Source organism: Aythya fuligula, chromosome Z, assembly GCF_009819795.1.
Source record: "Aythya fuligula isolate bAytFul2 chromosome Z, bAytFul2.pri, whole genome shotgun sequence".
Lineage (NCBI taxonomy): Eukaryota > Metazoa > Chordata > Aves > Anseriformes > Anatidae > Aythya > Aythya fuligula.
The window spans coordinates 70,454,404-70,526,492 of NC_045593.1; positions in this window are offsets into that span (position 1 = coordinate 70,454,404).

The following is a 72,089-nucleotide window of genomic DNA, read 5'->3' on the forward strand; positions in this document are numbered from 1 at the left end:
TTTTCTTGTGTATTTGAGGAATGACTTTACTGACAGTTGGTAACAGGATGGCATTATCTAGCACCTGGTCAAAGGGGAGCATTTTGTTTAATAACATTGTAATGCTCTGAAGATGTATTACATATACTGTCAGATCACTGGTGTTTTCTCTATTTTCACTAATCCAAGATCAGTCTGTGACTATGCTGACAAGAAAATTGTAGTAAATCTTATACTACAAATTTAATTAATTAATTAATTAATTAATCCTAAAGGATTTACACGTGTGGCTGAAATGTACATTATCTTAGTCAAGCTTGAGGGACTCCAGAGTCATCCCATGCCCTATGTCTCATTATCCCACACCTGGGATAATCTTCTGTACTTCATCTGTACTGATCCTTCTGTCCCTGCTCCTAGGGGTTCAACTCCATGTGGTGTGATTATGCCAGAGTTCTATATATCTCTTTTTATGGAGATTAACAACTTGGTATTACACAACTGTGTAAAAACTATCATTGCATCATACAAAGAAAAACAGAAGTAAGTTACATTAACTATAGCCAGATGGTCAGAAGAAAAATTTCAGTACCAGTAAAACAAAGTAAGAACAAATCTCCAAGCAGACCAAGACATATTCAGAAACATCCAGCCTGAAAAGCCTCAATGCTGCGGCCTTGAATACTCAATGCAAGGTCTGTGGCCTACTACCCACAATACGTATCATATTATTGGATTACAAGTTGCACTTTTGTTTTTTCCTACAGTGAAAAACTGAACTCTACTTGAAGGGACTAAGTTGCTTCCTCTAGTAGCACTAGTCTTTCATTGAAACCCCTGAAGGGTGCTTAGTGCGTTTTCACAAGAAAAAAGGCCAGAAAAGGCCAGAGAAAAAGATGGGATGTGGCTTCTGGATCTTCAGTGTTCTCAGAAAAACAGCGAAACCTCTCCTCTCTGCTGTCCCTAGAAGACTATTTTGGATCCTCTGCACAGTCGATGGCAATAGAGGAATAAAACTGCACAACCAGTAGCTGTGCCAGGGAGTGATTGAAGGGTCACAGGAAGCTTGAGACAGGAATTTTACTGGAGTAACGGGGAACTTAAAAAGTTGGAAGGGGTCCAGGGTCCTGTCCAAGAGTGGAGAAAGCAAGATCACCAGGGAAAACAATTAAAAAGTTTGCTGCAGAGGTTAAGTAAGGTAAAGATTTCTTCCTTTTCAGCTAAAGTGCTCCATACTGATTTCACAGAGAAGGCCAGAAGAACAACTCAAAAACCTAAGATCAATATATGCCTCTTTTTGTCATTTTCTAAATAGTTTAGTTCCTTGATATTATTTTTTTCCCTCAACATTCCCTTATTCCCAGTGATTTCTACATTACAAATTACTTTATCCTAAATTTTGAGAGACCCCAGGGTCCCACTACATCCCAAAGCATGACATCTGAAATGCAATAGTAATGCATTCATTTATAATATTCATTACTTTAGTGTTTATCAAACATGCCAACAATGATGATAGAATATGAAACAACCGGATGAACAGCTCATAAGAAACTGTTAGATAAAATACTTCCCACCAATGACTTAGTAAACTACAAAACAGGGGAAGTAAGAATCATACATTACAGAAAATGATACTGGAGCTCGAAGTCCACTTGGAAAAAGTTCATTTATTTGGTTTCTGCATAGCTTTTGTTTACCCAGCCCGGGAAGAGTATTTGCAAGCATAGCAGAAAAAACAACAACAACAACAAAAACCACAACTTATTTTTAGTATAAAAATTTAAAGCTGTATGTAAGAGGTTGAACATGAGAATTACAAGCTCACAAAAGACTCGGATTAATGTATTTTATACCAACCAATTTTTATGTACATTTAAGTCTTTAAAGACCCCTAGACATAAAAGTTATTAGCCATGAAATAGTAACGCAGCTTGCTTGATGACTTTATTTGATGACTCACCCCATCAAAATAAATAAATAAAAGGATTATTTACTTTGAAGTTAATTTATGTTTTTTTTTTTTATGTATAGTGAATACAATTCTTGAATCGTACAGTTTTAAAATAAGAAAAAAAAAAACATATAAGGAAAGGTATTTCTAATAATTCACAATACTGTAAATCAAGGTAGAATATGCAGGGATTGGGGATTTAAAATTGTATGGAAGTACATGACGGCTGGGCTACCTTCCACAAAGAAATGTATCAGCATTAACCTTTTGCATCTGGGGCTGAACTGAAAGTGCATAACAAGTCAGAAACAGTGGGCTCCTACTTCCTCAATAGCTTGCATTTTTACTATTAAGCAATCAAAAAAAAAAAAAAAAAATGGCATAATTACTTGACACAATTGACAGGAAGCAGAGGGTTAGCAACAGCACAGAATAGGAGGACTGTGGCAGGCCAAAAGTAATACTGGCAGGTCCACATGGAGAGATGTACCGTGCAGCTGTCTGTGGTGTGTTGAGCTCTAATTAGTGCCATTAGTTTTCTCATTTAGAGGAGTCAGACAACCCACACACAGATGTGCACTACAAAATCCACGTCATGCCAATAGCAGAACTCCTGTGTGGGGATGGCAGAGGGACTGTGATGGCTCCTGCTGTGGGTGGCTGCTGGCTGGTGGAAAGGGTGGATGGTGAGCCTAGCTGCCAGGCTGCAATGGCAGCTGCTGCTGTTTGGGGCTGCTGTGACTGCTCATGCTAAACAACACTGCTGTGCACCCTCTTGAAGTTAGAAATACCTGCACCCCTTCTGGAGATGTCTCCTTCATGAAAGTGGCCCTGGGTGTCTTCACATTACTTCTATATCCTGTGAATCATTTGGTGGCACCATGAATTTTCTTTGCCATGCAAACAAAATATGTTAAGCTTTTTAGGGCTACGAAGATGATTAGGGGACTGGAGCATCTCTCAGACAAGGAGCAGCTGAGAGAACTGGGCCTGTTTAGCTTGGAGAAGACTGAGAGGGGATATTATCAATGCATACAAATATCTGAAGGGAGGATGTCACGAGCATGGGGCTGGACACTTTTAATTGGTGTCCAGTGACAGGAAAAAGAGGCAACAAGCACAGACGGAAACAACGAAGTTCTAGCTGAATATGAGAAAACACTTTTTTACTGTGAGTGTGACAGAGAACTGAACAGGTTGACCAGAGAGACTGTGGAGTCTTTGGAGATATTCAAAACCCACCTGGATGCAGTCCTGTGAAACCTGCTCTAGGTGACCCTGTTTGGCAGATGGACCAGAGGTCCCTTCCAGCCTCAGCCATTGTAAAATTCTGTGATTCTGTGATTCTTTTGCATTGGATTCCTGAGACCTTGCATTATACAACATAATTGTAGTTTTTTTTAAAGATCCTATTGTAATCTGTCTCATCATAAATTCTTCCTGCAGCAGCTTTCCACTGGAAACCATTTGGGTTTTCATAATCTAATGTTAGAGGTGACATTGACAGTGAGGAAAAGCTTTTGTTGCCTTTTCACCATATGAAAGACATCACCCTACTCAAGGGTGTGCTAGCATCTGCATAAACAATTTATTGCCTTCAGCCAAAAGGTGGACTTGAACTAGGAATGCACCTATTGCTATGGCAAACTGCAGGTCATGAAACAGTGGTTATGATGTAACTATAACTGGACTATAAGAAGGAATTTCTAAGCATCCATTTGTTTGTTAGAAGGCAGCATTTCTAAGAGTTAAACATCTTTAAGATACTGTACAGATTTTGATAAAATGCAGATTTTGACTAAAATATAATTTAGAGAATGTAATACACTTTGTGAAGAGACAGGTGAGCATATTCATAACTAAAGTTTCTACATATAACTTAAGGATCAAGGCAAAAGATGAGGAGTTTCATATTACAATATGAAAATATGTACAGTGTGGCATCTCAAAAGTGGTATATGGAGACCTTCTCTGTCATGGGACTTCATAGTAATAATTCATAATAATAACACATTTGTTGCCTTTGCAGAGAAGTTAATGATTGTAATTATTGTGAAGCACGTAACTCTTGGATATTCCCTCCCTTCTTAACAAATCAGAACTAAGTTTAGTTTAATAAATTGATGGTGATGGGGTGAAAAAGAAACTGAATTGCAAGGTGTAAGGGAGGACAATATTGTTAACACTATTGAACATATATTGCTAATGAAGACACAAGATTAGACTACCGTCAAAGCAGCAATTACCTTGTAGTAGTTGAATTGTATCAATAAATATGCTGCAGCTAAGTCACATAGTCTAGGTGACCTGAAGGCTGGAAATAATTCAGGTGGCCACTAGAATCATAGAAACATAGTCATAGAATCATATATTATCCTGTGTTGGAAATGACCCACAATGATCATCAAGTCCAATTCATGGATCCACACAGAACTACCTACATACATCTGAGAGCATTGATGCTGTCACCACTGCCCTGTTCCAGTGCCTGATCATGCTTTCAGTGAAGAACATTTTCCTAGTACCCCCCTAATACAGCTTCATTCCATTTCCTTGGGTCCTATTACTGGTTACCAAAGAGCAGACATCAGCACTTGCCCCTCCACTCCCCTTTTGAGAAAGCTGTAGACCACCATGAGACCTTCCCTCAGTGTCCTCTTCTCTAAGACCAAACTAAGTGACCTCAGTCATCAATACATCTTTCCTTCTAAACATTTCACCATCTGTATTGTCCTCCTTTGGACAGTCTCTAACAATTTTATGTCCTTACATTATGGCACCCAAAACTGCAAAAAAAAAACTGTGGTGGGAGGCCACACCAGCACAGAGAAGAGCAGAACAATATCTGTGCAATATGTCAAAAACATATTTTGTTGTTTTGCTTATTTGTTTTTTGATCTTCTCATGTATGGGAGACAAGATCATTCTGTGAAATGAAGCTGTCAGTTACAGGACTATCTCTTGGGCTAGCCCAGAGAAGAGAAAACACCAGGGAGACCTTATAACCACCTTCCAGTAAGTGAAGGGGGGAAACAAGTAAGCAGGAGAGGGATTCTTTATCTGGGAGTGTAGTGACAGGACAAGGAGTGATGGCTTTAAATTAAAAGAGGGTAGATTTAGATTAGCTATTTGGAAGAAGTTCTTTACTCTGAGGATGATGAGGCACTGGAACAGGTTGCCCAGAGAAGCTGTCGATGCCCTATCCCTGAAAATATTTAAGGCCAAGTTGGATGGGACTGTGAACAACCTGGTCTAGAGCAAGGTGTCACTGCCCATGGCAGGGAGGCTGAAATTAAATGATTTTTAAGGTCCCTCCCAACCCAAGCCATTCCATGAGTCTTGTATTTTTTTTTATCTATTTTTGTATTTTTTATCTATTTTTGTATCTAGAGGATATGACTTTTAAGAATGATTTGTATTTTCCTGGCAATAACAGTTTTGGACCAAAAAAGAAGTTAATTCCATGGTGGATGTTTCTTGTCCAAAACCTCTTCCCTTTATTCCAGCTGTTTTGCTCACCATCATCAGCTTGCCATGATATTTGAGATGTAAATAATATGGATGGAGAAATTAAACTGCAAAGGCTTCTTAATTAACTCACTTCAGAAATACATTTAAAAAATCATTTTCAGCTAACAGTATTCAATAACTGCAATTTTGCATGCATTTCCAAGGTGTAATGACCACAAGAAAAATCCTTCAACCAGTTATTTACACTCAGTTATATAAGAAATACCAAACAATGCTGTCATAGCAATTATGGCAGGTTAATTAGACAAATGGCAAAATGGTAGAAATTTTGATGTTCTTATTTGTAGTGAGATAGTTTAGTGTATTGTAAATACCACATTTGTGTAATATTTAGAGCTAGTTATTAAACTAAGAGGGAAATATGTATAAGATAGGAGAACCAACCAGGATAGCTTTTATGTTACTACTTCTGGTGTAAATACAGTGAATACAGTGAAAGCATTGTAATGTGTTTCACACTTAATAACTACCTAAATTCCTTGTAAGATTTGTGTAAGTGCACTAAAAACTATTCTTTCTTTTTTTTTTTTTTTAAATAAATATTTTTTATTTTATTTATGTATTTTTTTAATATTTTTTTCCCTTGGGTAAACTCTGGCTTGTTATGGTGCTGTACACCTTATTGCAAGTGATCTTGTTCCAAGAATAACATTTTTTTGAGACTTCTCACCTATCTCTTGAATAAACACTGCTAATTGTGGCAATTAACAGTATGCATTTCAGAACAAGCAGTTTACCATAAACATGATTTTGAGTCATGTCATTTTCAAAGGAAGAAAGTATGATTAATTTCAATCAGATTCTACTTAATGGCAGAGGAAACAATTTACAGAGTCACAGAATCATAGAATCATCTAGGTTGGAAGAGACCTCCAAGATCACCTAACAAGTCCTCCACTAAAACATGTCACTAAGGTCTACATCTAAACGTCTTTTAAATACCTCCACAGATGGTGACTCAACCACTTCCCTGCAGCAAAGATCAGCCTACCCTAAATAAGGGCCACAGTAAAATGATTTCTGGATCTTATAAACATCTATTTTTGTAGGCGTGAAATACACAAATATATCAGGGTGGATCTAACAGCTGCTTCCCCAGGTAATCAGTTTCATCATGAGATGTAGAAATTAAATAAGAAAATGGGTTAGTTATCTATCAGTGGCTTAACAATTCCTCTACCAAAAGCAGATAACGCCCCCTACAAGGGTATTTAGCAAGAGGCATACCTTCTTTTAAGAATAATAAAGGCTAAAGGTTCTATTTAAGGATTAAACCACAAAAGGTTTTGAGATTTGAATAGCTTTATATAAAACGGAAGAACAAAAATTGAAGATTTCACCTCCTACTACACATTGATAAACCTAAGAGGGAATCTGAGTTTAATTTGGATAGAAGATACCTGTGAATGTATTCTGGATATTTTTTTACAAAGTCAGAGGTAAAAGACCTTCAAATTGAGGAAAAAAAATCATATACTTATATACATAGTGGCATAGGGCCTATTCATAACCTAAAACTAGCCAAGCAATCTCATGAAGGTGCTGAGAAAATGAAAGAATGACAGCGAGTGATACTTTAAAGTCAGTAAGCCATGACAGAAATATGCCTTCCTCTTTCTAGAAGAAAAGAATATAAAATTTTCTTCAGTGAACAAGCAGCAGCATGCTCTAATCCCATCACTCAACTTTACAGCACATCTCTTTCCTGTTCCTCCCTGCCAGCAAGCCACTAACAACAGCAATCAGACCGAACAAACAGAAGCAAAGAAGAACATCAAGAAAAAGCAGCTTTCCACTTCAGCAGCATAGTGAGATGAATATTGCCATACTGCTTATAGGAAATGAGATTTATGTTTTCATTATCACCATTTTAATTTGATCCTGAATTGCAGTTTACAGTATAGTGAGGGTTACTCCTCTTAGTAAACTCGGACTTTGTTGTTGATAGGTAAGCTCATGATTACTTTGACAAATAAATAGAAAAAAATAGATTGGTTTGAATTCATCATTCTTAATATTCATTAAGTTTCCCAGATTATTCCCCTTGAGTAAGACTTCTCCTCGATTATTTTTTTGAGTAAGAAGGATGGATTATGTCTCTCAACTTTAAAGACTAAAATTAAACTGGTAAGTATGATCAAGTCTGAGAGAAAAATGCCTCCACAGCAGTGGTCAGTTCAATTTTTGTGCAGCTACAGGTTTTATTTACCTCAGGATTAATTAAATCCTTCTGTTTTGTTCCAAAATTCTTTTGGTTCAGTAGGATTTAGCTGAACCAAAAAAAAGGAAGTTCCCTATTTTAAACTTTTCATAAACATCTTATATTTTCCCACAGTAACTTAGCCAAGATTTTCTATCCTAAGACAAAACAGTTTACTTCAGTTTTTAACAGCCTAAACTAGCTATTGCACCTGAACATAGCAGCAGTCTCTACTAGTAATCTAGCAATCTTTACTAGTTTTTGGAATAAAGTTCTTGAGGTTTAATTTTGTCTTGTTTGTTTTGAAAAACAAGTCTGAATCCAAAGGCTGTAAGCTCTACCAAAAGCTGGAAGACATACCCCAAACCAAACCAAACCAAACCACTTATATATATATATATATATAACTTCTCCCCTCCACTCCCCTCCCCAAGTCTCCTCTCCTCTTTTTTCTCATTTATAAAGTATGGAACTGTGGTTAGTGAACACCTTTGTTTGTTATGCTGATTGTTTTCTTTTTCTTTAAATCACATTGGTAAAGCATGATAGAGATCTTGCTGTCACTTAAATAGCGTGAGACATTCTCTGGATAACTATTAGAATGACAATTATTAAAATCTGATTCACAGTTTTTGCCTTCCTTTACATTATGAACTATGTTTAGTCTTTTAAGATGAAAGTATTTGCCGGATGAACTGTCAAATTGCATATATCATGCTGATACTATGTTTACTTTGTTTTAGTAACAGAGTGGACTGATTTATGTCAACAGAAAGAACATAGTCAGCTTACTTGCTTCTACAACACCACTCTCACCTTAATAACAATGAAAACAACAATAGTGAATTACAACTGATAATGTAATTGCAGTTAATTGTCTGAACTATGACCATTAACAGGTTGCTAATATAATGCATATTTCACACTTTTGTGGTGGACGCAATGGGCTGGATTCTTCATATCGTTATACCTGTGTAAGAATAGCATGACGATAAATGATGAGGATCAACACTATTACAACCAAACTCAAGTAGAATATGAAAAAGACATTGTTGACTTCATGTACTTTGACAGGCATAGTGTTTTCTGGTACCAGTAGTATACATTTACACCACTTGTATTGACCTAAAAAAATTGTTTGGGAATTATTCTCTACTTTAAAATTTTATTTTAGGTATCAATGGAAAAATGAAAAGCAACGTCACTCATTCTCTCAGTACTGTTGTAGACTATCATCAGTTTACTAATCCCTTAACTGACATAAAATAAAATAAACACTACTAAGATAAAATGTTCTGAGCAGGCAGGTTTGTGCATATTATTGCAATCACACTCCAAAAAAAGCAGTAATCCTGTCCTTAAAGGACTCAGAGAAAAAGAAAAGCTACTATGCAACCAGTTAAATGCAGCTGATAATAATAAATTTGCTTTTAATTATCTATAAGCACCTCCGATTTCTCTGGACCCATTAATAGTTTATTTTCTGGTCAGGTGCACTATTGATTCTTCTGCACTGAAGCTATTTTTTCCTCATTAGCTTTCCAAACTTTTCCTTGCCTCAATTTTCTTCAGATACAAAAGCTGAGCAAGATTATGTGAGACTTGTTGCTTAGCAACAGTCCTATTCCTAAAATGATAATGGCAGAGCACTCTTGTCTTTAAAGAGGTCATACTCCTCCCTTTGCTCCATGCTGTTTCAGGTCCTCTGTCTTTCTGTCTTTTTTATTTAAATGGATATGTAAAATTGGAATTATCAATTTATATTATGCTCACATATGCAAATAACATGCTATATAAATTTAGGGTGTCTGTATGGGGAAAAAATAATAATAATAATAAAAAAAAAAAAAACACCACTGTTTATGTTTCAGAGGGGAAAGAAGCACTGAGAAATGTTGACTGCTAACAAAATGAATGAAGGGATGGGAGGAGAGAAGGGGAAGGGTTTGGGAGAAAGAAAGCCCCACGACTTATTGCTCTCAGAAATATTTACTTTGCAAAGATTCATGACACTTCTATCAATAATGGATCGCTGGCACATTAAGTCTTACAGAATTAAAGAATGCAGAGGCATACAGGAAAATGAACTCTCTATTTGAGAAATGTTAAAACAAAACAAAAATATCCTAATCCATTCATCTCTCACAAAGCAGTCCATTTACATTCCTGGTATACTTTTCAATGCGTGAGTCTTTTTTTTAAAAGCAAAGCAAAACAAAACATAACAAATTAACACACTAGTTAGGGAAAATGAGTATATTCTGTATAGTACAGATGATAAGTTCTGTGGGGGAGCCATTTGAACAAACACTGGGAGAATATGAATGACAAGAAAAATAAACAGGCATAGAACTGGGAAAAGACCTCAAAGATAGTGAATCGGGGTGGGCAAAAGAAAGCACATCACTTTTTGTGTTGAGTTAAAAACACACCTGAAATATGAGACAGTGTATTCAGTGTATGAGTGAGCCCAAGACTGAATGAATGCAGACATTTATTGACTCCACTGATGTTAAGGACACAACAGAATATACTTGTGTCTCATAGCACAGTTCTGTAGTACAGTTTCTCGGTATTTTACCATCTAGATATCTAGTATCTTTAGTGATTTTATTCCTGTACTATTATGTCTCTTGATCATGGCAAGGACTGACAGTCACTCATGGCATCCTTCTTAATAAATTTTCTGTGAGATAAAGAAGGTTCATGCTACACTGGGTGATGAACAGGCTCAGTGATAAAGCTCAAATATTTTGGTAAATAGAGCTATATCTGGCTGGTGGATGGTCACCAAAGGTGTTCCCCAGTGTTCAGTTCTAAGGCTAGTCTTATTTAACATTTTTATCAATAATCCAGATGTAGGACTGGAGTGCATCCTCAGCTAGTCTGCTGATGACCTTAAACCAGGAGATGCTGCTGACTTTCTGAAGGGACAAGAGGCCTTGTAGAGGGATCCAGATATATTGGAACACTGGTCTTCTAGTAACAGCATGAAGTTCAAAAGGGGAAATGGGTTCTGCATCTGGGATGGTGTAATGCTGGACACAGGTGCAGACTGGGAGACAAGTGACTGGACAGCAACTCAGCAGATAAGGGGATATGGGGATGCTGGTTGAAGGCCAGCAAAACCAGCAGTGTGCCCTGGCAACTAAGAGGGAAAACCACATTTTGGGATTCATTAAACACAGCATGACCAACTGGTGAAAAATAGGTGATTCTCTTAACATATTTGTCATTGATATGGCCTTACCTTGAATATTGTGTGCAGTTCTGGTCATCATAATATGGAAGAGATTGTTAGGACCCTAGAAAGCATCCAGAGGAGACCAACAAAGCTGGCAGAAGGGTGGAAGGCCTGCCTTATGAGGAGAGGCTGAAGACACTTGGATTGTCTAGTCTGGAGAAAAGAAGGCCACGAGGTGACCTTGCAGCTTCCTGAGGAGGGGAAGCAGAGAGGGAGGTGCTGGTCTCTGCTCCCTGGTAACTGATGACAGGATATGTGGGAAAGGCACACAGCTGCACCATGGGAAGTTCAGTCTGGACATTAGGAAAAATTTCTGTACTGTGAGAGAGGTAAAATACTGGAACAGGCTTTCCCAGGAGGCTGTCAATGCCCCAAGCCTGTCAGTGTTCTTGAGACATTTGGATAATGCTTTATCCTCTGTTTACCTCAGAGATGATCAGGTAGTTGGACTTGATTGCCTTTGAAAGTTCCTTCTAAACTGAAATATTCTCTTTTATTATAATATTTTTCTTCCACTAAAAATACTTACTGAGGGAAACCCAGAAAATAAAAACATCTTCATCAGCCCAGCTGCAAAAAGAAGAGAAAATGTGAAATGTAAATAATATGGATCTCATCTTTGGAGATTGCCAAAACAGTGATTCCAAACCCAAGAGATATTTTTATTTTTATTTCTGAAGCTGACCTACACATAATCAAGCTTTTTTTTTTTTTTTTTTTTTTTTTTTTTTTTTTCCCCTCTTTATTTGGAATAAATCTATTTGAACTATTGAATTCTTGTGCTCATTTTCCTTTCTACTATTTAACAGACTTTTGTGGCACTTCTGTTACTCCCCTGGCTTATAGATAAATTACTATAACCCTTCTCCCACCCTCCCATTGAGTCATAATATGTCAGCAGGAAGGAAAGAAAAGAAGGAGAAGGATCATCTCTGTAGCACTTTGTCTGCAGATGATTCTCCACCAGAAATTTGCAGTTTTATTGTGAACCTTCATGAGGTTCCTCTTGGCCCAATACTCCAGCCCGTCCAGGTACCTCTGAGCACAGCCCTCTGGAGTGTCAGCCACCCCTCCCAGCGTTGGGTCATCAGCAAACTTGTTGAGGGCGCACTCTGCTCCATCACCCAGGTCATTGATTAATAAGTTGAACAACACTGGACATGGTACTGACCTGTGGTGGATGTTGCTAGCTACAGGCCTCCAATTAGATTTGGCACCACTAAGCACAACCCTTTGAGCTCTGCCATACAGCCAATTGCAAATCCACTTTACCATCCACTCATCTAGGCCACATTTCCTGAGCTTCACTATGAGGATGTTGTGGGACACAGCATTAAAAACCTTGCTGAAGTCAAGGTAGGCAACATCCACCGCTCTCCCCTCATCTACCCAGCTAATCATCTCATCTTAGAAAGCTATCGATTTGGTTAAGCAGGATTTCTCCTTGGTGAATCCATGCTGACTATTCTTGATCACCTTCTTATCCTCTACATGCTTGGAGATGACTTCCAGGATAAGCTGTTCCCTCACCTTTCCAGGGATGGAAGTGAGGCTGACTGACCTGTAATTGCTTGGGTCTTCCTTCTTGCCCTTTTTGAAGACTGGCATGACATTGGCTTTCTTCCAGTCCGCAGGCATCTCTCCTGTTCTCCATGACCTTTCAAAGATGATAGAGATATGCCCAACAATAACATCAGCCAGCTCCCTCAGCACCTGTGGGTGATATTCTATCAGGGCCAATGGATTTGTGGATGTCAGGTTTGCCTAGATGATCTTGAGGTCTTGATTTATCTTGGGTCTTCACTTCCAAACAAAGAGGTTCTAGTGATATGAGGGCAATTTACTATCAACATAGCACTATGTTCAGTGATCTACTATTTCCAGCCAATGTAAACATTCATTAATTACTTCAAACGCTATTCTTGGTCCTCTTTTATACTTCCAATAAACAAGCTGTCCCTCTCTGTCCATCCACAGCATTGCCTTCATACAACAGCTTGTTTGGCTTCCTCTCTGTTAAAACAATAGGTACAATTACATGTGTGATATGATTATTAATGTCTAAAGTAGCCCAGAAATGATCAAAAGCTACCAGAGAAATAAACCTTTAAAATTATCTTCCACTACTTTCCTGGAAGACTAACTCACATACTTTTTTGATTCATTATCCTCATTTATTACAGAGCAAGCCAAAGTCAATGGCTCTTTTCTGGAAGGCACTAACTGCAGTAGCATACACAGAAACAGGACTTTAAAAAGACCAAAGTGATACTGCCTGTTTGATGTATTAAACAAAGGATGTCACAGTAATATTAAAGGCACTCTATGTAGCAGGAACTTTGTATTCTGACAGAATTTATAATGTGCAAAATAAAACAAGAAAAAGTAGTTTTCACAAGTGCTTTTTAGCTGTTCAAATGAGCAGCTGCAAAATGCATATTATTTTGTGTTTCAAAGGCAAACAGAAGCAAGACTTCCTCCTTTAATTGTTCATCTCAGCAACTTGTGGAATTCTTTTTATTTATTTATTTATTTATTTATTTCCTGATATCTATCATGGCCTTTCCTGCAGAGCTTTCACAGCTAGTTTTTATTTTGGCTATCCTGCTCTCATAACCTGTATTTACCCATGGTCTTCTGTTACTCAAATTAATGTGGTCTGATCTACACAGCTATGTATTAAAAGAGGATAACTGGCAGTATCAAGAGTGATTGAAGTTATTGTTGCCTCTGCTCTCCCACTAACTTCCATTCACTGTCATGTCTCTTTCAACATTTCCACCATAGCATTTGTCTGTACCAGTTATGACTCCAGCTGTAAAAATTGTTGTGTATTTCCATGAAAAAAAAATAAATTAAAATAAAATAGAAGAATTTGGTGGAGGAGGCAGTTATGTTTTATTTTGTTTTGGGCTGTCTTCAGAAATATAATTTTCTTGACCTACTTCTCACAACAGCTCTACAAATAGTGTGTCATGGTGCAAGTATAGAAAGGATATAAAGAATGTGAGGGAAAGAGAAATCTGGGTTTGTGCAGTGCATAGGTTGTTCCCTGAGACAGAGGTTATTTTCTATGCATGATATAAATAGGTTTAGAGTCACAGCCCATCCTTCTGTGTTACTTTTCTAGAGTCAGTAAATATTGAATTGAATATTGAATGAACTTACCACATCACTGCCAAAACTCGTGTGAGCACAAAGTGTGAGCTATTGCAGCAGTCAAATGAACCAGCAGGGAGAAGCAATGACTCTTTATGCCAGTGCTGCTATCAAAATGTTTCTTTTTTTCTTTTTTTTTTTAATTTTTTTTTGAACTTCACACAATATGAACCTTCCTAATTTTGAAGTGATTATAACACTTGTGGAAAATGAGTTATCCAGTACTCTGTGCTGTAATCCAGTACTCTGTGCTGTAATCCTTGTATATTTTAAATTATTGTAAATAGTGAGCAGACTTGTACATTACCTTAACTTGCAGCTGATTTTGAGCCAAATGCTTTCAATATCAAAGTCATATACTCTTGTTTCATAATCTAAAAACTCATCAGCCTTAACAATACTGTATTTGTCTCCATGGTATGGGTATACACGTTTTGCTTTCACTTCAAGACACTTACAGCCACATTGGATGGACAAAAGTTGTCTACTTCAGGAAATCAGTCACCAGGGCTGACTTTAAACACTTACAATACCATTAGAAACTCTACTTTTACCTATAACTACCACAAAGATTTGGTTGTTCACCTGCTCACGTGCATATGCAACCTGGGAAAACTATGTGGTGAGTTTGAGATTGTGTTTTATCTGACTAACTACCTCCATTTTGTTTCTTCTCATTATCCACTTCTACCTGGGAAAACAAAGCTGATGAAGATATTCTTGGTGTGTACAAAGTAGGTGAACATATTAATTGTAAATTCATTTTGTTTTGAGAATTGTTGTCCAATTTCAGTAATTAAATTTCTTTACCTTTTATAGCCTCAATCATTTTGTTCTTAGTGTAACTTATGGTCATTTTAGTATTAATGCATTTGGAATAAATCATAGAATCATTTAAGTTGAAAAGACCTACGAGTTCACAAAGTACGAAATGAATTGCTTCATTCATTCTTTCTTAATACATTTTATACAGCTTCCTGAATTCAGTATCATTTCTTTTTTCTTCATTTTTCCCTCAGAATATTACTTAATTTAATACATTTTTAATCTATTCAATTATGTTTTATATTCCTTTAATTTTGTTTTTATTAGAAATTTGGCTTTATCTCTGCCTTGATAATGTAGAAGTTTCATCTTGTAGAATGATAATTTTAGTTTCATGTTTTCAAGGTTATTTGATTCAGTTTCTTGTTTGTAGTATTTTTGTATGGTCATTCCACTGGGATATCTTCTATATACATTCTTTTATTTTAATCTTCCCTGTTAGTTCTTATTCTGTTAATACTTCTCCCTCTCTTACCAGTCAGAAAGCTATTACTTTCCCCTTTACAACAGTCTTACTGGTATCTCATAAAGCCAAAGTTCATACTTATTGTAGAAATGAAAATAGTTAAATCATTTATTCTCCTAATAATAAATACAAGTTTTTATAAAACAAACATTTCAAATGGTCTGGTTGCGTATTTTGTCTTCTGTAAGACACCCTTTTATAGTGTAGAGAAGTCTACTCATACCATAATGTGAAATCACTAAATCATAAAATCATGAAAAACAAAAAAAATAACCTCATGTGTGGAAATCTGATACTAAATCTGTAGTTGTTAAGTCCATTGCCCATTAGGAACCAATTTTCCTACTCTGTCTTAGTGTGATCTGCATGGGACCAGCAGGTAATGCAAGTTTTTTTATTGCTCTTCCGGTGGGAAGCTGTGGGTACAGTGTAAGAAATACTTAGTTTGAAGATACAGTAGGATTTTTACAGACACACTTTTTTCATTTTTTCTAAAAACAAGTTTTGAAGAGTACTAAAATTAGAAATGCTGACCAAGAACAAAGTGGAGAGGGAGAAAATTAGGAAAAGTTTTCTCTTTGCTCTCTAAAGTCTCCAAGGTGAACAACAGTCTGGAAATTCCAAGTTTCTTCTTGCTCCACATGAGCACAAATCTTAACTCGTACAGCAGGACATTCTGGAGGAGATCCAAGGAATCAATTGATTTTCCTATGCTTCTTTCATGTTTTTGATGATCTGGCTATCTATCTTAAATATTTTAAAGAAATAGTAATTCTAAATTAGTTTGATATGTCTGGGAGCTGCATGAATACTTTCTGATGCTGCTACTAATTAATTCATCTTGATATTTCAGTTCATTTAAAAGCAGTGAAAAAATTCCAACTTATTCTCATTTCATGGCACTTGCATTGAGGGTTGTCCTTTATTTGACATTTTGGGGTTCCCAGACATTTTTGGTGAAAGCTATGGAGAAATATCCCTTTCTGTTACTTTATCACCTTTTCCTTCCCCTAAAAAGTCCATGAAAATCCAAAGAAAAGTGTATGAGATGTAGTCTGTTGCACCTTGTTACTCAGGTCTGTTGAACTCGAAAAGTACAGGAGATATTCTGAACGTTCACCCTTGATTCAGCTGCCACAGAAAAGTGAATTCAGTTCCTAGAATGCCTCATTGACTCTTCATTCACAACTGAACTGTGACAAAGCAAGCAACTCAAGATATCTCCTAGCTTAGCTGTAGCACTCTGGCTTAAATTCCAGTTTAAGACTCACTCAGCCTTGGTATCTATGTCCATTGTAGTAGCTATAACGATGGACAGATCACAAAAATAACCTTTCTTTGCCTTGCCTTTTTGCTTGCCCCTCCCCTCCCCTCCCCTCCCCTCCCCTCCCCTCCCCTCCCCTCCCCTCCCCTCCCCTCCCCTCCCTTCTTTTCCCATCCCCCTCCGCCCATTCCCCTTCACCCATCCCCCATCCCTCTTCTCCCTCTTCCCTCTTCCCTCTTATTTTTTTTCCTCCTTCACTTTCACCTTTGCCTGTTCCTTTTCTTTTCCACCTATAGTCACCACCACTTTCCTTTCTTCATCCAGTACTCTTTGTAAGTAAATTTTTTCCTCCTCTTATAAGCTGGCACCCTTCTCTTTCCTCCTAGCTCAGCAGTTAAATTAACTTTTAATGCAAAAATCAGATGTAATTGTTTACCAATGCATTCCTTGAATTCTTGTGCAGATGCAAGGCCCAGCAGCAGTTCAAAATTATTTTATATACTAGAATAATGCTCCAAACAATGATCTGCATTACAGTGGAAAGGACAAAAGAGCACAACCACACACTTCTGTTGTCAACATTCCTGCACCAGCATCATCAAAATAAGCCCCCTACAGTTTTCCTGGATCTTTTCTCTTTCTCTAACCCCTGGTTGGGAAATTGGATTGAGTGACTTGCCAAGGCCTTATAATGAGATTGCAGCCCTGCTTGAAATTCCCTATAGCAGACTCTTGTTGATTGTCAGTCTGTTGATCATGTTGAATACTTTCTCTCTACACTACATCATGGTTTCAGGAAGGCAAACACTCCAAGAAGCAATGAGTCTGCTCTCTGTGATGAGCTTTGGAAACATGCTGCTAATTGCCATGGCTGTGATTCTTGGTTTGACTGATAGCTCTAGGAATCAAAGCACTGTCTCTGGAGTTCAGCATGATTTACAAGTGAGCCCTCTGGCTTTCTTATTGAGTCACCATGCCAACCATTAGTAACATTTCTCACTAAATGCATAGAGCAGTCTTCAAGCTTTTCATCCTTCAGCACATGTGACTGTAAATGGTCTAAAATAAATTAATTTCTGTTTACCACAGAATATATTTTTTCAGGTTAGGCATTATATATTTATGAAATAAATATACACATAGCAATAACACTGTAGTACAGTATCATGTGCATAGTGTAATTCCTTATGTTATTCACTATGATGTTTTTAATTGCTCTTACTGATGTATATTAATTTACTTAAATCATGTATTGTAACTACATAGATTTAGATAAATATCCAGGCTTTTTTTTTTGTTTTCAGAGTATCTCCCAAATAACACACAATATTTTTTTCAAAGGCTCTCAATGTTGGAAACCATTTCTATAAAACAAAATACTTACAACAGGACAAATGAGAAGTGAAATTTTAGAAAGAAAAAAGATGGATGTCCACATGATAATAAGATAAAACAAATATATTTGTGGTGTTTAGTGAGACTTTACTATCAACACTTAGGTCAGAAAATGAGTATATTTCTTAGTGTGAAATTTGAGCACAGATGCAAGCAAGTGTGGGGTGTGAAGGTATAAGTGCTTTTATATTGTGTATGTATGACATAAGTCTGCATAAAAACAGGACTTGTACTGACATTATTTGGCAGATTTTTGTGTGTCAGGAAAGCTTCATGCTATTGTCCTCCTACAAATTGACATCTAATAGAAGATGGATAAAGGAAAATACAATTAGTCTTTACTAATTTCTGTTCTTATTTTCCATTCTTTTCTTTTCCTTTTCTTTTTCAGAAAATCTAAGCCTCCGTGCTTAGAACATAAGAGCTCAGGAATGATGAGCAGTAGATGAGGACTGAATCAGGGATTACCTGTACAAACTCAAACCATATTACTCTGTGGGGCCTAAGGAGCTGCACCTAAGTATGCTGAGGCAGCTGGCTTATGTCCTTGTAAGGCCATACTCAAATATTTTTGAATGGTGGTGGAGATTCAGGGAGATTATCAAAAACTGGATAAAGGCAAACACCATACTCTTTAAAGAGGACAAGAGAAGTGGTTTTGGGAAGAGTCAAACAGTCAGCCTCACTTTTGTCCCTGCACAAATCAGACCACGTGTCCTCTTGGAGCATATTCCTGGGAATAGGAGGGAGAATAAGGTGACTGGGCCACTCAGCAAGGCAGATGAAGGGTGAATCATGTCTGAACCATTTGGTTACCTTGTATGATAGGTTTATGGACAAGTGTTGAACAGGGGAAACTATTTACATTGATCATCTAGGATCAACAAGGCCTCCAACACACTCCCGGAATGTCTTTGTGTCTGAGCCAGATGTTAGGGGCTGTGTTGGTGCCCCATCCTGTGGGTAAATTACCTGGTTGGGTGGCTGGGCTGGTGTTTACTGTGTCAGATTTGCCTGGAGTTCCCCACAGGACACCACTGGTTCTGCCTAGGGGTCTGTCTAATTTCAAATCTCTACTGGTGAAATGGGGGGGAACTCTGCCAGAATGGAAGGTGATAACAAGTACAGGGACCAGCTGATGCACATGAGGACAGAGCTGCCATCCAGGGGGACCAGGACAAAGAGAAGGAAGATGCCAACAGGGTCTGCATGCATTTGAGACATGAGAAATGGGCAAGGGGCTAGTGTCAGCTCCGGGGAGAAGGCTCTGGGGCTTGGCAGACAGCAAGCTAAGCAAGGCCAGAGTAGCTGGAGAGATGAGGATAGCCAGGCAGTGAGACAGAGCTCAGAGAGTTGATGTCATCTCTCTCCTTGGAAGGCTTCCAGTCCCCAAGAGATAAAGCACTGAGCAACCTGGACTGATCCCACTGCTGTGCTTGCTCTGGGAAGGGGGTTGGAGTAGAAAGCTTATGAACATGACAAGCCTTATTTTTTTATTTATTTTTTACAAAAACAGGAATATCATTTGATTTCATAACTCATATACCTTAGAAGTGGCAGAAATACAGGCTTTCCTGATAAAGCTTTCTCAAGGTTCTGGTAGAGAACTGCAGCTTCAAGATATAGTTTCCCCACCCAAGAATTTTTTGTGGTGCAAAAATGAGATTACAGAAGGTGAACTGTTTCCAGAGTTATTTGGAATAAACAGGCCTAAAAATATGTCATATCTGGAAGATATATTACCTTGTTTTATTATAGCTCTTTTCCAAGTTTATGCTATTAAAATAAAATAAAATAAAATAAAATAAAATAAAATAAAAGTCTAGAAAAGAGAAAGAGAACTGGGATCTCAGTTACAGGTGACATTCAGCCAGTGGTGGGAGCTGACACAAGTTTTCAAATCCATCTGGGATCAAGAACTGGAGAAAAAAGGTTTATTGAAAACAGGTTTATTTATTTATTTTCAGAAAGTATACCTTAACTTCTAGGAGCAGCTTTTATAACCTTTCTCAGTTGGCTGTGGTCCAGGCAACCTCTAAATAAATAAACATTGTAAGTCATAAGAATGAATTTCACTACAACAGAAGAAAAAGCTCTTCAGAGCAATGAAGGGTCCTTTTCCTAAATTCTCATTAGTATAAGTCTTTTTTCTCAGGGTGGGGGGTGGGGCGGGGGGAGGAGGGAGAGAAGGGAGAAGGGAGGGGAGGGAGGGGAAGGGAAGAAGGGTGGGTGGGGAGAGACAGGAACCATTCATAGCTTAGGCACACAGGACTGCCAGGTGGAATGGGTCAGACCAGGGCATCTGAAAGACTGAAAGACATAATAAAGAATATCAACTTTTAGAGTTGTGTCTTATTTTATTATTATTATTTTTTTTTAATCTATCTATTTAACTGGTCTGTGGAAGTCATGATACCATGAACAGATTTAGCATTACAAGAAACTCGTATTAAATAGCCCGTCTTCTTGAAGATTGCTTCATAGAATCATAGAATCATAGAATATCCTGAGTTGGAAGGGATCCATAAGGATCATCAAGTCCGACTCCTGGCACTGCACAGGTCTGCCCAAAAGTTTAGACCATGTGACTAAACGCACAGTACAATCGCTTTTTAAATTCAGACAGGCTTGGTGCAGTGACTACGTTCCTGTGGAGCCTGTTCCAGTGTGCAACCACCCTCTCAGTGAAGAACCTCTTCCTGATGTCCAGCCTAAACTTCCCCTGCCTCAGCTTAACACCGTTCCCACGGGTCCTATCACTGGTGTTTACACTGGTGCTTCCTCTCTATTGGTGAAATATCATAACTATTCGTAAAGCAGACAGGGTTTGGGGCTGTGCTATTTTCAAAGATGGGATATTTATTAGTGTCCAGATGAAACAGATACATAGTCCAAGCTGAAAATCATAATCTATTGTGAAAAAGTCTGTTTATTGCAGTTAAAATGTTCTTTTCAATGTGTAGTCCTCAGAATAAGATAACAATCTTAGCAATAGACCACCAAAGAAATCTAAAATACTTTGCCTGCTTTCTACCCAAACTCACTTAAGATCAGCCCAGGCACCTTGTACAGTACTTTAATATGTCTCTTGGCCTTCTCTTAGCTCCGTAAGTGCAGATCACTAATTGCTTCATTGTTGCATTCACATTTTTTCTGTCCATGACCATAAAGCTCTTATATCAATAGTTAGATTTTCTGATAAAGAAAAGGAAAAGAAAGGAAAAGAAAAAAATGGAAAAGAAGAACAGATGGAGAGGAGAGGAGAGGAGAGGAGAGGAGAGGAGAGGAGAGGAGAGGAGAGGAGAGGAGAGGAGAGGAGAGGAGAGGAGAGGAGAGGAGAGGAGAGGAGAGGAGAGGAGAGGAGAGGAGAGGAGAGGAGAGGAGAGGAGAGGAGAGGAGAGGAGAGGAGAGGAGAGGAGAGGAGAGGAGAGGAGAGGAGAGGAGAGGAGAGGAGAGGAGAGGAGAGGAGAGGAGAGGAGAAGTTCTTGGAATAATGATAGATACATGGATTTGTATGTGTGGTGTCCAAATGTCCAATAGCTGACATTTATTTTACTTAATAGAAAAATGACAAATAGGCAGTTATATACTGGGTATGAATACCTTAGTGCAAGAACCCTGGAGATTAAGGTTTTTTAAAGATGAATGAAAACCAACATCACAAACCTAAGATTCTCTCACTCTAAGATTGATGAAATCAAGTTGGTTTGTTACACTATGTGCAATCACATACAGGGGGTACATGTACACTCTGCAAATGAAGGACTGTTCAAAAGTCAAGGTGCTGCAGCTACAGCAGCAGTCCTTCCATAAAATATAATTCTTTAGATACCTTATACATAGTAGTAGGCTATTCATAAAAGAATATGCCATGACTAGCAAAAAATAAAAGCCTTACATAGGAGGACAAAACATTAGAAACATTATTTCACAATTGATGATGGGTCTGTGAGCAAGAACGTTTTGCTTGGTTCTAAAGGCAAAAGAAAACAATGATATTTAAATTATGCACTGACTGAAAAATACTGTGGTTGGTATTCCATTCAAACTACAAATACAGGTCCACTCTCCCTGGCAAGCCAATAATTACTTCACTGAACAGTCTTAATTCATAAATAATACTTTTCCCAGCTTGACTCAAGCCAGGAGAGGGTAAAATAACTGATATTTCATGTAAGAAATGATTTCTACACTATTTTGTAAGATGGAATAGAAGAGAAATGTTTCATAGCTATCTCACAATAAAATGTCCTCCTCTCACTTATTAATGAAAGCAGGAGAAACATCAACATTTGTTGTTCTTTTCACCAACTCTTTTTCTTGGGTCTTTATTCACTGGCCCTCAGCCTTGCTTCCACTCAATCTCTGTTGGGAGCTGATGCGTAAAATCCTTTTTGTGTCTTTGAAAATCTCACCTGCCAGAAGCAGGTACAACAATATAATATGTACTGAAGAAGTTTATTATTTGTTTATGTAATATTTGTCTTACAAAGTGTCTATCAGAAGACTATGGTGTTTTTTGTTTGTTTGTTTGTTTTGTTTATTTTTCCATATAGATGGTTGATACCATGTTTCTTTTGCTGTTCCTGTACCAGTTTGAATAGTTTAAACAATAATCTGAACGTCATAGAGAAGTTCAGAGATAGCAACATCTGGCTGCTGTGAACTGATAATGCTGAAATATAGTCCTCAACACAGAGGAGGACTTTACCAACATAAAAATATAATGTTATTGCTATCAGTTATCTTAATTTATTTTAGAAGAGCTTTTTTATTTATTTTTTTTCCAGTAATCCTTCCACATTTTCTGTCATTTCCAGATTTTCAGGTCCAGCTTTTCCACTGAACCCTTTACTAATTTTCCAAAATTTAATCATCTTCTTGCTTCCTTCCACAAACTTACCATATTGATTGTTATGCACTCCAGCAGAGTACCCCACCCTATAGCCCTCTTCGCAACACATTGCCATTCACATGTGTAGGATCAGCAGTTAACATAATCCACAAGTTGTCTTAATACAACAGTAATATACAATGTTAAAGTTGCTAAGAAACAAAACTCCACAGACCAGAATAAAGCAATACCCAGCACAGAATATGAAAGAAATATCATCTTAACAGAGGAAGATACCATTTATGAAGCGTTAAACAATGGACATTCAAGACAGAGAGAGTATAGCATAATTTCTTAATTACTGGAACTGTCTCTTTAAGTCTACTACAACCATGTAAGTTATGTTGCTCTGAGGTACCTGTCTCAAATGCATCATTTTATTGTTCTTCTCTTGACATAATGATGGAAAACTAGGACATGATCGTTTATTTCAAATTTAGCAGTACCTGTGGAAACAATACTGCACATCTTTCAAAATAACATCACAAAATTGTCATTATTCCTCTTAAAAAATGCATTTTGTGAAAACAATTTAATCTTTAAAATAAGATGTTTTTTACCTCACTTTCTAGAGAGAAAGAGGGAAAGAGAGAAAGAGGGAAAAAGAGAAAGAGAGAGAGAAAGAGAGAAAGAGAGAGAGAGAGAGAGAGAGAGAGAGAAAGAAAGAAAGAAAGAAAGAAAGAAAGAAAGAAAGAAAGAAAGAAAGAAAGAAAGAAAGAAAGAAAGGAAGGAAAAGGGAAATTACCATTAAAATGATAAAAATAATTAAAATTACCATTCAGCATAACTCATTTTTTCCTGTAGTTTAAAGTTATTACTTATAGCCCGTGCCAATCAATCAACCACTTTCTCTTTAGGATTGTAATTACCTTCTCCTTTTCACCTTACTATTGTCCACTTTTTATACAGTTTGTACTGCTCATTCTACCTTTTTATGGAAAGAAGACATTGCTTGATTTGTCTGTTTTAGTGTCTCTGGTGGGTGCAATCTTTAAATTAATTGTTGTATGTACTTCCAAGTTAAATGAGCCTCTCCTAAAAGAAGGAGAAGCACCTGTTCTCTTGCATGGGACAACAGAAATCAAATACATAAAACTATTCCATCTTCGCTTTTGCACAGGAATCAACAGGCATAAAACACAACCATGTTTAACATGGAAGGAGGTGAAACAAATCTGTTTGCTTGCTATGGAGTGACTTGTAAAATAACAGAAATGCATTTCCAACCCTAAAATCATCTCAGAGGGTGGGGAGTAGGGCTGATATTTTGCAGTGTATGATAGGATTCATCTTCACTATTTCCCTTTTACTTTCATTTCTTTGTTGTTGTTTTCTTCACCATGTAAATAATTGTAAAAGTACTACAGCATACTCAATATACAAATCCATCTGAGGTAAGAAGGTAATAGGCAATACCTGAGTTTTTCACAGTTAGTATTTGTCACAGGCAAGCTTTAGCTTCAATTTTAGCAAATTGAAAAAACAGACATGGAAACAATTTTAGTCAAAGGCTTTTAGCAGTATGTACAGACAAAAGCAACAGTAAGCAAAAAGCTATTAAAGAGCTTTGTAAGATACGGTTCATGGATTATTACATTTTTAGTTCACACAGGTGAAAGTAGACATCTTTGATTTGCATATTTCCTTATATACTACTGCCTAAGAAGGCACTCTTCTCCCAGAGTGAGAACATCAGCCAGACTTTGCTTTTGCATAAAGTTCTGTTTGAGCTTTGCCTCTGAAAACAGTAGGACTCTCTTGAGCATATAGGTGTGAGTAAACATTTCAACGTCAAAGCCACCTTCCTACCAAATGGAGCTATGACTAATGTCTCCTCCAACTGATCACTACAATGCTAGAGGTCCCAGACATGGCTGACACACACCAAGTGTATTTGGTAGCTGTCACCCATTTTCCACTCTCAGTGAGCCAAGTCCAAATACCCAGTCATTGGCAAAGGTATTTATTTTGACAACACATCTGATTTCAGACTATTAATGAATGCCTTGTTATTTGCATTTACTGCATGTTGTTGGTGCTGAAGGCACCTGGCATCAAGCATTTTTTATTGAGTTTTCCATATATTCAGACTTTCTGTAGCTGACTGCTAGGCAAATAAAGTCAGCTGGTGTTAAATTCAGATGAAGTTCGCCAATCTGGAACCAGAACTTGAAGGTTCCTATGCGTTGGTGCAATGAAGATCTGGCAGCCAACCAATAGATAGTAAGACATAAGTTCACTGAACGCAACACTAGACTGTGCAACACAAGAAACTTTAGGAAAGAATTTGCACTCAGAAGAAACCCTGTTAGAAAAATGTGATATTTATTGCCACGTCACTCTAGGGGAGGCCAGATGTAGGAGACAAGAATCCAACTGGAAATCTCTGTGAAATATTTTGTGAAGCAGCTTAACCTGGTAGCCTTAGAGAGCACATAAAAATTAAACTAAATACTATTAAGGAATATTTGATATTCTTTTTCCCAGGCTTGTATAATAGTATACTATATTTGTGATATATATATATACATAATATATTTAAATATTAATAAAACATTATATATTTATGATATACTATGTAATTATATAAGTATAGATATTTATACATTTTTTTCCTCTTGGACATTGAAACCATGCTGTGAAGTAAAAGATAGGCACTGAATATATTGGTGATTACATACATTCTCAAAAAGTCTTCAGACCAAAAATAACATTATAGGTGCCAATAAAGGCTGGCTTGGGGAATAGTGTGCTGGTTTTGTAGACTGTCTTAATTCAGGAGAGGCAAAAAGAGAAATCAAATAATATTCATTTAAAAGTAAGTCTCTTCTTTACATTAATCATCTTGCTGAGCACACTGAAATGTTCTGAAACATAGTATTATTTGACACCTACAAGACATGGGTGGAAATGGAGGTTGGGTGATTGTGAGACATGGTCATCTGTTTGAATTAAAATCTAAATATTACATAAAACTGAAAAATGCAGACAGGTGGTTGAGCAGACTCAGTAAGTTGGATATGACTGTGCAGAAATACCCTTTCAGAAATGTGAAACTTAATAGACTGGAAGCATATTTCCCATTATAATGAATTCAGTGACATCTGTTGTTTCAAGATATATGGTGCTTGAATAATTGCAAAGCCACTGACGATGATAGCTAGCTTTAACAAGCAGAAATCTTCTCATTAAGCTACTGAGAGCAGTTCTGTAGCTTTAACACAGAAGCTTATAAAATATCGAGATGAGCTGCTGCTTATAGGTCCTTGCAGTCTGTGGATGTGCTTCTTCTCTCCACCTGACCTTTCTTCCAAGAAGCATACTTCTGCTTCTGTCAAAATGGCAGAGAATTAGCTGTCTGGAAAACTTTTCTCCATTATCAGTAATAATTAATATTGCATTGCAGAACAATCTAGCTCTTCATCTTAGATGAAGCTAATCTCTTCTACTAACTCCTTGTAAAAAGTAGTACCCACTTGGGACAGCTTAGGGTCTAGAAGAACAAAAAAGGATTTTTTGCACAGGCTGAGGTGACACAGTTTGACTACAGCCAGATGGCAGCTTGGTAGTAGTGCCAGGGCAAGCAGCCAGTCAATGAGTCCTGTTCAACAGGCATCCCATTTTGAGTGATTTGGCTCACTTTATGCAGGAATTTAGACCTTACAGACTGACAAAATGACTGAGGATTCATTGTTTCTTTCTTTGTTTTGTTCCCCCCCCCCCCCGCCTTTTTTTTTTTTTTTTTTTTTTTTTTTTTTTTTTTTTTTTTGGGGGGGGGAGGGGGGGGGGGAGGAAAGAGGAAAGGAGGGAGAGGTTGGGAGGGGTGGGGTGGGGAAAAAAAAGAATTCTGAAAACATCTGTAGTTCTACCACTTTTGAATTAAGTAAGGCTTTTATTTCCTCAAATCTCTTTTTAGATACCTGGCAAAATATTGTATGTGTTACTATTTCCAAGGTCCGTTCTTGTGATCTGAAAAAATTGTGTTTCAAAGAGCTCTGCTTTCAAATCTCACCTATGAATGAAATCTCTTCTCAAAAATTAAGGAATTCTTAATGTTTAAAGTTGTCTTTGGCCATGGAAGGTAAAGTCAGCATCTAGGCCTCCCTTGTCTTGTTAGTAAATTTATATCTGAAAAATAAATTCTTTAGCAATGCTACATTCTGTGTAGCAGTCTTGGAAGCCTTCTGTCCTGCATCTCATTCTTGTTTGCTATGTGTATTTGATACAGATTAGTTAAAATCCTTTGTTAATTTTCATGGTGGAAGGATATATTTATTTTTCTTTTGCTGAAGAAATTAACTTTATGTATAAATCTACTGACAAACCACTGAAAAGCCGATATTAAGATCCTACTCAAGGTTGTTTTCTTGTTACAGAAGAACTAATTTTCTTTCTAAAAAAAAAAAAAAAAAAAAAAAAAAAAAAAAAAGACAAAATAGCATACAGTATATTCTTTAAATATTCTAGAATATTCTTCATCCAAAGGATATATCAGATTGTAGCAGTTTAACAGAAAAAGACAGAAAATTAGGGGGACAGAAAACTAGGGGGGCAATTAGCTTATCTCTTGTTGTTTCCTGTTATTTAAGATGTAAGAACATATTCAGCTGAATGAAAAGCATTTTACAGGTTCATAGATATCTTAAACTCTAGTAATCTCATTTCTGAAATTATAAACTAATGTTCTTGTTGATTTTTTTTTCCCATTTCAATTGAGAGTCTTTACTTTTTTGTTTGTTTGTTTTGTTTTGTTTAATAAATCTAAAACTGGATTTCAGTAGTTATAAAAGCATGGAAACTAATCATAGTAGTAGTCATATATTTATAAATATATTTTGCTGTTGTATGAGTTGCAAATACAGGCAGGCACTTCTGTATAGTATAAATAGGCTAGTTGGGAATAAAATGTAAACTTCTGCTTTGGGTTGCTTTGCAAATTCTAATGATAGTTTTACTGTAAGCAGAATGCATAGTGGAAAAACAAAAACAAAACAACAAGAACAACAACAAAAAAACCCACAAACACTAGGACCATGCAGACATCTATGTCTCTCACAAAGAAACTATACATTATCACCCTGAAGGTGGCACCATGGTAACTCTGCAGTTCTCAATGGATAAAAAGACACAACCTCTCCCAGTCAAGTCCTGCTCTAAGATGTTATTCTTCCTCACTCTGATTTGTCTCCTGATTCCTGTATATGTCAGTGTATTTCAGTATGTAGGCTTTTAGAAACTTTGAATAATCTGATGTTTTATATATATATATATATATATATTCTTAATATTATTTTTTTTTTTTTTCCAAAGATGTCAAGGGTGAGAAACACACTTACATACTCAGACTGCATTCACATAGACTAACTCTCTCTTTTACCTGACCTAAGAGTGTTTCTTGGAGGGATTATGAGAGCTTCAAGCATAATATCAGGGGGTTACAACATGATAATCATCAACTGCAGTAACACTCAAATCTAAATAAATAATTTCTTCAAAGAAACCTAACATCTATATGACACTTAGGACACCATAACCATGAAAGTTGTGCTTTAATAACTTTAGCAATCCTATGAACAATCCCATATAAACTCTTAGAAAAACAGGGAAATATGATGGACCAAACAGAAGCAGGAATTTCCTAATGGATATCTGTAGAACAGATAGATGTGTCTAGCTTTCCTTCTGTTATTGACCCAAACTGCTTTCCCAGAGCAAGGAAGAATCCTTCTTCCACTTGTGTAGCAGAATCTTTTCTATGTGTACGTATTGAAGGTATCACAGAATCACAGAATTGTCTAGGTTGGAAGAGACCTCCAAGATCATCGAGTACAACCACTGACCTAACACTAACAAGTCCACCACTAAACCATATCACTAAGTTCAACATCTAAACATCTTTTAAAGCCTTCCAGGGATGGTGACTCCACCACTATCCTGGGCAGCCCATTCCAATGTCTAACAACCCTCTCAGTAAAGAAGTTCTTCCTAATATCCAACCTAAAACACCCCTGGCACAACTTTAGCCCATTTCCCCTCATCCTGTCACTAGGCACATGGGAGAATAGACCAACCCCCACCTCGCTACAGCCTCCTTTAAGGTATCTGTAGAGAGCAATAAGGTTCCCCTGAGCCTCCTCTTCTCCAGGCTGAACAAACCCAGCTTCCTTAGCCACTCCTCATAGGACTTGTTCTCCAGACCCCTCACCAGCTTCGTCGCCCTTCTCTGGACTCTCTCAAGCACCTCCACGTCCTTCTTGTAGTGAGGGGCCCAAAACTGAACACAGTACCCGAGGTGTGGCCTCACCAGAGCCGAGTACAGGGGGACAATCACTTCCCTAGACCTGCTGGCCATGCTGCTTCTTATGCAAGCCAGGATGCTGTTGGCCTTCTTGGCCACCTGAGCACACTGCTGGCTTATATTCAGTTGACTATCCACCAATACTCCCAGGTCCTTCTCCACCAGGCAGCTTTCTAACCACTCATCCCCCAGCCTGTAGCTCTGCTTGGGGTTATTGCGCCCCAGGTGCAGGACCTGGCACTTGGCCTTGCTGAACTTCATACAGGTAGAATAAATCAGTTTCATGGTGCTTTCTCAAAGCTCCCAAGTGAAAAAAAGCTATGTGGAAATTCACCTACACTTCAAAAGAAGCCTGTACTGAATGTCTTCCCAGGTTCAAGTATTCTGAGCAGCTTTTATCCATCTTTACTAATAATTGATCAGACTGTTAAATGTTATGACACGATAAACCAGGTGCAAGGTATAAAGGGTGTAGAGTCACACACAGTCCAACCTCAAAATGATTTGTAAAACTGATATAAAATTTCTTGGACCATAATGAGGACATAACTGTGTGTGGTGGTCTTCACAAAAAACAATTTAGTGACATATTTTGCAAATCAAAGAATCTCAGATATGTTGCATGGCATCTCATGTTGTAAACCTATTATTTGTCCAAATACTACTGTACACCATATATGCAAATTTGATTTGGGGACTTCAGATTATTATAACAAAATTTACGCAGCAGCAGTTGCTCTATTTTCTATTCTATTCTATCAGCTACTGTCCAACTTCATTTTTAGTGTAACACTAAAGAACATTTTTTGTGAAATAAGATATTATATATAATATGTATATGTGTTAATATGTATAATAATATATATGTATATTTCAACATATGTAAAATATTAGTTATATTAAAAACGAAAAATGCTTTCATTAACCATATTTTATATATATATATTCAATAATTTCTTTGCTTTGTGTTAAATTCAAGAAACACAAAACAGAAAACCTGAAATTGACTTCTGAACTTATTGTAGTGAAAAACAAACCAAATAACCAATCAACCAACCAAATAGAAAGTTAACTTGAAAAATATAACTAAATCCTTGTAAATTACAAGGTCAATTAAGAAGAGGTAAAAAAGAGCGTAGTGAAATTCTTACAAGTTTTTCATTACAAAGTTTTCTCACAAAGATGCACTATTGCATAAACCATTAAATATATAATTAAATAAATAAATAAAGATTGAAGTGAGGTTCTAGACTCTAAGAGGACTGTATAGTTACATTTTTTTTTTTTTTTTGTCCTAAATTCTGCCGGTCTCAAATAAGATAACATTTTCTAGACCAAAAAAAATTACCAATAAGTACATTCTGCATGCTTACAAATATTAATTAGGTTGATAGATAAGAGCTGGTATAATCTTTAATGTATATGTTTTAAGGAGGATTTTATGGTCACTGAAAGTTGAATGTGTCCTGTGTCTCTGGTAACTTTATATGTTAGCATATGAAACCTTCATTTGCTTTTCAGATTAGTATTATGTTGATTTTAATAGGAATTATAAATGACATTTCATAGTATTATATATTTCACTTAAATTATATATATTATATATTTCACTTATACATGTATATAAGTGAAATCAGACAGATTTGTTCAATTTTAGACCAAAACAGATTCTTAAAATGCATCAATCAATCAGACTATGTTTACAACTACATTATTTATGTTTTCTTCTAATTCATCCTGAATATTTTTGTTGTTCTTGTTGTTGTTTTTTTGTTTGAACATTTACGATCATTTCTTATCTTAATGTTTTTTGTTTTTGTTTTTGTTTTTTTCAACGTTCCACAAATGGACTTGTGTTGGTAGTAAAAAATAAAAGCATATACAGGAGTAAAAATTCAGGAAGATTTCTATAACGTTTAAACAAAAAGTTCCTTGAGACAAACAATGACCAAAATCAGGTGTCATACTAGAACATATATATATATATTCAGGTCTTCTTGTGCAGCATTCACCCCGTGGCGTTAATTTTTATTATTTTAAGGGTACAGGGGTTTTGAAAGCATTGAAGCATTGAAGTGCACCACCTATATGCACTTGATTGAGTGTTCAAGCAGTAAACTCGGTGTAAGAATATCACTACTGCACTAGAATATCTTGGCTTGAACGAGGTAAGTTATTCTGAACTTAAATGTAAAAAAAAATCAGAAACACACTCTGAATATCCTCTAGCACTGGCTCATCCTGTGACCCTGGAGAAAATGTGGAATTAATTAAAACAACAAAGATTCTTCAAACTCATATTGTTTTGTTTGCTTAGGTAAATTCATCTTCCTTGGCAGAACGTCCAAGTAAGTTTATCAAGTGTGGTTACTTAGTAACTTAGCATATCTACACAGAATTCTTTCATGTATAGTGAGGCTGGATACATGCAGATTCCATTTTTTTTTTCTTTTATATATTAAAAAAAAAAAAGCAACAATAAGCCCACCTACATATTTCTAGTACACACAGCAAAGAATCTCAGAAAGATGTTTTATAATCTGTCAGATATTTTTTTCAGTAGAGTCTAAGCATATACTTTGTACATGTATTTTTCTTAAATCTTTGCAACAGTAACTATTGATAACAAATTTCTCCATGTTTCTTTTAATATATATATATTTTTAAAGGAGGACACAGTGTATTTTCAGACTTGAAGTAAGGACAACATCTGTGTAAATTTTGTAGGTTTATGTATTTATCAATTTATTAATATCAGAAATACTGTAATTCTACTAATGTTTCTTACATTTATATCTTTCAGCTAAATTCTTTACAGAACAAAACAATGCTAGATACTAGATACTAGAATCATGGAGTACCATTCCAGGAATAACAACCAGATTTTTAAAACAAATACTCTTGAAATTATAGTTTAAATTTGGTATGTCACAGTGAGTTTTAACCCAGAATAAATTTCTGTATAGCGATGTTAGTTTATCATAAGTCAGAAGACCCATCTGAGAAAAAAATTAAATTCTCAGGAAACAAAATTTGATGGAGCATGTCTACAACTATAATTACAACTCTGACTGCATACCTCCTTCATCTACATTTTCACACCATACATCATAACCTTTTAAAATGTAAACCAAACATGAAACACCTTTTTTATTACAAAAAAATTCTGGAGAAACATTCACTAAGAAAAAATCATTTGTACATAAGTTATAGTCTCTGCAAGCATTTTCTGCAAATTCCTCCTGCCTACATGACTGTGTCTTTTGACATAAGTGTCAATCAAAATGTATGACTGTGTCAGAAATCAAAACCTGTATTGTTGCTTTTATATGACAGCAGACTGTGCTGGAAGTGCTTGCCACCAACGAGAGCTCAAATCAATGCAAAACTGCGTTGGATTCTGTAGTGGGCAAAGTCCTCACGGTCAGTGAGCACACCATTGCCATCTCTTCTACCCTTCTACAAAGCAGGCAGATAATGTAGGCTGAGCAGTGGTCCTGAACACTGTTACAGATCCCACAAATCACTGCAGTGCCTAGGCTTATTATTTCTTTTGCTCCATTTAAATTCAATAAATTATAAACGATGTGTTAGTAAACTGATGATGTGAAAAATAATTCTTTCAATTATTTTTATTCATCTAGTTTCTTTGCATGCCAGGCTTGTCTGTATGCTAGCACAGTAATATCAGTGTGCTAGTACCAGTAAAAGTAAGCAGGAGTTTGAGGTTAAGTTTTATTAACATTATGGATTTTTAAACCTTATCCACATAACAGTGGATTTCTTTTATTTCTTTTTTTACTGTTCAGATGACAGAATTAAAATCAGATTTTCAGTACTTCTTCGCTAGTAGGGTTTTTTTGTTGTTGTTGTTGCTGTTGTTTTTTTTTGTTGTTTTTTTTTTTTTTTTTTAAGTTAAAGGCATTAAGCTGTAGTTATATTAAAATCAGTCTTCTTGACATATAAGAGGGAAGGGAGTAGAAGACATCTTACCTAAGACACCTGCAAATAGTTTTCCTAGATAATTTCTCATTCTATGCCTTGTGATAATTTAAAATGACTTGGTAGTCCATTAGAATAAGATAATAAAATATGAACTCTTAAACATAAATAAATAAATAAATAGTATCTACCCTGTTAGCAAGACAACCAGAACAAGTTAATTTCAAAATATATCTGCCAAATATTTTTCCAAAAATGGAAAAGCTTATACGGCATGCTAACAATTTATTTTAGTAATTATCCTTACCAAGGTGAATATATGCTGAATATATTTATTTTCATGTGTGACTACTTCTTAAAGTCTGGGGATTGAAAACAGTTCAAAACAACTGCACTAAAAACATTTGTTAAACTTTATCTGTATTTCCAGATTCGCCTCGCCTCGCCCCCCCCTCGCCCCTCCCCTCCCCTCCCCTTCCCTCCCCGCCCCTCCAAAAATACAATTATTCTTATATGAAAACCTCTGTCAGTTTAAATCTAGAGTAATCCCCTAAAGAAAAAGAAAACGTAAGTTAAGGAAGGAAGGAAGGAAGGAAGGAAGGAAGGAAGGAAGGAAGGAAGGAAGGAAGGAAGGAAGGAAGGAAGGAAGGAAGGAAGGAAGGAAGGAAGGAAGGAAGGAAGGAAGGAAGGAAGGAAAGAATTAACTAATGTATATTGTAACTGGACCCCTCTCTGTTTACCAAAGGTCATGGAAGTCTCAGGATGACCCTGCTGCCTGGAAACTAGCCAATGTTAAACTTATCTAAGAAAAGGGCACAAAAGAAGACTGCAGACTTTTTAGTCTAACCTCAGCCTCTGGAAAAGAATTGTGAAGAACATTGTCCGGGAGGATATTGAAAGGCACTTTAGAAGCTAAGCTATTCTCTGGTATATTCAATATGCCATTGATTCATCAAGGGAAAGTCCTTCCTCAGTAATATTATCTCCTTCTATGATAAGGTCACCTACCTGGTGGATGAAAGTAAGGTGCTAAAAGTAATCTTTCTTGATTTCAGTAAGGCCTTTGAGATTCTTGGAAGATCTGCCTGTCTCAACCCTGTGTTTTCAAGGAAGAACAATGTGTTGGCTTTATTTGCTTTCTTGTTGTTTTGTTTGTTTGTTTTTGTTACAGAACATCTGCTGTTTTCCATATGTTCAATAATGTTTTAAAACGTATGTATCCAGCATTCAGTTCTCTATTTTTCATTTTTATTTTTATTGCATCTTCATCTGAGACATCATCTTACTGTTTAAAATTAGTTAGTACATTAGGTCTGTCAGACTCTATCTGTTTTTGTATGTTATTTCAGTCTTTATTTAAGTGGATACTTTCTTGGAATGCCTAAGGGTTTTCCTATCATCTGAGAAGGTGAAACAGACCACTGAAAACAAACGTAATTTGTTTACTTAGTCCTTTAATAAGTTTGCCTAAGTCTGGGAGTCAGTTAAATAGAACTTTAATGGAATCAATGTGGAAATTCAATACAAGAATCAAAGGTAGTGGAGCTCAACTTTGGACTGGTGGGATTTTTTAAAGGTAGAAACCCATGTGTTTGTTTCAGTGATTAAACTCTTTCTACAAAAATTCTAATATATAAGAATTTAGCATTTATTTTGCTAGGGATTCCTTCACCAGCTGCATCACTATCAACAGAGATAAACAGACACCTAAGACCCGTAATTTTTCCCCTATCCTACAGAGACAACTTCTTCCTCAGTGGAGAAAAAAGGTGTTGTGTCATCTAGGCTGAAGTTTTGTACCTATATCTTACTTATCAGCTAATCTAAACACTGCCTACACAGTAGCACTAATGTCTCTCTAGAAAGACAGTTTATATAAGTTTATATACAGAAGTGTTCATTCTTCACTCTCTACTAATGAGCCTAACAATTTTATATTTATTTGAGAATTTCATCCATATATAGATTTCTAAATGTATACGTGAATCTAACAGTTCCTCATCGTGAAACGCTTTCAAAATCAGAGAGTAAAAAAATAAATATGTTACAATAAAATGCACTTTGAAATTAAAATGCGATATGTATATGAAACAGCTATAGATATTGCTTCAATTAGCATTTCCCTTTAAATGCTGTAATCCAGGGAAGTTAACTGGAAATGATACATATTCATTCTTATAAATATTTAAAGAAATAAATATTATTGAAAGGTTTATTTATTTATTTTTTTTAATGCTATATATATTTATATATATAAACAATGAATTCATACCGCAGTACTATGATTGTTAGCAGGTCTTTTATATTTACTACTTTCCCAGAAGTTTACTGGAATCATGACAACAGTCCCTGGTAAGACAGGAGGAAAATTAAAATATCAAAACAGCAAGATACTACCCACCCTTTTTCTTTATAAGTTCAAAATTTTAAATGTTTGAACTTAATTATTTAAGATATAAATCAAAGATCTCAAAGCTTTAAAATGACGGATCTGAATGTTAAAAGCAATACTATCCATTTTGCTTCTAAAGATTTTCATGCAGTATTTAATTATCACTGGGCTTTTGTCTCTTAGTCTAATCAGAGTGGCCTCTTTTAAGAATATATCAGAATTGCTGAATCCAGAATGAAATTGTCTATATATTTTGGATTAATTTGTCAAATGACATGAAGTTTATGAGTACATGTGGCAAACACCTCTTAAATCTGCTGGGCAATGCAAAGAGGAAGAATGATGCTTCAGCTAAAGCAGTTGTGCAATGTCTTTTTCCGCCAAAGGGCTTGTACAGGAGCTTTGGCAAATCATGTAAAATTGGACTTGCAGAGTACTTCACAAGTAGTTTATTGTACCCTGAGAGATGATTTGCAGAAGAGTTTACTAGGGAAAGACACAAAGTAGCTAAAAATACAGGTAACTGGAAAAATCTGTGCAAAGATCTTCAAAGGGTGAAAAGTAAATTAAGCAGTACACTTAAAGGCAAAATAGCAGTATTTCATGTTCTTGAAGAGAGACAACTACCAATATTTGCACTACATAGCCTTGCAGTCTGTATGTACAACCTGCCTGTTGGAGATTATATTATATTTTTTTTCTGGAAGGTGAATCAATTTTTGTTATATTTTTTCTCTTTTGCCAAGAACTAGAAATTGAATGTAGATGATGAATAGGAAGACTATCAAGAGAATATTACATTGTTTTACAAGGCTGTCAGAGTTGCAGGAGACACTGAGCAGAATAGTTTCTGAAGCCTTTGTTGTTTGAATGAAACTGGTGGAAGCTGAACCAAATTCTTACGGGTGTAAGTTACAGTTATTCTGAGATTCACACTCTCAAATATTTTTCTTCAAAGTGCAAGATACTGTATTATCAGGGTTAAATACTGATAGATCTGCATATGGAAGTATGATACAAGATTTAATTGCTGGGCAACATCTAAACAGCAACATAATGTTACCTAAAATCTATCAATAATTTAAGTTTGGGGAGATAATCTTTGATGCTTCCAGAATACAGCAGTACACATCTCTAATACATGTATTTCAAAACAGCCTACTTATTATGTCTGAGGATTTAATTATAGAACTGAAAACCCCAAAACCAACTGTTTCTCTGAGGATAGCTCAATCTAATGTTGAAGTGAGTAGAATTAAAACACACTGTGTCCCCTTGAGAGGACAGTCACTATGTAACTTCACAACATCTCTGAGATCAATTCCCCTCTATATCCCAACCACGTCTCTATTCACAGAGCTCATTTTTCTCTTTGCTCTGTGTGGGAGAGACATTGATCTCTCGTTTTTGTAAGACCAATCCAATTTTAACCTCTCTTTGCATTCTGCTCCAGTTGAAAATAAGAGGTTTGAAGTATGACATAGTTCATGCATTCAAAGCCATCATCTAATTGCATTAGATCCAGTCATCTGTGATTTGGAAATCATTCCTAATCCTTTCTGATACTTTATGCACAACAGCAGCCAGGGAAATGGGAAGGCCAAGTCAGTGTTGTTGCTCGGGTTCTAGATATCAAAGAGTCCATTTTCTGTGTTGCTTCAGCTCTTGTGTTCATCTGACAGGTTTAGATATTGCTAAACTGTTCAGAACTGTGCATTACAGTAAATAATAATGATCCCTTAAGAAACACTGAAATCAAGCTCTCAAGTGTGTTCCTTTAAGAAATGAGAAAACTAATCTCTCAAATATATGATTAAGAGAAATATCAGAACAGAAAATCAGATCTCAAATAAAGTGAAAATGGAGAATTACAGCCCATTTTCATTGCAGTACTAGCTCATCCATGCCTGAATGCTGAATATAATGTGTTCAGACCATATACCACATCCTAAAAGCAGTTAGGCATCCACTAGATGCTTCATTTTGTGTACACTCAGACAACCCATGATGTGCACTCATCTATCAATGTCATACTGCAAAGCAATCTTGAGGCTTTTCTAACGAATGCTAATGACTTTCTTATAGAAAGAACGGTAAATCTGTATGTCATCAGTTTAGCTCAGGTAACTTAGTCCACAATTAATTTAATTAACTTTGGCAATTAAGACAAAGTTTAAAACCATAGAAGTTGAAAACGTGATGTTGTAAAGATACCCTCAAATCATAATGAACAGTTAGTGTCTGATAGCGTTTGATTTGGGTGATTAAAATAAATCTATAGTCACAGAACAAAAGTTTAATTGAGGATGAAGTTAGTTATAAGCAGAAAAATCAATAAGCAGCCAAAGAGTTTTCCCAGCTATTTCCTATACATTCTCTATCTGATATATACAATCATCAGTAAGTGCCTAGCACTTCTCATGTGTGAAGCTCTTAATGCCATGTGTTAAGGATAAACAGAAAACATAGAAGTGAAATCTTGAAAGCAGTCCAGGTGTGCTTTTGTTTAAATAGTAGAAAAGGAAAGGGGAAGGTGAAGGGAAAGGGGAAGGTGAAGGGAAAAGGAAAGGGGGAGGGGAGGGGAGGGAATCACAGAATCACAGAATTTTCTAGGTTGGAAGAGACCTCAAGATCATCAAGTCCAACCTCCAACCTAACGCTAACAGCCCTCCACTAAACCATATCCCTAAGCTCTACATCTAAACGTCTTTTGAAGACTTCCAGGGATGGTGACTCCACCACTTCCCTGGGCAGCCTGTTCCAGTGCCTCACAACCCTTTCAGTGAAGAAGTTCTTCCTAACATCTAACCTAAAACTCCCCTGGCTCAACTTAAGCCCATTCCCCCTCGTCCTGTCACCAGGCACGTGGGAGAACAGGCTAACCCCCACCTCGCTACAGCCTCCCTTGAGGTACCTAAAAAGAGCGATAAGGTCACCCCTGAGCCTCCTCTTCTCCAGGCTGAACAAGCCCAGCTCCCTCAGCCGCTCCTCGTAGGACTTGTTCTCCAGGCCCCTCACCAGCTTCGTCGCCCTTCTCTGCACCCGCTCAAGCACCTCGATGTCCTTCTTGTAGCGAGGGGCCCAAAACTGAACACAGTACTCGAGGTGCGGCCTCACCAGAGCTGAGTACAGGGGGACGATCACCTCCCTAGCCCTGCTGGTCACGCTGTTCCTGATACAAGCCAGGATGCCGTTGGCCTTCTTGGGAGGGGAGGCAAAATAGGACTTGAAATGGAAGTGAGGTAGATACTATGTAGTGTCTAAGTGCTTAGAAGCTTCTGTTCTTCCTGTGCAAAGAAAGTACATGTCATGTTCCAATCCTGCTAAAAGTAAATAAATAATTCTTTCTTATTGTTATGTGTATTTAGAAGTAAAGTTCAATACTCATGAAGTCTCTTCAGTGAAGTCAAAATGATGTATTCAGTGGATGGTAGGGGATAAAGGAACAAAATCAGTATGATAATAGTGACAAAAAAGCAAACACATACCTTACTTAAAATCTAAATATTGTAAGCTCAAGTTCTAACAAATATTCTACTTTCAGTTGAATTTGTACTAAAACAACTTAAATATTTTCATAAAACTCCATACAGAGGTACTTAATGCTAACAGATTATATCATGAGCCTGAAAAAAATAATCCTTTGATCTTTTTTATTCTTAATGCTTCATAGACATATGCCATAAGATTTTTCCACCTCCTTCCCTGAGGAGTACTCTCAAGGCATACTCTAGCCTACTGAAACTGTTTAAGCAAGTCTATTGTGTGAATCATCAGTGAACTTTTGAAATCTTTTTTCCTATATTAAAAACGTACCTGGATTCTTTCCTCAAGCTTCTGAAAAATATAAAATATTTACCAAATTACTCCACACCATTATATTATGTATATTAAAATCTTGTTTCTTCAGCACTTATTGCAGTTGAAGTAGTTGTGTAACAGACGTTGCTGTTTCCTTGCTCTGGGTATTGGATGCTTCTGAAACAATACCTTATATATGCATATAGAAATCAATGTGCTTTTTTAGGAGAAAAAGAAGAAAAAGAAAAAAAAAAAAAAAAAAAAAAAAAAAGCTTCTTTTATCTTATTTTTTCAAGTCAGAATATCTCATGGCATTTTTGTAACTGATCTGCAATCTCTGTTTCATTCACACTAGATGATTGGTCTGTTCTGATCCAGGCCTCATTTGATAGAATACAACTTACTGGGGTACTTTTTTTTTTTTTTTTTCCCAATAACCTTCCAGTGTTGAAGTTAGCAGCTGGTTAAAGAATTGTCTTTCACTTTTTTTTTTTTTTTTTTTTTTTTTTTCTTAAATTTCCATAATAAGTATCATTGCTTTCATAGCTTTTATTCATTGTTATTGCCTGGAATATGTGGCCATTCTTGTTTCAATATACTTGCCACAAAGTTAAGGACAATAACTTCTGTTTCCCATGTAGAATCAAAAAAAAACTTATTACTTAGAGGTAGAAACTTCCTCTGTACCTTGAGCATAATGTCATCAAACAGCAAGAGCAAGAACTTCTGGACCTGTGATTGGTGCTCCTTTTTCATGTAACTGGGTGAGAGAAAAATTATCTCCCACTGCCAACTTTTTATCAGATTTCAGTCTGAACTCAAAATGCTATCCCTTCTCCAAACAGGACATATGCTGTCTTCTTTAAGCATTTGATGACATATTAAAACTTGGCCTTGAAAATCATAAGAAGTGTGCGACCATCTTTGATGTTGGAGTGTGTAAGTCTCCTGCTTTCTCATGTTTTCCAGGATGGAGAACATGACAACTGTATGTCACTTTCTCAGCCAAGCACTTCAGCATATGAACTAAGAAGGTACCGCTGGAAGAAAAAATAATTGGAGCTTCCTACCTTAAGGTAGGAATTCCTACCTTTCCATGGAGATAAAGGGCTTGATCCAAAGTCCAATGACACCTAGAAACCTCTCCTTCGGTCTCATAGCTTTTTTTCTTTTTTCTTTTTTTTTTCTTTTTTTTTTTTTTTTTTCTTTGTTCTTTGTTCTTTTTTATTTTTTCTTTTCAGTGATCTGTGTTACTGTCATCTTGCTGCTTGGATCTACTCTTTTTTCACTAATACAATTTACAAACTGTTTTTTTTCACTGTGCTCTCTTTGTTCTGCATTTTCTTCTTCATCATAGTTTATTGGGCCCTATACTTAGTTGAAGGATTTTATTGGAGCAAAGGCTGGTCTCAGACGAACTGTAAGAATTGTATTTAAAAAAATAAAAGTTTTAGATGCCCGCTCCATGTTTGAAAAATTTGTGCACCTTACCTTCCCAAAGCCATGCAGGAGACACCTAGCAGAACCAAAGAGGTATTCCAATGACATTAAGTTTGGTATAATGCCTTTTCCACAGTCAGACAATAAAATACAATCGTAGTATACTATGATTTCAAGGAAATAAGCAGTTGGATGAATGTGAATGAATTCTGTCCTTTTGCTTTATCTGACACAAGATATTTTTAAACTTTTTTAGTGGTATCTTTCATTTTAAATTATATATGCTAATGACACAATATTTGTGTATGCTATGATGTTTTAATAGACTAAAAGACATTGAGCTTTCAAGGCTCAGGACTTGAAAGCCAATTCAAAAACAGCTTTAAATTTTCATTTATTTTTCAGAGGTAGAGGTGATCGAGCCAGGTGGTGAAGTCTTTTGATTGCACATCATAAAGACATGCATAAGAAAGAATAAAGTTGGTCTGAAGTTCTGATCTGTTTTTGCTATTGCTGTTGTTGTTGCTTTTATTTACATCACAAAAATATATGAAGTTCAGGGTTCTTGAATACGCTGTGAGGGATGAAAATAAGCATGAAATGACCATAATTTTTCAAATTTTTTGACTGACTCAGTGTAGAAAGTAAAACTGACCCCATCTGATGGTCCACTGTAAAACAAGCCACTGGAATCACAATGGATTTTGAGCTTAATTACTTTTAGAAGTAATTCTTACATTTTTATCCCAGAAAAGGTAGCAAACCTCAGATATAATCATGGTGAATTTTACAGTAAATTAGGGGCTGCTAAAACTTAGATATCATACAGCTGATATACAAGATGAATTACTTGATCTGTAGAGATTTAATAATAAAAAGGTAGAACAACTTTTTGTATATAATTTCCTATGATTTTATTCTATATTTTTCCACCCATGTAAACCTATATAAATTATCCTTATTTATGTATACCGCATTGACAGATTTTGCTTATCTAGACAGATACAGTCAATGTTGTTTGTAGTGTGGCTATTACTTTGATGGCTCTATAAAACCTAAACCAATGTTTTATTTAGGTGAGGATAAACAATACCTAAATAACTATATATATTTTATATCTGTTTAAAATACTGTGTTTACAAGTAATAATAACAATAAAGGTCTATTTATTTAATGTATTTTCCTACTTTTGTGTTTTAATATAATTGGTTTTGCTATTCGAGTTTTAATACTCCTTTAAACGGTATCTTAACAGAAATCATGAGTAAAATGATCGATAGTGAGCAATGCATTTCTTAGCAACAATAGTTAGGTTACACATACATAAAACATTTAAAGTACATCTGCCTTTGATTTAGTCTTTCAACAAAGAGTGGCTTGATTTCTAATTTAAGTGGAGTTGGAGTTTTGTAGGTCTAGGTCACAAATATAGCTGAGGATGCATACAATAATGTTATCTGTTTTCTGATACTAACTGACTGTATGTTTTTTACTGTGTAAATATCATGCTCATGATCCAACACATAGTGTTGGATTTTGCATTCTCTTTCCCTTTTAGCTATATGTAGAGACATATTTCAACATATTTAGTCTTTACGTTCTACTTTTTCTTTTTCCCTCAAAAGGCAGAAATGTTTATATGTGAGAGTAACCTTTAAAAAATGATGTATTGCAAAATCAGCATGGTAATATTTTCTGAAAATATTGTGTGTTAATGGAGAAGAAAACATCTGAGTGAATTTCTCCTCTTGAAGGTGCCTCTTTCTCCTGTCTTTTTGAAGAAAATAGTGGGTTTTGATTATTTAAATTCACCTTTTGTCAGAAGAATCAAGTTTCATTCATAGCCCTTCTATTAATCCATGCGATTAGGCACTTATCATCTGAATTAATGATTATTGTTCTGTCTGTTCAAATGTTTAGGTATATGTGTGTCCCTCTCCTTGCATCAGTGAATATAAAATTATACCATCAGTTTAGCTACATATATATGGCAGAATGTCAGAAATTATCTGCATTTGCTTGGAGAAGAAGATTGCAAGGAACTCCCAAGCTTGATAGCCTGTTTTGAACCTCAATTTCATCCTCCATTTGTGTTTTGGTTATGCAGCTAAGTACAATATAGCACACTACCACATCAGAGCAATACAATGGTTACATACAGTGCAGAGTAGGTGGCATGTCATAGCAGCACAGAAATAGTCACTCCAATTGCAAAAGGTTGTGGGACAGGAAAACAAGGTTCTATAAAAATATATATTGCTTCAATCAACACTGGCTGTGACAAAAAGATAAAGAATGGCCCTGTGAGATCATTTATGCTGCTCAATTCAGTCTACCTCCATTATCTGAAGAAACAAAAGTCAAGTGAAATCTGATGTCATTGATCATCATTAGTTCCCAGTAAACAGCAAATATTATAGCATGATCAGACTACAGTAAAGACTAATATATCTGTCTTCATTTTTAAGTCCTTCATTTATATTTCTCTTTCAGATAAAGACAGAGCAGACTGAAGTAAAATATTTTTGAAAGCTCTTGATCCTTTATTTTAAAATGTTAATTTTGAAATGATATTAAAAAGAATTGCTAAGAAAAATGTTAGTGAATATCATTGAGTCTCAATGAAATATCATATTCTAGTGCAAATAAGGAAGATGGGCTTTACAAAAAAAAAAAAAAAAAAAAAAAAAAGTTTCATCACAAGGCAGAAAAATAAGATTGTGAAGATAAAGATAAGATAAAGATTGTGAAGGATTTGTCTTCACGTAGTCATGTTTGTGGCTGGTTACAGGCATCCAGACTTATGATATTTAGAAGATCTCCTATAAGTCCTACCACACCCCCAAAAAAAAGTATATCACAGTAAAGCAGTAGTAGAAAAAATAAAAGTGAAATAAGCAATAAGAGGAAAACAAATAAATAAAATTTAAAAAATCACCCTTTATTTATTCAAGTGCTGCTTGCTCTGATATTGAGGCATAAGACAGTGATTCACTACAATAGATTCTCATTTTGACAATAAGCACATGTGCTGTATTTTTCTCTTCCCGTCCTATTTGCACTAGTTTTTATGTAGGCACTAATTAGTAGATACAAACTGGAATTAACACTGATTTGAAGGGTTTAGAACAAGCCACAGTTCACAATTCTGATTATAACTGGCAGGGCTATATCATGAGGGATACTTATCATAAGTTGCTTTATCAGTTTTAAGTGGAAAATTGCAGACTCATTCCTAAAACCCATCTGGTTCACATCATAAAGGGTTTGGATGAAAAAAGAAAAAAGGAGAGAGAATTAGGAGGTAATGGTAGCTAACATTCCCCAAATGCATCCAATTTATTGGTAAATACAAATGTTCTCCTACCCAAATCATCAGAAATGACTTCAGAACTGCTTTGGAAGGAGTCTGTACTGCCAGCAGGTAAGGAGAGCCATTCTGTTGTGAAATAACTTTATAATTAAACAGGCTTGATACACTGCTATTTCAGAGTTCTGATGACCTCCACATGGGCTGAATCAGGCATGTTATGACTATGGAGAAAGGAAGAATGCAGAAACATGGGAAAATTGAAGATATAATTTTAAAAGGAATTTACTTTTTTAATAGGCTTTTAAAAATCCTTGATCTAGAAGACCCCAATCTCACAGAACGTGGTTGAGAGATACTATCCTCATGCAGTGAAAAGCTTTACCCTCTTGCTTTAGCTGCCACACAGAAAAATCTGAAACTGGTCTGAAACTGATTTGAAGCTTTACCTTATACAATAGCAACCAAAAATACACAATTTGAATAAAGATGTCACCAACTACTTATGTCCCATTCCTGAGAATAAACCTTAATTTTCCTGTAGTTTGTATCAGAACTGAAATGGCCTCTGGAAATGTAAATGGTTTGACCTGACAGCCTCAAAGAACCTGAACCTCTTTTTTTTTTTTTTTTTTCATTTTCCTTTTTTCTTCTCACAAGGAATAGAGCATCACCCCAGCTAGCATCTCACTTGATTTAGATTGTAATAAACAAGTTAGTTGCAAAGTCTTCTCTTCAGTGCATGCATAGCTTAGTGTTCTATTATAACTCTTGATTAATGGATGTTTCAACTCCTAAGTTCTGGCAATGTGTTAATGATTATAATAACAAAGTAATGTGAACTGAAGAGAAAAAAAAAATAATCAAGTCTCTGAAATGAGGAGATAGAAATAAGCTGCTTTTCCCTGCATAATATATTTGCACAAGTTGTAGTCCAAGTATAAATGTAAATGATTAAAATCTAATAAGCAATGATAGGAGACTTTGATTTTCATCAGAAAACTTTATACTGAATATATGCTAATTTAAAGTAGCAGCATAAATGATTTGGGTGCAATCAGCAGTGCCTATATAGAAAGCCTCCTCTCTTCAAGTTGTGTTAAATGCATTTCACTTCTGCCTGCAGCAATAACGTAGCATAAATGTTTAGTTGTCAATGCAAACTACTGCAAAATTACCGCTTTGCATCTGGGTGTCTACAGGACCTGTTTGGGACTGCTGAGGTGGATAAAATATATCGCAGGGACATGATTCCTTTAATCTGTATCCTTGATATCTTTTCCTTGCTTGCTGTTGAAAGAACACTGTTCACGTTTTAGATCTCATTGAACTTAAAGGGTTGCACTATTTTTAGACAGGATCTGGGGTTTGACTTGTCATGGAGTCAACATATGTTATACTTTATAAATATATCATCTGCTTCTCAGCTTTATGAGAGTAGAATTAAAATGTTTCTCTTCAGACCTATGTATTCAGATCTATGTATTTTATTTGCCAATAGGATGAGTATGATTCTATTACCAATAGCATCTGAGTTATTCTAACGGTATGAAAATAACATTTGTGATATATTTGTCCTATAGTAAAGAAAGGGAAAATGCTTGCTCTGTGAACATTTGAATTGTTCTTTTATTTTAATCACAGGTGTGAAAAGCTTGATAGCAGGCCAGTGAATTTTCACACAAGATGATTTCAAGACCATTAGACTACTCATAAACGAATTATAGTTCTATGTGTGTAGAGATTAAATTGAATGAGCAGAACTATTAAACCACTCTGCATTGCTGAAGACAGTAGATAAGGAGTGCAGGTTCATAACTTATTTGCAAGTCAGCAAACACATGACTCATGAGGTGAGGAATGCCTGACCTCATTATCATCTGCCAATCCCATTTCTTTCCTTCCTAGCAGCAGTGTTGAAAGAAGAAAGAAGGAACACGTTTGCCTTTTGTCAAAAAATCATCTGGATATACATACACTAAAATTTGCCTTGTTTTAAAGCTTAGTTTCTGTCCTTGCAAAGAACCTTCATTCTATCACAGAAATTAGCATGAAAGCGACAGCTCTCACTGAGTCATCAAATCTTTTTCATTTGCTATCCTCTCTCTAGAGCCTCTCTATCTCTTTCTACAATCCTCCGCCAAGTGATTTTACATCAGAAGAAAACACACTCTTACAGTATGGAACTGAAACATTGCTATATTGCAGGCTATTATTGCTTCAAGGTAGACCAAGATTTTCTTCTAATATCTTGGCAATCTAATATGTGGAAAGATTCTGTGTTTGTTTTTCTCTCTTTTCCCCAGTGCTGCTAAGATGGAATTCATTTCACTTTGCCCTTTTTTGTGTTTTTGTATGTATGTTTATTTGTTTTCTGATTCTTCAGCTGGGCCACAAATTTCCTGTTTTTGTTTGTTTGTTTGTTTCCCAAATAGCTCTTGCTTCCTTGTAACTTGTGTATGATTGAAAAAGCTTTTCTCTGAATGTTTTAGGAGTTACTTTACACTAGAGACTTACTGTTACTCAAAAGTTTTGTTCACATAGGTATTCCCATGTTACACCTGAATGCTTGCAAATTAACATAATAATAACAACAATAATAATAATATAACAATAATAACAAAAGAATAACATCACTTATCCATTTTGTTTATAGGTAGCAAATGTGATGTCCATTTACGAGAAGAGAAGGCAGGATGATCCAGGTAACTTGTAGCCTGTCAGACTGATTTCAGTGCCAGGGAAGGTTATGGAGCAGATCACCATGACTGCCAGTCAACATGGGTTTATAAAATGCAGGTCCTGCCTGATGAACCCGATCTCCTTCTACAACAAGGTGACATACTTAGTGGATGAGGGAAAGGCTGTGGGTGTTCCCTACTTAGATTTTAATAAAGCTTTTGATACTGTTTCCAAGAGCATTCTCCAGAGAAACAGGCCGCTCAGGGATGACAGGTATACGATTTACTGTGTAAAAATAGGCTAGGTGGCTGGGCCCAAAGAGTTGTGGTGAATGGAATTAAATCCAATTGGATGCCAGTCACTAGTGGTATCCCCCATGGCTCACTACTGGGCCCAGTTCTCTTCAATATCTTTATCAATGATCTAGACAAGGGAATCAAATGCACCCTTAGTAATTTTGCAGAAGATATCAAGTTAGACATGAATGTTGATCTACTCTCAGGAAAGAGGGCTCTACAGAGAGATCTGGTTAGGCTGAACCGGGGGGCTGAGGTCAGACATATGAAGTTCAACAAGGCCAGGTCCTGGGTCCTTCACTTGCAGCACAACCCCATGCAGTGCTATAGGCTAGGGGAACAGTGGCTGGAAAGCAGCATGGTGGAAAGGGAACTGTCAGGATTGGTTGATAGTCAGCTGAACATGAGCCAACAGTGTGTTCAGATGGCCATGAAGGCCAACAGCATCCTGTCTTGTATCAGAAGCAGTGTGGCCAGCAGGACCAGGGAGGTGATCATCCCCCTGTACTTGGCTCTGGTGAGGCCACACTTTGAGTACTGTGTTCTGTTTCGGGCCTCTCACTACAGGAAGGACATTGAGGTGCTGGAGCCTGTCCAGAGAAGGGCAATGAAGCTGGTGAAATGTCTAGAGAACAGGTCTTAACAAGGAGCAGCTGAGAGAGCTGGTGTTTATCTTGGAGAAAAGAAGGCTCAGGTGAGATTTTACTGTGCTCTACAGTTACCTTAAAGGAGGCTACAGCGAGGTGGGGATTGACCTCTTCTTCCAAGCACTAAGTGATAAGATGAGGGGAAATGGTTTCAAGATGTGCCAGGGGAGATTTAATTTGGGTATTAGGAAAGATTTCTTCACTGAGCAGGTTGTGAGACATTGGAATGGGCTGCCCAGGGAAGTGGTTGAGTCACCATCCCTGAAGGCATTCAAAAGATGTGTAGATGTGGTACCTAGGGACATGGCTTAATGGTAGTCCTGTCAGTGCTAGGTAAAAGGTTAGGCTTGATGATCTTAGAAGTTTGTTGCAACATAAATAATTCTATGGTTCTAATCTTTTGGGGATGTTATTTGGCAGGTGCGGGATAACCTGAAGCCTTTGAAATCTGAGGTAACAAAGGTAGCAAAGTCAAAATTCACTCTGACACTAGCAAAAGCATATTATGCTGCTAGAAGATTTAGTTAATCAGCAAGTATAAATGGGTCATAATTGCTTGTGGTTATGAAGCAATTTGAAAAAGAATCTAGAGATACAATTATGCAAATGACTCTAATTAAAACACCACTGTGAATAAATAAATCCTCATTAATTTTCTTCATACAGTAGTCATTACATATACAACCTTAACTAAAACCATTGATGCACAAGAGTGATAGCACTAGTACTATTTACGGAAAGAAGTTAGGAATGGGTACAGTAAAAGTAACAATTACAGCAGTGAATGAGAGGACAGTTAAATTGAATTAGTACTGTCTACAAGTTCTGATGGAGTCATAAATCACAAAAGCAAACTAAATAGTACTGTGTCTCATGGTTTGTGATAGCAAAACTATCAAGCTAGGGCTGTGGAGAAATAAGTCTCTGCAGGTTCTCTTTTCATTAATATATAAGAGAGCTTTTGTGGATATTTCTGTGATCAGCTGCCACACTATGATGAAATTCTGACCCCATGGATGGACAAACTAAGGATTTGGATACCTTTGTTCAGGAATGATGTTATAAGCACAGCAGCTGGGACTGAGACATCTGCTTAAACAGTCCTCCCATCTGGTCAGCTGCAGTCCAGACTTCATAAGCAGATTCTCCAATTTTGATCAGTCATTCCATCTACTTACTACTACTGGAAATGCTGACTTGGATGATAGAAATCAATCATTTGGGACAAGCAGATAAATCCTTTTTTATTGATATTATATTATATTATCATTTTATATTATATTATATCATTTTATATTGTATTATGTTATATTATATTTACTATATTATTTTATTTTGTTTTAGTTTGTTCTATTAAAAAAAAAGAGCTTACTATGGATTAATGGATAATAAATATATATTCTGCAACATATGCATAAACTTGTGTTAGAGAAGATAAAGTTAGTCACAAAGTCTCTTGTAGGGAATTTCTCTTATCTTCAGAACCCCTTATCTTTCTGTTCAGAAACCCAACTTCCTCTCACAAGAAATAAATCTACTCCAAAATTTGAGTCTAATACTACCTAAGCTACTCCTACATAGACTTCAGGACAGTTAGAATGTCTGAAAGTGAGTGGGTTGATACAATTCCACTGGATTTTGAAATATATCAGAAATTCACCTACAGAATCTACTGCTGCTGGGTAACATGAGGTTTGGATTCCACTTGTATTTTACCTTTAAACTGTTGAAAATACATGCCAGATACAGAATAAACATTTGTATGAGCATGAACACATACAAACCATGAACATGCATTTTTGAGTTGTATTTAATGAAAAGATTTTTTATTTGCCTGTACAAAGTAAAACGGTGCTCAATTCTATTATGAAGCACCCAAGTGTGTTTTGCATTTAATTTCTGTGATGATCAGACATGTCATATCCAGGACACTGTAGAGCTGTTGGAGTTACCTCCTCTGTAAACTTCTGACTATATGCAAATGGAGGAACAGACCTTATTTAGACATCTCATATAAAACCACACAAGAGTTTGTCAACAAAATCTTTAATATGGGTACAAATTGATTCAAATGAATAGCAATCATTGAAATGTAAATATATTTTAAGGAGACATGAATGTTGAACCATATCTTAATTTATTAGAAAATTGTAGTGTTACAGTATGGCATAAACCGCAATTCATGACTCAAGCTTTTGTGTGTGTGTGTGTGTGTGTGTGTGTGTGTGTGTGTGTGTGTGTGTTCGCTTTTTTTTTGTTTGTTTGTTTGTTTTGTTTTGTTTGTTTGTTTGTTTAATAAATCTTTGGAAAATGAAATGATTTTGGATATATTCTAAAAACAGACATAATAATCATTAAACAAGTAGATATCTAAAGAAAAGTGAAGGTTTCATATTGAAAATAGTAAGACATGGTAAAATTCAATCCAGTTTTGCATTTGCAGGGTGGGGTGTTGGTTGACAAGAAGCTCAACATGAGCTGGCAATGTGCACTTACAGACCAGAAAGCCAACCATATCCTAGGCTGCATCAAAAGAAGTGTGGGCAACAGGTCAAGTTAGGACAACAACAGGAGAAGTGATTCTCCCTCTCTACTCCGCTCTCATGAGACCCCACCCAGACTAATGTGTTCACATCTGGGACACCCAGCACAAGAAGGACATGGAATTATTAGAATGAGTCCAGAGGAGGGCCCTGAAGATAGTCCGAGGGCTGGAGAACCTCTCCTATGAAGCCTGGAGAAGAAAAGGTTCCGGGGAGACCTTATAGAGGACTTCCAGGGGGCCTACAAAAGAACAAGAGTGAGTCCTGTGCCTACACTTTATCAGGGAGTGTAGTGATAGGACAGGAGTCAGTGGCTTTACATTAAAAGAGGTAGGTTTAGATTAGATATTTGGAATAAATTCTTTACTCAGAGGTGAATAAGGCACTGGAATAGGCTTCTGAGAGAAGTTGTGGATACCCCATCCGTGGAACAGTTCAAGACAGGTTGTGTGATATTTGGGGTAACCTGATGTAGTGGATGGTGTCCCTGCTCCATGGTCTTATTGAATAGTGTCTGGCTCTGTGGAACACATGGGAGTTATGACAAATGGTAGAATTTCTACTTCTATTTTCATTAGTGTTGCTATGTCAGCAAACTTAATCTTTGAACTTTCAAGTATTTTCTTAAAGTTGCATAAATATTTTGTCCTTATTTAGCCCCTTGCTTATTCATCTTAAAACCGCTTAAATACACTTCTGCTGGTATTAATAAAATAAGACATCAGCTGTTTTGTTCAGAATGATGGGTCTCCATAACAGTTATTACAAGCTTTTCAGCTGTTCTCTAGGCCTCACATTAACTCTTCCAGATAGATATCATACAAGGGATTCGGAAAAACAAAACAAAACAAAACAAAACAAAACAAAACAAAAAAAAAACGAAGAATCACTTGCTTTTAATTCAAACCAGTATTAACATGTACCACAGAGAGAGTTTGAATATGTGGGGAAAAAGAAGAGAGAAAAACAGTGCAGGTTAAATGAGAGCCAAACCTATATGAAAAGAGAAACACGGGTCAATGATTTATTGAATCCTGATTAAAAAAAGAAAATTGCTTCTGCCTAAGAACCAAGGGTTTGCTAGCAACTAACAACTGGAGATGTCATGGGATGAAGCCTACCTTAAAGCACATCTTAGATAGACGACACCTGAAGCACCCTTACCAAGCCTGAACTGATGAAATCAATAGGTTAACACAGCATGAGTTGGAAAACAAGGAGTGTTAGACTAATTTTATAATGTAACTGCTGTTCACATTACACCTGCCATATCAAATCTGGGACGTGAAAGTGGGAACTGAGACCCTGGTGACAGTTAGTAACGGCCTCTTGGCATGGGAAAAGCCAAAGAAGTTGGCTGAGACTATATGATTAGCAGGACCATTGATGACCTTCACCAGTGATCTAATTCACAAAGCAGTAGGGAGAGAAAACAGCAGTCCCTCAGGAGGGAACATGGGCACAGGCGTCCAACAACATACTGAGGACTGAACCTGATGGGGAGCCACCAGGTTGTAGTGGGTTTACGTGGCAAGGTTTTGGTAGCAGGGAGCCATAGGGGTGGTTTCTGTGAGAAAGATCTAGAAGCTGCCCCATGTTTGGGAAGGGCCCCATTGTTTTCCAGATCCGAGCCAATAAGCGATGTTGTTTTGCGCCTCTGTGAGAGCATATTTAAGACAGGGAAAAAACGCTGCGCCACACAGCAGCCGGGAGAGTCAAGGGAGTGGGAGAACAGCCTTGCACCAAGGTCAGTGTAGAAGGAGGGGGAGAGGTGCTCCAGGCGCCGGAGCAGAAGTCCCCTGCGGCCTGTGGTGAGGACCATGGTGAAGCAGGATGTCCCCCTGCAGCCCATGGAGTACCACGGTGGAGCAGGGTTCCACGCTGCAGCCCGTGGAGGAGACCACGGTGGAGCAGGTGGCCCTGCACCGACGGAGGCTGCCGCCTGTGGAAGGCCCCTGCCAGAGCAGATTCCGGGCCGGACCTGTAGCCCGTGGAGAGGAGACCACGCAGGAGCAGGTGATCTGGCAGGAGCTGCTGCCCGTAGGGGACCCAGGTTGGAGCAGTTTTCTCCTGAGGGATGGACCCCGTGGTACGGACCCATATCTGGAGCAGTTCTGGAAGAGCTGCTGCCTGTGGGAAGCCCACGCCGGATCAGTTCATCAAGGACTGCATCCCGTGGGTGGGACCCCACAGCACAGGGGACGAGAGTGACCGAGAAGGAGCGGCAGAGAAGAAGTGCTGTAGACTGACCATAACCCCCATTCCCCGTTCCCCTGCGCCGCTCGGGGGGAGGAGGTGGAAAAGGGTGGATGGGGGGGGAAGGTGCTTTTGTTTTTTTTTTCCTTTGTTTTCTCACTTCTCTCGCTTGTTAGTAATAGGCAATAAATCTTACTATCTCCTTATGCCGAGTCTGTTTTGCCCGTTACAATAATTATTGCGTGATTTTCTCGTCCTTATCTCAATCCTTGAGCCCTTTTCACATATTTTCTCCCCATTCCTCTTTGAGGAGGGGGAGTGAGAGAGCGGCTGTGGTGGAGCTCGGCTGCCCACTCGAGCGGAACCACGACACAGGTACAGGGCTACAAGCCAGACTTAAGCACTAAAAGCAGTGGGAGAAAGCAACCTCCTCCCCTGGTGTTCTGGTTTGTGTAGGTGCACCTTGTTGGTGCCTCCCAGGATAGTTATCTCTATCCACAAGGTAATTTCTGCTTAGGAAAATAATAAAAATTAAAAACTCAAGCAAAAGCTCATGCAGTTTATCACTGCATGTTGTAATTGTGGTCTTGTGGCTCTGCACCACTCAACTTCTTTCTGATGAAAGCTAAGGATATGAGAGTGGAGAAGAAAACAAAAAGACAGAATAAAGATAACCCTGAACTAACTACATCAAGAATCATTACAAGTGCCTGAAAAAGAAATACAGACCAAACTACAACGCACAAAAGATCAGATCACTCTTTCTTGACTCTAACTTTCTTAACTTGTATTACTTGTTAAGTATATTTAGCATCTCTTGTAGTTCTCAATAATGAAGGGCACTCAATTTTATAAAGGGAAACTGGTAATGCAGAGTCATTTTTTCTCATGTTAAGTCTGAGCATCCACTTGCAGCCAGCATGATGCTTTCCTTGCTTGTCACCTTCACTACAAGATGGTGGGCAGACAGGCATCCCTGTGTCACTGGGTGATAGGTGGTGGCTGCCCTTAGGTGTGGCATCACACTCAATGTTGGAACCCATTGCCTGTGCACAAATGAAGGCAGCCAGTGGTCTCATTTTTGCTGGAGAAGACAGCACATTGTTCTATCTAAATTAACTAATTACCATGAATAAATCACATTGCATTCTTACTGGAAAGCTTATCAGGCAGTACTGTTACAGCCTTTCTGTTTGGGCCTGAGAACCTTATCTTCCTAGACCATACCCCTGAACTATAATGTACCTTTTTGGGTGGAAAAAAACTCATTTCAAGGTTTGAATAAAAATTACATTCAGAATAGTAATACCAATATTGTGGTACTCTTGAATATGAAATGTGATTTTATTATTTAATGACTATGATAAGGGGAATAAATGAAAGTGCCTAACAGCAGAAGATCTCCATAACTGTACTTCAATACACACTATTTTTAAATAATATATACAGTTTCTGAAAGATGTTGCATTTCCATTCGTTGAGCTAGGAAGAAAATTTTCTCTACATAGGCTAGGGGAGTTAAAATGAGAGCACAATTTCAGAGAAAAGAATGAATATTATTGTTCATTACAGATCCATCTACTGAACAATAAAACATTACCTTAAACTGTAAAAATAAAGCAACCCAGTGTTCATACTCTCCATAATCTTATTAATGTTTTAGATAATATTTATTATAATAGTTTAATGTATGTGTGTGTGTGTGTGTTTCTGGGCTAGTTTCTGTGTAGGTAATAAAAAAATAATGACTATCTACATACAACCTATAAAAAGTGCAAAATAACATTTAGAAATGTGCAGTTTTTCCTTTTTACTGATATGTTGTCCAACATTGCCTGTGCCGATGAGAACATTAAGAAGTAGGGAACCGTATAGCATAATACTATGAATTCAGCTCATTTACTTGCTGATTATGGCATGCATTGTGTTTAAAATCTTTTGAAAACGTAGGAGTAAGTTTTATTTGACACAGAACTGTTTTACTCTCAAAGATTTGTTGTCTAGTTATCAACCTGTAGAATCCAGCCTCTTACCAAACCATGTAGAAGGAGTAGTTTTCAGTAGTTGTTTTTTTTGTTTGTTTTTTTTTTGGTTTTTTTTTTTCCTACTTGGGAACTTGCTAGCCATGTACCTAAATGAGCCATAAGATCTTGATTACAAAATCTTTATTGTTATTACAAGATCTTTATTGTCATTTAAGTGATTCTAGGAAAATGAATATAGCATTTTCATTTTCAATGTTCAAATCAAAATAAGATTGTACAGTACCACTACAATACTTCTGTAACGTATCTGAAATTTTTAACATCTTTACCAATTCATTTTGGTAATATCTTGGTACAGATGAGGCCAAACCTAGTATTCCATGCAATCTTATAGTGATTAAGAGCTGTCTGTGTTATGAATAACCCAGTTTGCCCTATTGTCTGCATAGCAATCTTGTCCATACAATTACAGGGCATATATCTAATGGAAAGCAATTTCAAGGGGATATCTTTTTGAATTAAGAATGGATGTGCCTTCTGGTGGAGAACATCACCAAAAAGTGATGTTCAAAATGCAGAATAAAGATATGGATAAGAAGGAACATCCTGTAGTTTTGTTTTTGTCTTGAGATAAATTATGATGTAAGTCTTGTTTTTTAAGTTTCACTAGCAGTCTAGAGCAAGTATAGGAAAAACAAAAGTACAGCCTCCAGACATATCTGGTAGATTATTTTGGTCTTTAAAGAAAAAAGAACAAGTGGAATATTCATGATATGCTTCAAAATGTGTTTTGAGGAAAGTTTGGGTATAACTCCTCACTAAGATAAATTAATGTGAGATGTACTTACTAATATTTTTATTATTTATAAAATAATTAACATCACTTATATTTTCCATTAAGCTTTCTTATATCAAAGTCAGCATTGTTAAAATGCTTTGAAGAAAGAAACATCAAGTTTGGAAAATGCTCATCTAATTAACAGAGCTGATTTTCAGTACACAGATTTTCATAATGGAAACATAACTGACTGGATTTCAAGAGAAAAGGTTGTGTCTGATAATGACAATAACAAGGTTTCACCCAGTTCAGGAAGGGAACTAAATATTTGCAAGTCACAACAACTAACAACTCTTATAACTAAAGCAAGAAGGGCTGAAAAGGAATATGAAGGGAAGAAGAAGAGCTTATTCAAGTCCATCAGCAGCAGAAGGAAAAATAGTGAAAACATGGGCCTGCTGCAGGGGCACTGGTGACAGAGGACATGAAAAAGTCTGAGATGCTCAGTGCTTTGTTCTCTTCCATCTAAATTACTAAGACCAGTCATTAGCAATACCAAGGCCCCTGTCTGTTGGGAAGTCTGGAACAAGGAAGACATGCTCAGTGGAGGAGAATGAGGTTAGAGAACATTTTAACAAACTTAAGATATACAGGTCTGTGCAGCCTGCTGGGATGCCCCCACATGTGCTGAAGGAGCTGGCCCATGTGATTTTGTAACCACTCAATTATCTTTGAAAGGTCAAGGTTGATGAGGGACATCACTGAGGAATGAAAGAGAGCAAATCCCACTGTTTTCTTCAAAAGAGAAAAGAAGGAGAATCTAAAGACCTATAGGCTGATCAGCTGCACCTTGTTTGTAGGAAAGCTGATGGGACAACTCATCCTGGTGGAAATGATTTACACACTTATTAAAGATAAGAGATGATCAAGACTAGTCAAGATTGGTCTCCTTTACAAGGGAGAAATCATGTTTGACCAACTTGACAGCCTTCTGCAATGAGATGGCCAATGTGGTGGATGAACTCAGAACAGGTATTATTTAAGTTGAATTTAGCAGGACCTTTTGCATTCCCACAAGATCCTCATATAAGCTGATGCAGTATATGTAAGATAAATTAATTTTACAGAAAATGAGCTGACAGGCCCAAACAGTTGTAATCAAAAGCATGGAGTCCACGTGGAGGCCAGTCACAGCTAGTCCTAGAGGTGGGTGCCATGACCGATGATGTTTAACCTGTTAATTAATGACCTGGCTGGATGGGTCAGAGTACACCCTCAGCTGGAAGATTATACAAAACTGGGACTCAGAACTGGTACTTCCCAAGATACCTTCCAACTAAGGAATTCTGTGATTGTGCCTTGAAAATCTATTGCTAGGTAAAACAAACAAACAAACAAAGAAACGTACCTAATGCATATTTCTGCCACAGAACAAATAGTCCTAACAACCAAAACCAACTACTGTTTAAATTTGAAAAGATGTTCTGAAACATGAGGGAAGGAGATTCCAGACTGGCTTTTTCATGAAAGAAACAGGATGATGACAGCAGGGGAACAAATCATATTAATATAGCTTATATGGATTTTGCCTATCAAAGTGAGCCATTAGTTTGGTTCATAAGGGGAGATTGGAACACCAAGATTCCAGAAATTCCCTTTCTGAATGCTTCTATCAGCACCGTATCATTTCTTAAGTAGTACGGTTTAAACCAAAGAAGGGCATTTTTCTTATCACAAAACTCTTTTTGGTAACATCTTTTTATAAACAAAATAAAAATAAAAATGTTGCAATGACTAAGCTACAAAACTTTTTAAAAATTTCCTATAGCCAGAAAGCTATACTATTTTGATGCAAGAAGTATATTATTTCAAGAGTACTGCAAGAACTATATTTTGTCCAAATACATTTTCTCTATTTGGTTCTTGAACTGAAGAAAATAAAATCTTCCTTTCTTCACAGAGCTGTTTTTTTCCATTTATGCATCCTTTATGATCAAAGAGGATGTAGTACTAATTGTGGTGGTTTCTTCTGGAACACATATAAATAATGCTTTAAGAAACTCTTTTACTCTTTAATCAGATCTTTACCTTTTCTTTAGGACCCCAGGGAACAGAATGAGGCTGCATTAGGGATTGGGTGTTCGGAGAAGGTTCTTCACTGAGAGGGTGATAGGGCATTGGAACAAGCTCCCCAGGGAAGCAGTCATGGCAACAAGCCTGCTGGAACTCGAGAAGCATTTGGACACAATCCATATTACATTCATTATCTGATTATAAATAAATCAAACAATTTTTAGTCAGTTTTTTTTTATGTAACTTTGTCCACCTTCCTTTCAAAATATTATAAACCACACCTTAAAAGATGTCTACATCTATATATATACACAGATTCTAGAGGGTGATGGAAAAGAGAAGCTAGGGTGTAAAATTATTTGAAATAAAGATAAATGCATATGATTTCAGAATATGATCATTTTATGTTAAGCAAAATCTTACTGCTCATTTTTAAATCTGGAGTGTTACACTTTCTTTTTAGACCTTTATTTTATAATATAAATCTTTATCAGAACCTCCTGTTGGAATAAGATAGTCAGTAAAAGTAGCACTTTTCATACATGTTAGTCCACCTTAAAATTACATCATACGTCAGCAAATGATGTAATCAGCTGGATAGTAGGTCAACAACTAATCAGATTTACAATGTTAATTAAATATGTAATATGTTGCCATGAAAATAATCTTGTGTTAATATCATACATAGGTTTGTGAAAGATGTACACAGCTGAATCTGATATTTTCCTTTAATATTTTCTGAACTGGGGAACACTTTTCTACATAGACATATTAAATTGAAAGAGTTTAATTAACTCCAGTGATCTGTCCAAAAGTCATTATGTGTGGAAAAATAATTAAAGGACTTCCTAGACCATTCTGGTTTATCATAATCAACTAATTCATAGTGATGAATATTAGAAACAACTCATCCAAGAACAAGTAAATTACATATAGAAAACATATACCTCTGTGTGACATTGATTAATTTCACAGATATAATTGTTCATTTGACTCTGAATTGCAAACAAAATCAACCAATTACAAGAAAAGTTGGGATAAGCTTTTTTGTTTGTTTGTATGGTGTTTTTTTGTTTGTTTGTTTGTTTTTGTTTTTTGTTTTTTTGTTTTATATATAGCTATAATGTTTCTTTCTCATAAGAACACGTGATTGTAAGGAATCTAAGTGGCTTTTCTCTTTCTTCCTTTCTTTCTTTCTTTGCCCCAGCTGGCAAGGACATTGCACTTGTCCTGGTTGAACTTCATGAGTTTTGCATGGGCACACCTCAAGTCCGTCCAGGTCCCTCTGGATGGCATCTCTTCCCTCCAGCATGTCGAACACATTTGAGGTAGTTTTACCCAGCTGGGAAGTTGAGCTCCACTACAACTGCTCTCACTCTCCCTCCTCAGAGGGAAAGGGAGAGAAAATATGATGGAAGGGGCTCAAGGGTTAAGGGATAAGGACAGGGAGATTATTTTCACAAGCAAAACAGGCTCAGCATAGGGAGATTAATATAATTTATTAGCTATTACTAACAAGCTAGAGAAGTGAGAAGCAATAAAAACAAACTAAAAACACCTTTCCCCAATCTAGCCTCTTTTATGTCTTCTGCCCTGACTGAAGCAGATGAACAGGGGAATGGTGGGTGTGGTCAGTCCAGAACACTTTGTCTCTGAAGCTCCTTCACAGTCACTCTTCTTCCCTGCTCCAGATGGGGTTCCTCCTACGGGATGCCATCCTTCTTGATCTAACCCCATGTGGCAGCAGCTTTTTAGGAATGGGTGCAAATATGGGTCTGCACCACAGGGTCCATCCGTCAGGAGCAAACTGCTCCAGCATGGGTACCCCATGGGTTGCAAGCTCCCCCCAGACTGTGAGAAAAATCTCAATAATTTTCTTCAGACAGGATCTTTTGCAAAGCTATTTTATGCGTGACTGTAATGGCAGGTGTCCTGCCAATTAGGAGCGTGTTATAGTAAACATATCCTAACCTTTTATTCCCTATCACCTGACACCTGATCACCTCCTCTGTTTCCTCATTGGCTGAGTATTACAGGTTCACAAGCTACTCAACACTCCTCTATACTATATACGTCCATATTTTTTTTTTGATCAACCCTTTAATTTCTCCATTTTTTTTTTTCTCCTTTCTTACGTTTAGACAACTTGTGATTTGTTTTTATTTTTATTTGTACTTATTTATTTATTTTTACTATTCTCACACTGCTTATCCTGTTTTTCTCAGTCTTCTACCTTATTTTGGAAGAGTGAGGCCTTCTAATGTCCACTTATCTACTTGGCATTTCTCTTTGTTATGACTAGAGAACTACCTTTGAATACTGAAGGTTAGTTTTGTACTGCAAAAACACAATCTACTTCAAAAACATGTTCTACTGCAAAAACACAACTTAGTTGCTGACAAAACCCCCTGCTCCTGCGTGGGCTCCTCTCCACGGGCTGCAGCTCCGTCCCGGGGCCTGCTCCTGTGGGGTCTCTCCATGGGCCGCAGCCTCCTCCAGGCCACATCCACCTGCTCCACCGGGGCTCCTCCACCCATGGGGGGGCTGCAGCGTGGAGATCTGCTCCATGTGGGACCCATGGACTGCAGAGGGAAAGCCTGCTCCACCAGGGGCCTCTCCCTGCACAGGCCACAGGGGAACTGCTGCTGCCTGCCTGGAGCACCTCCTGCCCTCCTGCTGCACAGCCCTTGGGGTTTGCAGGACTAGCTCTCACCCCTCACTCTCCCAGCTGCTTTTCTGCAGCAGTTTTTCTTCTCTTTCCTAAATCTGCTCTCCCAGAGATGCAAACAACATTGCTTAATGACTCAGCTCTGGACAGTTGTGGTTTCCTTTGAAAATGGCTGAGACTGGCCCTTATCTAACATGGGGCGGTTTCTGGATTTTTCTCACAGAAGCCAGCCATGCCTCACAGTTCAGTAGCTGTAAGGTCAGTCTACTTTGCTTCATGAGTACTGAACTTCTAGAGTTCAACATTAAATATTCTGTGGAAACTTTCTGAATAAAAACAAGGTCTTTGGAAAGATTGTTATTAAGCTCAGTGCAGTGTTATAATGGGGCTCCTTGCCATAGAGGAATCAAAAGTTGCTAATTAAGTTATAGGCTAGTTAATGATAAACAGAAATAAAATTTCCTGGAAGAATCTCTCTGCCCTTTTGGTTAAGCCAGGAATGGAACAGCCCACGCTTTGTGCCTAAAATATATGTCTAGGAATGAAAGAAAAGACATTAATCACAGATGATTTCTGCTATGTTTTCCAGCAAGATGACAGTTGCTTCCACAGTAAGGGACACATCACTTTTCATAGAATTATAGAATATCCTGAGACGAAAGGGACCCACAAAGATTACTGAGTCCAACTCCTGGCTTCACAAAGAAGCCATATGTCTGAAAGCATTGTACAAAAGTTTCTTGAACTCTGGTAGGCTTGGTTCTGTGATCACTTCTCTGGTAAGCCTGTTCTAGTGCCTGACCATGCTCTCAGTGAAGCACTTTTTCCTAAGATCCAGCCTACCCTCTGCTGTTGCAGCTTCATGCTGTTCCCTTGGGTCCTGTCACTGTCACCAGAGAGCAGAGATCAGTGCCTGCCCTTCCACTCCCCAAGATGAGGAAACTGTATTGCCGCCCTGTAGTCTCCCTTCAGCCTCCTGTTTTTTAAGTTGAACAAATGAAGTGACTTCAGTTGCTCCTCATAGTTCTTCCCTTCTAGACCTTTGACCATCTTTGTTGCCCTCCTTTCAATGCTATCTAATAGTTCAATGTTCTTATATTTTGGTGCCCAGTGCTTATCTGATGTCAGACATTTTGTGCAAACTCTTTATAAGTTGTCTAATGAAAAGTGCAGTGTTGCAAAGGCTTTCCTCTAACTTATATTCTTTTGAGAAAAATAGTTAATAGAAGGTGAGGAGACACCTGAAAAACAAGCCAATACCAAAACCACAGTTACTTACTTGGGACCATATATTTAACTAACAAGCACATAACAATGTGTTATAACACTGCACTGGTGAAATGCATAAATTAAATATATATATAGATGTGGATATATGCCTTTGGCAGATGACATCTTCTCATTTCAGAGATTCTATCCAGGCATAGCTCTGCTTTTCACTCCACTTGTTGCTTTCAAATAGGTCATGTTGCATGTAGGTTTTCCAAACAAAGTTTGTTACTGATAAAAAGTTCCTGATTCTTTCATATGGCATACCAACATTGCACTCTTGACCATAGCAATTAACATTTTATTATTTTATTATTTTATTATTTTATTATTTTATTTTATTTTATTTTATTATTTTATTTTATTTTATTTTATTTTATTTTATTTTATTTTATTTTATTTTGTTATGTTATTTTATTTTATTTTATTTTATTTTATTTTATTTTATTTTATTTTATTTTATTTTATTTTATTTTATTTTATTTTTATTTTTATTTTATTTTATTTTAACTTTATTTTTTAAACATAGAAAATTGTGGTTTTACCACTTCTATAGTTTTGGTTTACTGAGTATATGAACAGTTGGAACCCAGAATGGAAATCCAAGTATGGGAGACAGACAGATCCTACCACCTACCAACACATAAAGAGGGTGAAAACATCAGGTAGACCCAGGACTGTGACTTTGGGACACAGCACTGAATATTTCTACCCAGCAGCATAGATTTCCATTCTGTTATGGACACAGCACACAAACCTGTGAAAATTACTTATGTTTCTTCTTGACACTTCTGAAGATCTATGTCTATGCCCAACAGCTGTAGACTTCTAGTGTGTACTATGACAAATGCATATCTGTGAGTTTCGTTCCTCCTGTCTGTTTCTCAGTCTCCTTTGGTGGAGTGGAGAGTTTTAAAGACATAAAAACAGTAGTTGAAAAGTGCTACTGTGTAACCAGAAAAAAATATGATATGATATATAATATATAATATATAATATAATATATATACATATTAATATATATATATATATAAAAAAAATATATATATACATATAATATATGATATAAAAAATATGATTATTTACTACCAAGTCACAATAGAATAGAGCCACTATATACTGATTATCCATTTATCTTTACCAGGGAAAGTATAAATAATTTTATACCCTACCCTGAGATTATCACTCTCAACAACTATGTTGGCTACTTCAATAACAAACACAGAAGTAACACTTCCCCCAGGAGAATGTTAGATGTTTCAGTGTTTCACAGAAGAAAAATCTTTCTTTCTTCCAACATTGCAAAAAATAATATTATCATTAAATTGGACCATAATTCAAAATGAACCATGAAAAGAGGCTACACAACTTCAGCTAAATAAGAGTATAATTTTCTATTTATTTCTGCAATATTTCTAATATTTCAGTGCTGTGTTTCTTTGTGGTCCAACACCACCCTGCACAACTCCTGCTATGAAAAACCTCACAGCATATGCATTAAGGATATTAACAATGTCACAACATATTAACTGTTTTTCTAGGTATAGAATCCTGGAACTTTGAGTGTCTAGGCCTCTTCATGATTTTGACTCTACAAGCTAAATTACTATAAGAATAATTATCATCCACAAAGTTCAGATATGATTTTTCATAATTTGTGAATATTGCTTCTGAGACTGTAGTTTACAGTCTCTCTCTCTCTCTCTCTCTCTCTATCTATCTATCTGTTTTTCCATGAGATAAATTTAAAAAATAAGTTTGCTCTCAGAATTTGAAAGACAGTCATGGGACCATGGGTTGTGTGTAGCTATTAGTAAAGCTTAAAATCAGATATTTAAAAATAAGGTTTCAGTTAAAATGACAAGAAAACCTAACCTGTTCTTAAAGAAAATTCTTGGAAAGGCTAGAAATAATGTTCTCTGTGCTTCAACTTTTGGAATTTTCCTCTGATATTAGTATCTAGCATCAAAGGCTTGTTCTGAAAAAGAAAATAAAAACAAAAATTAAAAAAAATAGCATGCCTGGGATGACTGGTAGGCTCACAAGGACAAGATAAGCTGTTTTCAAGCTCCGTTTACAGTACATCTTTTTCTATTTTTTTATTATGCTTATAAGTCAACTTAAGTACAAGTTCCAGCATGGATCTGTACTTTAAACTCTTGCCTTTCATAAGACAAATAATGATGAGGCCTCAGTAAACAATTTTCTGAAAGTATATGCTTACCAGGAAGAATATTTAAGCACATTCTATATTTCACTATTGTACAGATTTACTCTTCTGCTTGGCAGTGAGATAGGAAATGAGGCAAAAACTTTTCTGTCCTTTGGTATTTTCTCCTTGCATACAGTAAGACCCCTTGCGGGGTCACTGGGATGAACTTCTGTACTATAATTTTCCTTCGTCTCTGAGTGAGATATATTATTTTAGATTTCAGAGAAGAAGAAATCATAGAATCACTAAGGTTGGAAAAGACCTTCAAGATCATCTGGTCCAAACATCATCATACTACCAATGTCACCCACTAGACCATGTCCCTAAGCACCAGGTTCAACCTTTCCTTAAACACCTGCAGGGACAGTGACTCCACCACCTTCTTCAGCAACCCATTCCAATGCCTGACTACTCTTTCTGAGAAGAAACTTATCTTAATTTCCAACCTAAACCTCCCCTGGTGCAACATAAGACCATTTCCTCTTGCCCTATTGCTAGTTATCTGCAAGAAGAGGCTGACTCCCAGCTCCCCACAACTTCTCTTCAGGTAATTGTAGGGGGCAATAAAGTCTCCCCTGAGCCTCCTCTTCTCTAGACTAAACAACCCCAGCTCCCTCAGCCAATCCTCATAGTGCTTGTGTTCCAGGCCCTTCACCAGCTTCGTAGCTCTTCTCAGGACATATTCCAGGGCCTCAATGTCTTTCTTGTAGTGAGGGGCCCAAAACTGAACACAGTACTCAAGGTGTGGCATCAACAATGCAGAATACAAGGGGACGATCACCTCTCTGGCTACACTATTCCTGATACAAGGCAGTATGCTCTTGGCCTTCTTGGTCACTTGTGCACACTGCTGGCTTATGTTCAGGTGAGCATCAACCAATACCCCCAGATCCTTTTCCTCTGCACAGCTTTCCAGCCACTCTCCGCCAAGCCTGTAGCATTGCATGGGGTTGTTGTGACTAAAGTGCAGGACTCAGCACTTAGCCATGTTGACCCTCATCCCACTGGCCTCTGCCCATTGCCCCATCCTGTCCAGGTCCCTCTGCAGAGCCTTCCTACCCTCCAGCTGATAGACACTACCTCCCAACTTGGTGTCGTCTGCAGACTTACTGAGGGTGCACTCAATTCCCTCATCCAAACCATCTTTAAAGATATTCAAAAGGATTGACCTCAACACTGACCCCTGGGGAACACCACTGGTGACTGGTCTCCAACTGTATTTCACTCCATTCACCATTACTCTCTGGGCCCAGCCATCCAGCCAGTTTGTAGTCTGGCTACTAAAGACAGATGTAAAGAAGGCATTAAGAAGCTCAACCTTTTCTTTATCCCCAGTAGTCATATTTCTCCCTGTGACATGTAAAGAATTGGCCTGGTTGAGCTCGTACTGGGCTTTGGCCTTCCTGGTTCTTCAACCAGGATGAGGGAACAGGTGAGGCATGCTGTAAGCAGCTGGAAGAAGTTGCTCAATCACCATCACCACTTGTTCTCATTGGGGACTTTAACTTCCTGGACATATGCTGCAAATACAATACAGCCCTGAGGAATCAGTTGAGAAGGTTCCTGGAGTTCATGGAAGACTGCTTCCTGACTCAGATAGTTAGTGAGCCTACCAGAGGGGTTGTCCTGCTAGACATGTTGTTCACAGAGAAGGACAGGTGGGAGATCCTGGTGGTCAGGAGTTGTCTTGGTCAGAATGACCATGAAATGGTAGAGTTCTCTATTCTTGGTGAAGTCGGGGGGGGGGGGGGTCAGTTATACTCCTACCTTGGACTTCCAGAGGGCAGACTTTGAATTGTTCAGGGCATTGGAAGGGAGGGTCCCTTTCCACAGTGATTTGCCACTTAAATAAAAATAAAAAATAAAGTAAAATGATAATACTAAAAGAATACTATTTGGTCCTACTTTAAATCTTAAATATTTAAAGTCTGAAAACCATGGTGGTCTGTACATACCTAGCACTTTCTTAGGCACTGGGGTGTCTAGGGGTTAGGGCTGTTCAGAAAACTCTTCAATACCATTTATCTCAAAGGTTGAAGTAACAATTAGTGGAAATTTGTTTAAAGCTGTTTTTTAGCTCATACTTGATGATTCGGTTAGGAGAGTTAAATATCTCTGGTTTGAGTAAAATGACCTAAAAACGTTACCAGAAGTCTGAAGGTTAAAGTAGAAATGTTCAGTAATCACACAATTTGCCAAAGGACTATTTAAGAATACCATATTAGAGGCACAGATGGTTTGTACACCTTTGAGAAAACAAATAAACAAACAAAAACTAAAACAGAATTAATTGGACTTACAAAAGCTTCCTTTTAAGAAGGTAAGCTCCAGTTATGCCAACTGTAATGAAAATATGGCATGCTGTAAATGCAACAAATAGCAAGTAATCAGCTGTACAGTTGCTTAAAAATTCTGATGCATGTTGTAATTGTGATGATTCAAAGGGCAGTTGCAAGGTTTCCATATACTGAGAACATGAAAAGGAAATCAAAATAATGAATGATCTGCTACATTGCACTATTTCTACCTTGCTTTATGGACACAATGAGAAATACAGTAGCCCACAATGGTTTCCTTTATTAACCCTCGAGGTTAAGACAACATACTTCCTGAGGTGCTTTCCTTGTAAAATGACTGTGGTGGTTTAACTCAGGTGGGCAGCTGAGCTCCACCACAGCCACTGTCTCACTCCCCCTTCTCAAATGGAAAGGGGGAAAAATGCAATGCAAAGGGCTCAAGGGATGAAATAAGGATGGGGAGAGCACTCCACAATTATCATGATGGGCAAAACAGGCTCAGAGTAGGGGAATAGCAAGATTTATTGTCTATTACTAACAAGCTAGTGAAGTGAGCAACAAAGGAAAGAAACCAAAAACACCTTTCCCCCATCCATCTTCTTCCACCTCCTCCCCCCAAACAGCGCAAGGGAATGGAGGAATGGGGGTTGTGATCAGTATATAGCACTTCATCCTATGGGATGCAGTCCTACCTGAACTGATCCTGTGTGGGCTTCCCACAGGCAGCAGCTCTACAAGAACTGCTCCAAATATGGGTCCGTACCATGGTGCTCATCCATCAGGAGCACACTGCTCCAGCAAGGGTCCCCCATGGGCAGCACCTCCAAATGTAATTATTATCTATAAATAGAAACTGTTTCTCAAAACATTCTGGGATACAATAAATAAATAAATAAATAAATAAATTAATTAATTAATTAAAAGAGCCTGAAATCATTTTAAAAGAACCTGAAATCACTGGACTTTCATGACCTACAGATGCAGATTTATAGTGTAAGAGTATTTTACTCAACAGGTCACTATGGCAGAATTTTTGTATGTAGATGCTTTATGTGTTCTACAAATCATAACATTTAAGTCTGTAAAACAGTGGCTCCTTGGGATATTGTTACAATATATGAAATTAAGAATCTAAGTACTCAACAGTCTAATCACAACTAATCAAGTCACTTTTAAACTGTATGTATCACCTGAGAGTGCTCTAAATTGAGCTTCAAGGTTGTACTGTATTAAAATTGAAACTGATATATTCTAGACTACAATCTTGGGAATTTGAAGATATGTGCACCCCTTAGAAATATATAAGCACACAAACAGTTCCTTAGAGGTCTATGTCAATGTTCCATTTTCTGCATGATTCAAAATGAAACTTAGAAAGTGAACTACAGGAGCACGTGTGATTAGAATAGAATAGAATAGAACAGAACAGAACAGAACAGAACAGAACAGAACAGAATAGTTCACTTGGAAAGGACCTAGAAATGTCATTACGTCCAAGACAAATTCAGGGCTAACCAAAAGTTAAAGCACATTATTGAGGGAACTAACCAACTGTCTCTTGAACACTGAAAAGCTTGGGGCATCAACCACCTCCCTAGGAGGGTCCCATGTTTCATCTTTACCCTCATGGTAAAGAAATTTTTCCTAATGTCCAGTCTGAATCCTCCCAGTGCAACTTTGTGCTAATTACTTTGCCTAACTTGCCTAACTAATCAGATGAATTTGCCATAATATAAGTATGGGTAGGCAAGTAGGCAACTGGATGTTTACAGGCAAAGTAAAGACTTTAAAGGGATGCTTGTGTTTAGAAAGCATAAGGTCAGAAGCAATTAACATTGAAATGTGCCTGTTAGACACTGAACGTACACAAGTGCTTTACTGATGTCACATTGTCTCATGAAATATCAGGCTTCCTTTCTGTCAAGGCTCTTACTGCTCAGGCATCTGGCTGTTGTATCCTTTGATGATTGCTCTTGACTGTGTTGACACTCATCTATTGTCATTGTCAGTAATTGTTTCCTGAATGAGATAACAGGTAATTTGTTTTTTGTTTTTTGTTTTTTGTTTTTTGTTTTTGTTTGTTTGTTTGTTTGTTTGTTTGTTTTTGGCTTTTTTACTCTTCCAATTCCATTTCACACAGAAACTCTCTGGAAAGAAGAAATATGGCATAAGTATCCTTATGGCTTTTTTTTTTTTTTTTTTTTTTTTAAATAAAATGTGATGATTCTTAAACTTCACATCTTCTTTTTCTTATATCTTTGATAAGGAAATTGTTTTTGAACTTCATATCAAAAGATGTAAAAGAATTTTACATCCCTACAAGGATGTAAAAAATTCCTACAAGTGATTTTTGGAATAAATTGCAACAGATTCACTTCCTTTCTTTCTTATTGTTATTCTGTAGAGCTTTAAGAAGGCATCTGGGGATGCTTTTGCCTGATATTGACCTGCAAGTCTGTCTTTGCCACAGGAAATTTTACTGCAAAACTCTGGGATTTGGTAGTTGTCAGAACCAAACAGATGAGAACTTTCCAGGAAAGCTGCAACACTGGTGAAGCAGTGTATGCATCTGTAAACTCATTTCTATAAAAGGCAGTGCAACTGACACTGGCCAAACATGCAGTATCCTTAACCAAACAAACATTTGACAGGAATGACTTTGCTATATATTCTCAGAATATGATGACTGAAGAACTGTAAAGTTTAGCTGAGATATATATGTATTGAATCCAATTATTCAATGGTTTTTCACTTTTTTTAAAAATGATCATTTTTATTTATTTATTTATTTATTTATTTTAGCTATAACTAGCTTAAAAATAAACTAAATTCTAGTTGCTTTAGTTGTAATATGAATGCTGAAGTCACTCATGAAATGTGAAAGAAAACCTGCATATTTTAAATTCTTTACTGAGGCAGTTTGTAATGATGTGCTTGTAAATGGAGAAACAATGCAGATAGCAAATCTGACTTTTCGGTTCAGGCATGTCTGTGCACAGCCATCTGGTGAAGGTGGAGATGCAAAGGATGCACTGTGCCAGCTGAAGAGTACCTATGAGACATGCAGAAGGAAAGCCAAATTTGGCTTTCAGGAGTCCTCAGTAAACTTTAAGTTAAATGCACCATAGTACAGAGAATGGAAAATTGAAATCTATTTGATTGCTGAATAAATTATGGGAAATGAAGCTATGGTGAAGTTTTTGGAAGTAAGAAGATGGAAAGAAATGTTTTGCTCCTATGGGAATAATTGGAAACAAGGAGATGAAAGGGAAGGTGAATTTCCAGTTTTTGGAGTGACATATGGGCAATAGCTCTGAATAAGTCAGGCAGAACTGAATTTACATCTAAAAATATGCATTTAGAAGTTGAACTTTAGCTTAACATTTATTACTGGAATGTGTTATTTTCTTCTAGGGATTAACTTCCTTAAAAAAAAGAAAAAAAAAAAAAATACCATGCTATGTGTAACTAAAACACAGATTTAGTTCCACAAATCTGTAGTTAACCCTCAACAATAATGCTTTCTGTCATTAAGGCCAGCATTTTCTTGGTTACATTTCATAGCAACACTTCTAAAATTTCTAAGAAGGTTTATTCCCTTTGTCTGTCTGATTTAAGATATGTGTGTGAGAAACAAAGTTGTGTTTTTGCAGTAGAGAACTCATTTTCTGTATTCCAAGGTAGTTGTGTAGTCATAACAAGGAGAAATGCTAAGTAGGTAAGTGGACAGTAGCAGGCTTCACTGTTCCAAAATAAGGTAGAAAACTGAGAAAAGCAAGGTAAGCAGTGTGAGAACAGTAAAACAAAGATCACAAGTTCTCAAAACATAAGAAAGGAGAAGCTAAAGGGTTGAAAAACAGAAAAATTGTACGTATATGTCGTGGTTCCGCTCGAGTGGGCAGCCGAGCTCCACCACAGCCGCTCTCTCACTCCCCCTCCTCAAAGAGGAATGGGGAGAAAATATGTGAAAAGGGCTCAAGGGTTGAGATAAGGACGAGAAAATCACGCAATAATTATTGTTATGGGCAAAACAGACTCGGCATAAGGAGATAGTAAGATTTATTGCCTATTACTAACAAGCGAGAGAAGTGAGAAAACAAAGGAAAAAAAAAACAAAAGCACCTTCCCCCCCATCCACCCTCTTCCACCTCCTCCCCCCGAGCGGCGCAAGGGAACGGGGGAATGGGGGTTATGGTCACTCTACAGCACTTCTTCTCTGCCGCTCCTTCTCGGTCACTCTTGTCCCCTGTGCTGTGGGTTCCCACCCACGGGATGCAGTCCTTGATGAACTGATCCGGCGTGGGCTTCCCACAGGCAGCAGCTCTTCCAGAACTGCTCCAGATATGGGTCCGTACCATGGGGTCCATCCCTCAGGAGCAAACTGCTCCAACCTGGGTCCCCTACGGGCAGCAGCTCCTGCCAGATCACCTGCTCCTGCGTGGTCTCCTCTCCACGGGCTACAGGTCCGGCCCGGAATCTGCTCTGGCAGGGGCCTTCCACAGGCGGCAGCCTCCATCGGTGCAGGGCCACCTGCTCCACCGTGGTCTCCTCCACGGGCTGCAGCGTGGAACCCTGCTCCACCGTGGTACTCCATGGGCTGCAGGGGGACATCCTGCTTCACCATGGTCCTCACCACAGGCCGCAGGGGACTTCTGCTCCGGCGCCTGGAGCACCTCTCCCCCTCCCTCTACACTGACCTTGGCACCTGCAAGGCTGTTCTCTCAATCCCGGCTGCTGTGTGGCGCAGCGTTTTTTCCCTGTCTTAAATATGCTCTCACAGAGGCGCAAAACATCGCTTATTGGCTCAGCTCTGGAAAACAATGGGGCCGTTCCCAAACATGGGGCAGCTTCTAGATCTTTCTCACAGAAACCACCCCTATGGCTCCCTGCTACCAAAACCTTGCCACGTAAACCCACTACAGTATATGTACAAGGAGCAAGAGGAGCGTCAAGTAGCTTGTGAACCTGTAGTACTCAGAACAATGAGGAAACAGGGGAGGTGATCAGGTGTCAGGTAATAGGGAATAAGAGGTTTGATTTGTTTACTAAAATGTGCTCCTGATGGACAGGATGCCATTACAATCATGAATAAAATAACTTAACAGAAGATCCTGTCTGAAGAAAATTATTTGAGATTTTTCTCACATGCATCACCTCATAGTTTTAGTAGCCATAATAAAATAAAGAGGAAATAATAAACTCAGCTAAAAACCTAGATGGAATCAAACTTTATTGGACAGTATAAGTATATATATCAGTATAAGAGAGTATAAAAAATGCATTTGTTAAGCAATTGAGTAAAAGTTAAGTAACTTTGCTTATGTTGTATGTAATTTGTGGGCTTGGTTTTAGTTCAAATAATTTTGAGGCTTTATTTGGAAAACCTTAGTTACCAAAATGTGTTTTGGATATTTAGAAGTGTTGTGCATAGAAAAGATTTAATTTATATCCAGAAATGTAATCTATTTTAAACATATGTATGCATATGTAGTTGTATGTATGCATATATAGTTGTATGTATGCATATATATACATATAGATACATATACAGATAAAGTCATGTGATCTAGGTTATAAGAAAGTTCATTTGAGGAAACTTCTTTACGCTGTTATTGAGCATATCTTTTATCCTTCCAGAGATGAACAAAAATAACATATCAAATTGTTAGCAATAATTATGTTGTTGTTTTTTAAGAGTTGGTGTTGAGCAACTAGAAAGAAAATGAACAAAAATTAAAAGTGTCAGTGAGCTAAGCTCAGTGAAATATGACAAATAAAAAATATGTACAGGTATGCATACTGAAGACTTTTTATTGGTCTACAGTTGCTGTGATATACTTCTCTAATAAGACAAAATATGGGGTGAAGGTGACCTCACCCAAAATAGCAAGAAACTTCATTTTACTGGTGTGATTTTATGCAAATTTAAAGAAAGTTAAGATCAATCAACTACAAACACTTTCTGCTATTCAGAATAGCTTTAGGTAATAACTCATGATGATTAGAAGTCCTATTCATGGAGATTTCTGTAAGAGAAAAGGTTCAAAGAATATGTAGACAGAGGTGTATGCATATGAGAACACATCTCTGTTTAGAGGTTGTGAGAAATTTCAGGTTCTCAGAACATTCTTTTGTAACACTTTAAAAAGTCTGTATGTCATTTTTATTTTGAGAGAAGGGTGGCAGATACACTTTAAGGATAAATAAGGGGAAAAAAAAAGTCTGTTTATGCATAAGCAACACTAAATTTAATTACAAAAATTTACTTTATTTGGTAGAAAAATAACTCCAAGGTTATAGTTTATGATCAAAGGAAGTAATACCATATCAATTGTCTGTCTTTGGGGCT